The sequence below is a fragment of the Myotis yumanensis genome, unplaced genomic scaffold, assembly GCF_028538775.1.
Source record: "Myotis yumanensis isolate MYYU_CA2020_CCGP unplaced genomic scaffold, mMyoYum1.0.hap1 SCAF_4, whole genome shotgun sequence".
Classification (NCBI taxonomy): domain Eukaryota; kingdom Metazoa; phylum Chordata; class Mammalia; order Chiroptera; family Vespertilionidae; genus Myotis; species Myotis yumanensis.
Window position 1 is genome coordinate 105,194,770 of NW_027223755.1, and position 66,239 is coordinate 105,261,008.

The following is a 66,239-nucleotide window of genomic DNA, read 5'->3' on the forward strand; positions in this document are numbered from 1 at the left end:
TGACTGTGCCGCTGTCGTGTGCTTTACAGAGACGCACTAAGGTAGCTGTAATGATCATCCCTATTTGACAGACCAAGAAACTGCAGCACAAAGAGCTTGAGTCACACAGCCAGAAAGGGGCTTTGAACTCAAAGTCTGATCCCAGCGCCCGGGCTGGAGTGGCCACGCCTCTGTTTCTCAGCTGCCCGCACCCCGAGTCTCAGGACTTTGCACAGACCTTCACCCACTCCTCCCTCCCTCGTTTCCTGAGCTTCTGATCTTTGCCATCCCCTGGCTGGGTACCCGGGACACAGAGCAGACTGGGGCACGGATTCACTCTCAAGAAGGCAGGATACTTTCACCAGGAGTCACGTGCCCAAACGCATCAGGCACAGGCAGGAAACCTAAGGAACGGAGCAGCCCAGATGATAGGTAATAGGGAATGGCAAGGATTATGGCAATGCCGGAGAGCTTGTTTTAGCTGAAGGGGAAGGTAAGGGTGTGGCTGCTAAGCTAGATCTAGGATTTGTATTTTTTTATTTTTTACTTTTTGCCATGGGGACTGTGTTCAAGACAGAAGCCCCCAAAGAAACGCTGGAGGTTCACGTGCCACCACCCACACTCCAAACATACACTACACAAAATATAAGAAGTCGTGCTTTCTTTTTTAAAGATAGTTGAGCTCTGCCCGGACGGTGTGGCTGAGTGGACCTATGAACCTGGAAGTTGAGGTTCAATTCCCCATCAGGGCACATGCCTGGGTTGCGGGCTCCATCCCCAATGGAGGGCGTGCAGGAGACAACCGATCAATGATTCTCTCTCATCGTTGATATTTTTATCCCTCTCTCCCTCTCCCTTCCTCTGCAAAATCAACAAAGATATATTTTTACTTATTTTTTTAATTTTTGCATTTTTAAATTTTTTTTAAAGAATATATTTTTGTTGATTTCAGAGAGGAAGGGAGAGGGGTAGAGAGATAGAAACATCAATGATGAGAGAGAATCATTGATTGGCTGCCTCCTGCATGCCCTCCAGTGGGGATCGAGCCAGCAACCAGAGCATATGCCATTGACCAGAACTGAACCTGGGACTCTTCAGTCCGCAGGCTAACACTCTATCCACTGAGCCAAACAGGCTAGGGCCAAATTATATATAATATATATGTATTATATATGTATAGATAGATAGAGAGTTGAGCTCAAAAGCAAGACAACAGAATCTTCATGATGCTAAAAATAAAGAAGGAAAGCAAAGCCACAACAGTGAGGGGGGTTGAAGTCCAGCAGTCCCGGGGAAGCTGATCTCTAGGACTGGAGTTTCACACTCACATGGGGACAGAGGTCAAGGTGGAGGCCTGGGACAGCAGAGAGCTGAGAGTGAGTGCACTGCGCAAGGCTGAGAACTGAGAAGAGGCTGTCTCTTCAAGGCACAGAAGACAGAGAAAAGGATCCACGCACCTGCCTCGGGGTGCAACATGGGAGCGAGCCACCCGGCGGGCAGTGGAGGGGAACAGTCACGGCAGCAAATCAGAGCATGAACCTGGATTCAGACCAAACCTCAGGTGCAAAAACCTGCTCCGAGAAGCTCATGAATAAAGTGGTCAAACCTGCGTAGCCTGTAAGACTGTGGCAGAAGCCAACGCACCCCGTGGGGCGCAGGTAACTCATGGGGCTCCTGCAGACAGGAAGCACAGACGCCAAAGAAACCTTCCATGGTGACACTGCCGTGGGAGCATCCACCCCATGTACAGAGCCAGGCCATGCCTCTTCCCCACCGCTACTATATAATTGGGAAACTGAGGGTCATTGAGTTGAGGTATATTGCCTAAGGTCAGTTACAATTGATTAATTTTCTGTACCTCAATCCTCTTAGCAATATATATATATATATATATATATATATATATATATATTTAAAATTTTTTTAAATATATTTTATTGATTTTTTTATAGAGAGGAAGGGAGAGGGATAGAGAGTTAGAAATATTGATGAGTGAGAAACATCGATCGGCTGCCTCCTGCACACCCCCCACTGGGGATGTGCCCGCAACCAAGGTACTCGCCCTTGACCGGAATCGAACCTGGGGCCTTTCGGTCTGCAGGCTGACGCTCCATCCACTGAGCCAAACTGGTTAGGGCTCTTAGCTGTACACTGACACTAATTTTAGCGTACATTCCTCACAAGAGGTTATAGAGATGAAATGAGATGCTCCCATAAAGCACTCCTTAGACTAGTGCCTGGCGCATAAGAACAGTGTTAAAGTGGGTTGTAAAGGGTCAGAGGCAAAGAAGGAATAGAGTCTCTAAAGCAAAAACAGGACATTAGGAAGAAAGAACTGGTACGTTAGGAAAGGTAATTCCAGAAATAAAACTGTAGATACTGAAAGGTCTAATCAGTCTTGCAAAGACATCCACACATCCTAAGCAGAAGAGGGACTGCGTTTCAGCCGGTCCTGGGCTTTGGAAGAGCACTGGAGCCGGGGAGACAGGCAGGAGACACCAGGAGTCTCCGTAGCTGATTCCACCCTCGCCTGAGAAAAGAATCTGGGTGTGGCGGAGCTTGCGACATAATGGTTTCAGGGCCTGGAGACTTTTAGTTCTGGAAGTCTTTTTGCTCGTGGTTTATATCAGAGCTAGGCAGTTGACCAGGTGGTGGGCACAGTGGCTAGAATGGCAGCCAGATTTCTGGACTCGGACCCAGCTCTGTGAAGTGCTAGTTGTGTGACCTTAGACATGTTAGTTGACCCTTGGCACTCAGCTTCCCACCTGCAGAATTGCACCTGGGAAGGGAGAATGTCAAGGTTGAGTATAGGCTCACCCCGCTGGCCTAGCTCAGCGGTGGAGCGTCGACCTATGAACCAGGAGGTCACGGTTCGATTCCCGCTCAGGGCACATGCCCGGGTTGTGGGCTCAATCCCCGGTGTGGGGTGTGCAGGAGGCAGCCAATCAATGATTCTCTCTCGTCATTGATGTTTCTATCTCTCTCTCCCTCTCCCTGCCTCTCTGGAATCAATAAAAATATATTTTTAAAAAGACTGAGTATAGGCTCTAGAATCAGACGGCCAGAGTTCAGGTCCAGGCCCCGGCACTTACTAACTAGGCGAGCCTTGAGCATGTTATTTATCTTCTCTGCTTCAGTTTCCTCATCTATGAAGTAGGGATGTTTGTGAAGATAAAATTAGCTAATATACATAAACACACGTATACATAATACATACGTAAAATACGTGACATGCTTTAATACAACCCTGCACATAAGTGCTCAATAACTTGGGGAGGTCACTGTAAAGACTAACTGGGTTAACTGATTTAAGAACATAGCAGATGTTCAATAAACGTCAGTGATGACCGCCAGTTCCTGGATTGCTTCCCTTTCACTGCACACCCAGCATACAAGTGCTGAACGAGCAATGATTGAACAACTGGTGGTGGGAATGGCAGGCAAGTAGGGGAGATGGGGTAGGCCAAGACATAGGAAGGAAAAGGCCCTGTTGTGCCCAAGATGCAGCTCTCCTTCCTCTACTGGATTTGAGAGAGGATGGGAGTGCACCCGTCCCCGCCCTTCCTTCCCCTCCCACACAAGGGCACTACATCACAGGACTGGAACAGCTCGTGGAGTTTATTTGGGCAGTGCGAACGGGACTGATGTTCCACTTGTGTACACAGACACACACAGGTACACACAGCCTGAGCAGTGTCGCTCGAGGTTGACATCATCTGCTGTGGGTCCCCAGATCTCAGTCAGGTGTGGGTCTCAGGAACCTGAGGAGGCCCAGGACACGCAGAAGAAACTGTGATGGGGAAGAGTCCAGGAGCCCTCCCCTTGCCCACCAGGCCGTGGGAACCCGTTTTCTCCTCCCTCCCCGAGTGCCAGAACCTCACTTCCATCCCTGCTCATCAACTCCCTCCTCCATAGAGGGCAGCTCCCCGCTTGCCTGAAGGGAATCAGCGGGTGCTCCAGGTCCCCTTGTGGCTCCCTCCTCCACACGCCGGTTCTGGCCCATCAGGGTTATCCATGTTCTCATAAGAATCTGCATCTGGTTAGGACCAGGGAGGAGTGAAACGCAGAGCTGGGAGGAGGCTGGGAGAGTCAGCCTCAGAGGACAGCAGGGGGCAGCAGTAGAAGCACCCACCTTCCTCATGATTGGGACCAGGCTGGGCCCGAACGGAGCGGAGCTGGGGGGCTGCATACAGGATCCCCCTCATATCCTCATAGGACTGGGACCCTGTGTGGGCAGGAGATGGAGAGTTGGAGGTTTGGGAGCCATGCTAGGGGTTTGGGGAAGGAAAGTGCAGCCTAAGATATGGAGGGAGCCTGAGGGGCAGGGAGAGGTGGAAGGCTTGACCCGTGATGTACTAGGAAGGAGTGATTAGGGTCAGCATCAGGTTCGGGGTCCTTGTTAATTTTAGGGTTCAGTCAGGTATGGGTTAGATCATGGTCATGGTCAGAGAAATAGTTAAGAACAGAATTGGAAAGAGTCCAAGTTAGAGTCATGAGGAGAGAGCTGGGTCAAAGCTAAGGTCTGCATTGGGGCTGAGGTGAGGGGGAGGTCAAAGTCCAGGCTGGAATTGGATTGGGACCAGGGCTGATGTTCGTGGTTAGGGATGGGGCAGATACTGGAGTCAAGATTAGGGGTGGGGGAGGTGCTGAGGTTATAGGTAAGAGTCAAATCCAAGATCAGGATTGGGCTTGGGTTTGGGGTCAAAGCAAAGTCAGGGTTCTGCCTGGCATTAGAGCTGAGACCAGATCAACCCAATCTGGGCAGGTCCCAAGCATTTCTCACCAAGGGATGTCGCCTCCCGGCTGGGGTCCCAGGCAGTCCCAGGGGGGCTGAGGAAGTCTGAAGAAGGGAGAGGGGAGTCACTATTGCTTCTGGCCTCCAAGTCACACACACCACCACCGCTGCCACCACTCACGCTCCCGGGAATGCGACCCTCCTCACACACACACACACCTTTTGTCCTGGCCACTGGCTGGGCCAGCTCTTCATCCTCGTTCTCATACAACTCAGATGCTGCAGAAAAAAAGAGAATTGCAGGGACCACTCTTGCCCTGTAGGAGCTCCGTGGGTCCCCCCAGATCTCTGAGGCTCCAGGGGGACCTCAAATTACCACTGGAGAAGGAGTCTTCTTCCTCAGGACCCACGGCATCGTCCTCCGGGTTCTCATAGCCGCTGCCATCTGGTGGAGAGGGAGGGGGTCCAGCGAGGGTCCACAGCCCCCGCTGAGGAGGTGGGGGGGCGGGGGGGGCAGTCTTACCCTGGGAGAGCTGGTCCTGCCCCAGGTTGGAGTCATTCTCGTAGAACTGGGAGCCCTCCTCACTGTCCGGCTCCTCGTAGGCCTCCCCTTCTTCTTCGCCTGGGATTTGGGGACAGGGGTAGGACCGCGTCACGGCGCCCTTTCTCCGGGCCCCAGTTAACTATTCCTGCCACAGACAGAGGACTCCGACACCCCCACAGGTGAGTAAGGACCCCTGCACCATCACCAGCTGCCCCCGTCGGGCTCCGGGACCCTGCAGCTCCGGCCTCCTGCACCTCGTTGTACGGGTTCCCTCCGTAGGACTGGACGGCGGCGGCCAGGCCTGCAGCCCACTGGTGGGAGCGACCTGGCGAGAGGGGCGCAGAAGTGGGGGTCAGGGCCGAGGTCTGCGCGGGAGGGCGCCGAGGCTGGGCACCGGATCTGAACCCAGGGGTGCGGCCCCCAGGTCCCGGTGCGGTTCTGTTCCTGGAACAGAACTTCGGGCCGAGTCCTGGGGGCGGGCCTTGGTCCAAGGGCGGGGCTCTTTGCTGATAGCGGAGCTCAGAGCTGGTTGGGGGGCTGGGAGCTATGGGGGTGAAGGGGGGGAGGGGGCCCTAGCCCTGGAGACCCTGCCCGGCCTCCTACCCGTGCCAGCCGTGGGCGAGGAAAGCGAGAGCACATTCCCGTACTGGCTGTGGGCCCCGTTCCCCGGGGGAGGCGTCACTTTGAAGAACCTGGAGGAGGAAGGGGGGTTGCACGGAGGCCTGGCCTGGAGGGACCTGGGCGACACACTCAGGATGCAGGCCAGGCCCTCAGAGATTAGAAGGTGGTCACTTGTAGTCAGCTCCTCGGGCCCAGGACAGCCCGCAGAGAGGGCTCTGGGGTCACTGCAGCCTGAGAGAGGGCTCTGGGGTCACTGCAGCCTGAGAGAAGGCCCTGGGGTCACTGCAGCCTGAGAGAGGGCCCTGGTCACTGCAGCCTGAGAGAGGGCTCTGGGTCACTGCAGTCCGAGAGAGGGCTCTGGGGTCACTGCAGCCTGAGAGAGGGCTGTGAGGTCACTGCACCCTGAGAGAGGGCTCTGGTCACTGCAGCCTGAGAGAGGGCTCTGGTCACTGCAGCCTGAGAGAGGGCCCTGGTCACTGCAGCCTGAGAGAGGGCCCTGGTCACTGCTGCCCGCACAGAGGGCTCTGGTCACCGCAGCCTGAGAGAGGGCCCTGGGTCAGTGCAGCCTGAGAGAGGGCTCTGGTCACTGCAGCCTGAGAGAGGGCCCTGGGGTCACTGCAGCCTGAGAGAGGGCTGTGAGGTCACTGCAGCCTGAGAGAGGGTTCTGGTCACTGCAGCCTGAGAGAGGGCCCTGGGTCACTGCAGCCTGAGAGAGGGCCCTGGGGTCACTGCAGCCTGAGAGAGGGCTGTGAGGTCACTGCAGCCTGAGAGAGGGCTCTGGTCACTGCAGCCTGAGAGAGGGCTCTGGTCACTGTAGCCTGAGAGAAGGCTGTGAGGTCACTGCAGCCTGAGAGAAGGCTGTGAGGTCACTGCAGCCTGAGAGAGGGCCCTAGGTCACTGCAGCCTGAGAGAGGGCCCTGGGTCACTGCAGCCTGAGAGAGGGCCCTGGTCACTGCAGCCTGAGAGAGGGCCCTGGTCACTGCAGCCTGAGAGAGGGCCCTGGTCACTGCTGCCCGCACAGAGGGCTCTGGTCACCGCAGCCTGAGAGAGGGCCCTGGGTCAGTGCAGCCTGAGAGAGGGCTCTGGTCACTGCAGCCTGAGAGAGGGCCCTGGGGTCACTGCAGCCTGAGAGAGGGCTGTGAGGTCACTGCAGCCTGAGAGAGGGTTCTGGTCACTGCAGCCTGAGAGAGGGCCCTGGGTCACTGCAGCCTGAGAGAGGGCCCTGGGGTCACTGCAGCCTGAGAGAGGGCTGTGAGGTCACTGCAGCCTGAGAGAGGGCCCTGGGGTCACTGCAGCCTGAGAGAGGGCTCTGGTCACTGCAGCCTGAGAGAGGGCTCTGGTCACTGCAGCCTGAGAGAGGGCTCTGGTCACTGCAGCCTGAGAGAGGGCCCTGGGTCACTGCAGCCTGAGAGAGGGCCCTGGGTCACTGCAGCCTGAGAGAGGGCTCTGGTCACTGCAGCCTGAGAGAGGGCTCTGGTCACTGTAGCCTGAGAGAAGGCTGTGAGGTCACTGCAGCCTGAGAGAGGGCTGTGAGGTCACTGCAGCCTGAGAGAGGGCCCTGGGTCACTGCAGCCTGAGAGAGGGCCCTGGTCACTGCAGCCTGAGAGAGGGCCCTGGTCACTGCAGCCTGAGAGAGGGCCCTGGTCACTGCTGCCCGCACAGAGGGCTCTGGTCACCGCAGCCTGAGAGAGGGCCCTGGGTCAGTGCAGCCTGAGAGAGGGCTGTGAGGTCACTGCACCCTGAGAGAGGGCTCTGGTCACTGCAGCCTGAGAGAGGGCTCTGGTCACTGCAGCCTGAGAGAGGGCCCTGGTCACTGCAGCCTGAGAGAGGGCCCTGGTCACTGCTGCCCGCACAGAGGGCTCTGGTCACCGCAGCCTGAGAGAGGGCCCTGGGTCAGTGCAGCCTGAGAGAGGGCTCTGGTCACTGCAGCCTGAGAGAGGGCCCTGGGGTCACTGCAGCCTGAGAGAGGGCCCTGGTCACTGCAGCCTGAGAGAGGGCCCTGGTCACTGCAGCCTGAGAGAGGGCCCTGGTCACTGCTGCCCGCACAGAGGGCTCTGGTCACCGCAGCCTGAGAGAGGGCCCTGGGTCAGTGCAGCCTGAGAGAGGGCTGTGAGGTCACTGCACCCTGAGAGAGGGCTCTGGTCACTGCAGCCTGAGAGAGGGCTCTGGTCACTGCAGCCTGAGAGAGGGCCCTGGTCACTGCAGCCTGAGAGAGGGCCCTGGTCACTGCTGCCCGCACAGAGGGCTCTGGTCACCGCAGCCTGAGAGAGGGCCCTGGGTCAGTGCAGCCTGAGAGAGGGCTCTGGTCACTGCAGCCTGAGAGAGGGCCCTGGGGTCACTGCAGCCTGAGAGAGGGCTGTGAGGTCACTGCAGCCTGAGAGAGGGTTCTGGTCACTGCAGCCTGAGAGAGGGCCCTGGGTCACTGCAGCCTGAGAGAGGGCCCTGGGGTCACTGCAGCCTGAGAGAGGGCTGTGAGGTCACTGCAGCCTGAGAGAGGGCTCTGGTCACTGCAGCCTGAGAGAGGGCTCTGGTCACTGTAGCCTGAGAGAAGGCTGTGAGGTCACTGCAGCCTGAGAGAGGGCTGTGAGGTCACTGCAGCCTGAGAGAGGGCTGTGAGGTCACTGCAGCCTGAGAGAGGGCCCTAGGTCACTGCAGCCTGAGAGAGGGCCCTGGGTCACTGCAGCCTGAGAGAGGGCCCTGGTCACTGCAGCCTGAGAGAGGGCCCTGGTCACTGCAGCCTGAGAGAGGGCCCTGGTCACTGCTGCCCGCACAGAGGGCTCTGGTCACCGCAGCCTGAGAGAGGGCCCTGGGTCAGTGCAGCCTGAGAGAGGGCTCTGGTCACTGCAGCCTGAGAGAGGGCCCTGGGGTCACTGCAGCCTGAGAGAGGGCTGTGAGGTCACTGCAGCCTGAGAGAGGGTTCTGGTCACTGCAGCCTGAGAGAGGGCCCTGGGTCACTGCAGCCTGAGAGAGGGCCCTGGGGTCACTGCAGCCTGAGAGAGGGCTGTGAGGTCACTGCAGCCTGAGAGAGGGCCCTGGGGTCACTGCAGCCTGAGAGAGGGCTCTGGTCACTGCAGCCTGAGAGAGGGCCCTGGGTCACTGCAGCCTGAGAGAGGGCCCTGGGTCACTGCAGCCTGAGAGAGGGCTCTGGTCACTGCAGCCTGAGAGAGGGCTCTGGTCACTGTAGCCTGAGAGAAGGCTGTGAGGTCACTGCAGCCTGAGAGAGGGCTGTGAGGTCACTGCAGCCTGAGAGAGGGCCCTGGGTCACTGCAGCCTGAGAGAGGGCCCTGGTCACTGCAGCCTGAGAGAGGGCCCTGGTCACTGCAGCCTGAGAGAGGGCCCTGGTCACTGCTGCCCGCACAGAGGGCTCTGGTCACCGCAGCCTGAGAGAGGGCCCTGGGTCAGTGCAGCCTGAGAGAGGGCTGTGAGGTCACTGCACCCTGAGAGAGGGCTCTGGTCACTGCAGCCTGAGAGAGGGCTCTGGTCACTGCAGCCTGAGAGAGGGCCCTGGTCACTGCAGCCTGAGAGAGGGCCCTGGTCACTGCTGCCCGCACAGAGGGCTCTGGTCACCGCAGCCTGAGAGAGGGCCCTGGGTCAGTGCAGCCTGAGAGAGGGCTCTGGTCACTGCAGCCTGAGAGAGGGCCCTGGGGTCACTGCAGCCTGAGAGAGGGCTGTGAGGTCACTGCAGCCTGAGAGAGGGTTCTGGTCACTGCAGCCTGAGAGAGGGCCCTGGGTCACTGCAGCCTGAGAGAGGGCCCTGGGGTCACTGCAGCCTGAGAGAGGGCTGTGAGGTCACTGCAGCCTGAGAGAGGGCCCTGGGGTCACTGCAGCCTGAGAGAGGGCTCTGGTCACTGCAGCCTGAGAGAGGGCTCTGGTCACTGCAGCCTGAGAGAGGGCTCTGGTCACTGCAGCCTGAGAGAGGGCCCTGGGTCACTGCAGCCTGAGAGAGGGCCCTGGGGTCACTGCAGCCTGAGAGAGGGCTGTGAGGTCACTGCAGCCTGAGAGAGGGCCCTGGGTCACTGCAGCCTGAGAGAGGGCCCTGGGTCACTGCAGCCTGAGAGAGGGCCCTGGGTCACTGCAGCCTGAGAGAGGGCTCTGGTCACTGCAGCCTGAGAGAGGGCTCTGGTCACTGTAGCCTGAGAGAAGGCTGTGAGGTCACTGCAGCCTGAGAGAGGGCTGTGAGGTCACTGCAGCCTGAGAGAGGGCCCTGGGTCACTGCAGCCTGAGAGAGGGCCCTGGGTCACTGCAGCCTGAGAGAGGGCCCTGGGTCACTGCAGCCTGAGAGAGGGCCCTGGTCACTGCAGCCTGAGAGAGGGCCCTGGTCACTGCAGCCTGAGAGAGGGCCCTGGTCACTGCAGCCTGAGAGAGGGCTCTGGTCACTGCAGCCTGAGAGAGGGCTCTGGTCACTGTAGCCTGAGAGAAGGCTGTGAGGTCACTGCAGCCTGAGAGAGGGCTGTGAGGTCACTGCAGCCTGAGAGAGGGCCCTGGGTCACTGCAGCCTGAGAGAGGGCCCTGGGTCACTGCAGCCTGAGAGAGGGCCCTGGGTCACTGCAGCCTGAGAGAGGGCCCTGGTCACTGCAGCCTGAGAGAGGGCCCTGGTCACTGCAGCCTGAGAGAGGGCCCTGGTCACTGCTGCCCGCACAGAGGGCTCTGGTCACCGCAGCCTGAGAGAGGGCCCTGGGTCAGTGCAGCCTGAGAGAGGGCTCGGAGGTCCCTTCACAGAAGAGGTAGCTTTGGAGCTGGGCTTGGAAGGTTGGGAGCATTTCCACCGCAGAGATAAAGGCGCCTCCGCAGAGGAAACAGCAAGCCAAGCATTGAGGGAAAGTGCAGGAGCCGGATACTGGGGGGCGGGGGTACCGGGTCATTACCTTCTGGTGGGATCAGTCATTCGCTGTCTTTTCCTCCTCCGGGTCAGGGCTGGTGGGAGTGAATGGAAATGATCAGAGGAGAGCTCCTTGGCTGGGTGAAGATTTTGGGAGTGCTGGGGAGGGCGCTTGGGTCAAGGGAGGAGCTGGGAGTTCAAATTCCAAGGGCTGAGGACGTCTGGAGGGCACTTAGAGCAGGAGTGGGGGCAGGATTGTGAAGTCTGTGGGGGAGGAGAGAGACGGTGGAAGACTGGCCAGTGTGGGCTCTGGTGTACAGGAGATGGTGTACAGGACTCACCTCTTCGCAGATAAAGAAAGCTCGCCACCAAACCCATGCAGAAGATCAGGTAAACCAATGTCGTGACAGGGACTCTCCAGCCACCAGCCTCCAGCAGCCACTGCCGTACTGCTGGGGGGGAGGAGCTATGAGACCAGGACCAGGGCTGGCATCTTATTGCCCAGCCTCAAGACCTCAAAAGGCCATACGCCTGGGGGACAGGGCAGGACACCGACCCTGAGGTCCCACGCGACAAGGAGGGCTCCCCTCCTTCCCTCTGAAGCCGGGCTGTGCCTCAGAGCCTGGCCCAGTGTCTATGAGTATCTCGGAAGCAAACCATGACGTGTGAGGATTCAGGTGACGAGGACCAGCTTCCTGCTGCAGGTAAGGACAGCCACAGTCAAGGTGGAGGGCAGAGTTGAGCTCACAAAGTTCAAGGTGGGAGGCAGCAAGGTGCCGAGGCAGATTTGGAGTGGGAGTTGAGATGGAGTTTGAGAACTGTTTAGGGTAGCATGGTCGGATTGTATTAGGGAAGAAAATGGGCAGAACACCGTGACAAACTGGATGGGTGGGGTAAGGCAAAGGGAGGATGCCCAAACTCCTGGTTTTGGCATGTGGGCAAGTGGTAAAGTGCTTCATTTCCACAGGGTCGCCCAGAAGACTCTGCATGGGGAACACATTGAGTTTCATTTCTTTGTACATGTTGAGCTACAGTGTCCACGGGACATCCAACGGCAAGCCCAGGAGATGGCTGGGGGTAGGGGTATGGAGCCTAGAAGCCAGCACCAAGGCATGGTGGTCCAAGGAGCCAAGGGAGTAAAGGAGGTCCACTAGGAAGAGTGTAGACGCCCTAACCGGTTTGGCTCAGTGGATAGAGCATCGGCCTGCGGACTGAAGGGTCCCAGGTTCGATTCCAGTCAAGAGCATGTACCTTGGTTGCGGGCATATCCCCAGTAGGGGGTGTGCAGGAGGCAGCTGATCGATGTTTCTAACTCTCTATCCCTCTCCCTTCCTCTCTGTAAAAAAACCCCAATAAAATATATTTTTTTAAAAAAAGAGTGTAGACAAGAATGAGAGAGTGTGAACAGGCATAAGAGGGCTCAGGACTCCAATGGTGGGGAGTGGGGGAGGAAGGCTCTACCAAAGCTGACGGGAGGAGGAGACCCAGAACAGCAGTATCTTGGAAGCAAGGAGCAAAGAGGTGGCGTCAGTGTTCAGTGCAGTGGTTGGGTCTCAGGCGCAGGCTGTACCAGCCAAGAGGAGCCAAGGGGGGCTGGCTTCCAGTTCTTCCCAATAGCTCTGCACACAGGCCCCACAATTGGGAGGAACCCTACCTGACTGGGCAGTGACTTTCAGCTGCACCGCGATGGTCGTGTTGCCATGGTAACAATGATAGGTGCCAGCATCTCGAGCTGTGGCCTGACGCAGCCACAGAGCAGCCCCTCCCCTGAGGGTGCCGGGGACCCACATCTCTCTGACGGGAGCCTCCTCACTCAGGTTGAGGCTCAGCAGTGAGATGTTGGGCTTTCTGGGGTGCACGTGGATCCAGGAGATGGGTCCTCTGGCCACGGAAGCAGAAGGCACCCCACAGGGCAGACAGAGTGTGGAGCCAGGGTCCACTGTGAGGTCTGGGGCAAGGAGAGCCAAGGCTAGTGTAGGCCTTAGAGTCTCCTCCCCCACAAACCAACCCTCCAGTTCCCAATCACCATCCTCCATCCCTGGCCCCCTCACTTGCTGGCATTTCCCTAGCACCTTACCTTGGTTTGAACTGCGGTTAGGAGGGGCACATGCAGGGTCTACCTCCCAACTCTCAGCGTGGTCTTTGGCCCATACATAGAGCCGGGAGCTTGTGAGGCCGTCAGAGGAGGGCCTGGGGTCCTCTGAGGACCTGTTCCCCAGGTCGCAGCCTGGGCCGTCTAAGTTTGAAGCCTTCCAACGGAACAGCTCCCCTGGGAAGAGACCCAGAACCAGATACGGAGACATCCAGGAGAGGCAGAGAGACCCAGAGACCCAGAAAGACAGAGGTAAATAGAAACAAAGATCCAGAGAGAGACAGCGGAGCAGCGTCTCAGAGAGAAATGAGACAGAGAGATACGGAGCAGTTCAGTGTTGAAGTCACAAAGCCTGAGGCATTTCCAGGAGCCACCGACAACTGGCTTCCTGCTGGGTCCTCAGGCCTTCCAGCCCCACCCCTCCGGACCCTCCTCCGTCCACGCCGACTGCCCTCTCCTCATCCAGCCCTCCCCGCCCCACCCCAGACCTCACCGCTGCCGTTCACGCTGACGGCCCAGCCAGACTGCCAGGCCTGCTCGGAAGGGGGCCCCTGTTGGCACAGGTAGAAGCCCCCCATCTGGGCAGAGATGTTGGAGATGAGCAGCAGGATGCCCAGGGCCCCCACCGGGATGCCCAGGCCTGGCAGCCCTCGGCTCCGGCTCCGGCTCCGCTGTAACAGGCACGCCTCGTACCAGGCCAGCTGATCAGGGGCACCATCTGAGGAAAGGCAGGGCAGCACAGCACTGCCTCCCTCTGCGGAAAGAGAGGGGAGTGGGGAGAGGAGCAGCTAGCCCCCTTCACGCCTCACGCTGCGTTACAAACCCAATGACCCCATACCCCACCGACTGGGGGCCGTGAGCCTTCAGCATCCTTCAGCCCTGGCCTGAATTTTCCAATGAAGAAAATGGAGGCTCAGAGAGGGCGAGTTACTTGGCCAAGGGCATCCAGCCCGAGCCCAGGTGTCCAGCCCTGGCTCCTTCCATCTGTGCCCTCCGGTCATACCTTTAGCCTCCACCAGCTGTGATTTCTGGGGCCTGACTCCCACCGGAGTGAGGAAGAGGAGGAAGAAGAGGAGAGGAGGTGGCATGGTGGCCAGACTCTCCGAGGCACCCAGCTTCCCCGCGCAGGGGTTGCTGGGGCAAGTGGGGGGCTGGGGGGCACTGAACCATGGGTGTTTGCGGAGGCGGGTGGGCAGTCCCCTCCCCTCCCCTCCCCTCGGGGAGGAAGGGGTGGTCACGCCTCAGGCCCCCTTCCCCATGCACCTCTCCAGACCCATAAAAGTCCCCCCCTCCCTGCTACACTGGTTCATTTCCATCCCACACTTACCACCAGGGAAATGAAGTGATCTGGAGTCCATCTGCTCACTTCCTGTTCCCCCTACTAGAGTAAGCCCCTTGCAGCAGACACTGTCTTGTTCACCACTGTAGCACGGTGCCCTGAACAGTGCGTGGCACATTGAAGGTGCCCCATAAATGTTTGTTGAATGAGGGGCTTCCTCCTGCTTCCACTCCTCCCTCCTTCAACCTCAGGCTCTGAAACAGCGGTTCTCAACCTGTGGGTCTTGACCCCTTTGGGGGTCGAACGACCCTTTCACAGGGGTCACCTAAGACCATCGGAAAACACATATACAATTACATATTGTTTTTGTGATTAATCACTATGCTGTAATTATGTTCAATTTGTAACAATGAAATGGGGGGGTCACCACAACATGAGGAACTGTATTAAAGGGTCTTGGCATTAGGAAGGTTGAGAAGCACTGGTCTAAATCCATTTCCCTTCACACACACACACACACACACACACACACACACACTTCATTTACTCACTCAACCAATACATCTTGGGCCACCGTGACTTCTATACATACAACCAGCCTGTCCAGAGATTGTGGGATCCGGCAAACCTGAGTTCGAATCCTCCACCTCTACTACTTGGTTAAATTTCTTCGTCTGACTAAGCCTCCGTTTCTCTCTCTGTAAACTGGAGGTGATAATAGTGCCATTGAGCGTTGTTTATGAAGATTAAGGGGACAATAGACACATGGCATTTCCAGCCCGGCACCCAGCGAATGAGACAGCACCAATTAATGGCTGAGCTCAAACCAGACTGCCCCTGTGGCTCCGCAGTGGCCTGAGAAGCGACCAATGATCAGTCCCCCACTAGCTCCCAGTTCTTTCCTAGGACGCCCCTGCTGCAGCTATGGAAGGAACCCGTTTAGAAATGAGACTGAGGCCCACAGAAGGCCAGGGTGTTGCCTGAGATCACCCACTGAACGCTAGAACCCAAGAGTCCTGACTCTGAAATCTCTCTGGGTCCCCCATCTCTCTCTTTCCTCCTCCTGCTCCCCCTCTTCTTTCCTTCTGCTTGTGTACCCCGCCCCCCTTCTCTCGGTAGGTGTACGTGTGTGTGCCTATCGGTGTCTCTCATGGCGGCAGTCACTTGGGGAAAGGGGCCAGGGACCCAGGAGACCTGCTTTCTCAGGGGCTGGTTCCCAGAGCCGCCTCACTGGGCTGTGACTTCCTGTTTGCCGAGGACAAACCCCAGGGGACCCTCCATCTGTCAGGGCCCCCACTTCCCTTTGGCGGCTGGAGGGGGAAGAGTGGGCATTGGGGAATGGAGGGGGTGAGAAGGTAGGACTTTTTGTTTGTTTTTTTACTTTTACTTTTTTGCCTTTCATTCAGCAGAATCTCTAATCCTGCCATTAGCTTCCCAGCTGCCTCAGGGGCAAAGTCTTGCTAGAGCACAACAGTCCTCTGCTTAGAACCGTGCAGTGGCTTCTCATCCACCCAAAAAACACTCGGAATCATGTCCCCCAAGGATGAGTGAGGCTGCCCCACCTCCATTTCCACCCCACCTCCACTTCCACCACCTCCCACCCCCACCTCCCCCTCCCCCGCACCTCCCCTTCCCACCCCCACCCCCACCTCCCCTTCCCACCCCACCTCCCCTTCCACTTCCACCCCCACCCCCACCTCCCCTTCCCACCTCACCTCCACTTCCACCACCTCCCACCCCCACCTCCACCTCCCCTTCCCACCCCACCTCCCCTCTCCACCCCCCACCTCCCCTTCCCACCCCTCCTCCCCTCTCCACCCCACCTCCCCTTCCACTTCCACCCCCACCCCCCACCTCCACTTCCACCCCACCTCCACCCTCTGCCCCTTTGAACAGCTCCTTTCTTTTTTTCTTAAAATATATTCTGTTGATTTTACAGAGAAGAGGGAGAGGGATAGAGAGTTAGAAACATCGATGAGAGAGAAACATCAATCAGCTGCCTCCTGCATACTCCCTATTGGGGATGTGCCCGCAACCCAGGTACATGCCCTTGACCGGAATCGAACCTGGGACCCTTCAGTCCGCAGGCCGGCGCTCTATCCGCTGAGCCAAACCGGTCAGGGCTGGACAGCTCCTTTCCATCACTCAGTCTCAGTTCAAGTGTGGCTTTCTCTGAGAGGCTGTCCCTGACCGTTATTTCCTTCCCAGCATTCACCCCAATCCCAAAGTGTGTCTGTTAGTCTTCTCAGGTGCCTCCTGCCGCGGCATGGCCCCTCTTCGACAACAGGGATCTTTACTGTCTTGTTCACTGCCATCCAGAAGGTGTTTGGTAAGGTTTGTTGTATAAAGGAAGGAAGGTGGGAAGAGTGAAAGCAAACTTCCTTTTCTCTTCCCGCCCTGCACTGTTACCAACGCTAGTCATTTCCTAGCCCAGCTATTTCTAGAACCAACTTTCTCCCCTTTTTGGACTCTTCCCTTCCCAACTAGAACCATTCCAACAGCCTTTTATTGTGTGTGTGTGTGTGTGTGTGTGTGTGTGTGTGTAGGGGGGGCTCTCTGGCTTCTACCTCTTTTGCTTCCCACCTACACACCATAGAGAGAGCTTCCTTGGTCTTAGTCATATGCTTCCCCTGCTCAACAGACTTCAGTGACTCCAAGGGCCTCAGGATAAACCCCAAACCCCAAGCCTGATAGTTGACTGGAGCTTTATTTATAGGCGTCACTAGAGGCCCCGTGCATGAAATTCATGCACAGGCACAGTCCTTAGGCCTGGCCTGCCATCAGGGCCATCTTCCCTGGCTGCCCTCAGCCAGCCCCGCCCCCCTCTACACCCCCCCCCGCCCCCCCCCCCCCCCCCCCCCCCCCCCCGTTCACCATCAGGCGATCGGAGCCTGCTGGCTGGGGAAAGAGACGGAGAGGTTGTAAGTGCGCCTCATAGTGACTGGTCCAGCAGTCGTTCTGATCATTCCACCATTGGGGTCAATTTGCATATTACCCTTTTATTATATAGGATTTCACCCCCTTCCCAACAAACCATGCCACACACACAGAGAGTCCAGAGGACAAGAAGCTACTGAGGCAGTGAACTATTGGGGATTTATAAGCCAGGCATTGACCTGGCCAGATCTGCACTTTCTAAAAACTCCCCCTGGCTACAGTGTGGAGGGGAATTGGAGGGAGACCAGAGAGATCGGTAAGGGGAGTGTTCATTCATTGATTCACCAGATGTGTATTTCTCAGGCACTGTGCTAGGTGCTGGGGACACGAAAGACAAGGTTCCTGATCTCCTGGAGCTTTGATTCAAGTTTTGGGGCCACAGAAGGGTCAAGGGGGACAGGTAATAAACAAGTTAACCAATAAATAATTTCAGGTGGTGAGAAGTCTCTAATGTAATCTAATGGTGGACAGGTGATTGGGGATGGCTATTTTGGGTGGGGTGGTCAGGGAAGGCCTCACGGAGGAGGTGACTTTTGAGCTGAGACCTTAAAGTTTAAAGTTTGGTGTTCAAGTAAGGTCATGTTAGTTTTGTTAGAAACTGTCCTACTGAGTGGCTATACCATTTCACATTCCCATCAGGAATCGATGAGAAACTCGGTTTCTCTATATACTTCCCAGCACTTGGTATTATCACTGTCTGATTTTAGCCATCCCGGTCGGTGTGTAGTGATGTCTACTTCTGGTTTAGTTTGCATTTCCCTAATGGCTAATAGTGTTGAACATCTTTCCCCGTGCCTTTATGCCATCTGTGACACCAGTGAGATGTCTATTCCTGTCCTTTGCCCACTTTCAAATTGGACTGAACTAGATTTTAAGCAGGGACGTGACATGATCTGTGTCACAAAGATGACTCTAGTTGCTGTGAGAATAATCAAGGAGCCCACAGGCCACACGGGGGTACAGAAGGCATTTTGGAAGTTCAGGAGGGAGATGATCGCGACAGGGGCTGGGTTTTAGGCCTGGAGACGAAGAAAAAGGGACTCATTCTGCTACTCAGTCCTTTGGAGGTGGAGCTTACAGGACCTCCAGGCCCCTGGACTGTGCCGTACAGAGGGAGAAAGGGCTCGAGAGAAGGGGAGTCAAAGCGCTGGACCTAAGTTTGCGTTTCTTGTTACCGTGCAAGGGGCGAGGTCACAGATCAGAGCTTGACCTGGGCAGTGGCAGAGGGAGGGGAGGAGGGACTTGAGGCACTGGACGGAGGGGTATCAGCAGGAAGCGGTGAACATCAAAGTGGGGTGGGGACCTCAAGAGCCGGACTGAAACGACTGACTGACCTCGCGGGGACTCAGGCGCCCAGAAAAGTGGAGCCGACCCAGCCCTGCCCCGAGGGCCGCCCCACGAGGGCGGAGGTGCAGGAGGCCTGGCCACAATGGCTGTATCGTGAGCCAGGCCCCAGCGGAAGGGCGGCAGGGGCCCAGCCAGGAGCCGGCTCCGGGCTCGGGAGAGACCGCGGGAGCTTCGCCCGCCCGCGGCTGAGGCCGGCGGGCATCTCCGAGGAGGTGCAATCTAAGCAGAGCTTCCAAGGCCACATGGAGACACTAGGAAGCTTCTGATGAAAAGAACTTGGGGTTTGGGAGAACTAGTGTCTGGAAGAGCGCGCCCCAGGAAGGAAGGCGAAGCGGGGCGGGGCCGGGGCCGCGGCCAGGCATCCACACGGACGTCTTCTGCCGACGCTCGGCAATTCCTCCCCCACCTCCAGCCTCAGCCTCAAGCTGGGCTGCTCCGGAAACAGCCGAGCGGATCCGGAAACAGCCGAGAGGACCCGGAAGCGGTGAGCTCGGTCACCTGGGAGTGTGGGATCCCGCCGTTTGCGCGGAGGCAATGGCGGCAGCTGCGCCGGCGGCCGCGGGCGAGGATGGCGGGCGACGGCGGCCGGGGACCGGTACGTGAGGACGTGTCGGTGCACGCGAGGGGCGGCAAAGCCGGAGGCGGGGCCGAGCTCAGCAGCGGGCGGGTGGGGGGTGGTGAGGGGGAGACGGGAGAAAGGGGCGGGGTCTGGGAACACCGGCGGGTGGGCGTGGCCTGGCGGCCCAATGGGTGGGGCCAGCTGAGAGGTGGGGCCCCGTGAGTGGGTGTGGGCGGGGCCAGGTGGGCAAGGGGCGGGGACTTTGGAAGGGAGGGGTCATGTCAGAGGAAAGAGGATTGGCTGAACCGTGGGACGGAGAAGAGGCGGGACTGTAAACTACAGGTCGAATTAGGTGAGAAGGCGGGGCCCGGTAAGCGGGCGGGTCTGGGGAAGGGGCGGGGACCGTGGTCGCAGTATTACTAGGTCGCTGGACTTTGGGGTTCGGTGGCCCGGGTTATTGGGGGTCCTGGAGTGATGGGAAGAGAGGCTGATTCTTGTTCCCCACAGTGCTTGATCCCCAGCCCCAGGAGGGCGCAAAGGCTGAGGCAGAGGCTGAGTCAGGGGAACTCTGCCGACTTCGAGCTGAGCTGGCAGGCGCTCTGGCGGAAATGGAGACCATGAAGGCTGTGGCCGAGGTGAGCGAGAGCACGAAGGCGGAGGCTGTGGCTGCGGTGCAGCGGCAGTGCCAAGAGGAGGTTGCTTCCCTGCAGGCCATCCTGAAAGGTGAGTCAGGGTCGCTTCGCAGACTCTCCATCAGCCCCACAGAGGGGAGTGCGTGACCAGAAGAGGGTCAAGGGTTCCGATCAGCTGTAGGGGGTGGGAGGGTAGGTTAGCAGGGCTGCCTAGCCCAGGGCAGGCCTATGGGCCCAAAGGAAGGGGCACCCTGTCTGATGTGCACAGTGGCACTGCCTGGGCTGGCAGCAGCTCTGTCAGTTCCAGCTGAGTTTAGCTCTGAGCTCTTCCTGTTCCCTTGCCCCCTGTCATTTCTTGTCCCTCACTGATCAGCCCTGAAGATGAGCAACTTCTCAGTTCCCGGAAGCTCCTTCATTTGAGCCTCTGGGCTCCAGACTCAGCGTTGGGCCCTGCCTCTTTGGAGTCTAACCCTCTGGTTCCCTTCCCTCCCCAGCACCCTTACATCCGCACCGGCCCTGCCACACACTCTGCATCGACTTCCCTGTATGTACTTGGGATGAAGCACCATCCATTGCCCCAGATCCCGTAGCTCCTTTTTCTGTTTCGCGCTTCTCCTCTGGTCAGAGGCCAAAGTCTCTGAAATAGCTTCCAGTCCTGTCGCCCACTCTGCTTCCACAGCCACTGCTGTAGTGAGGCTCTGGACAACTCCCCCGGACAGTCACTCCAGCCTCTCACAGTCTCCTTCTGTAATCTGGCCTTCACATTGGCTTCCAGGGTACACTTCCTTTTTTTAAGTATATTTTTATTGATTATATTGATTTCAGGGAGGAAGGGAGAGGGAGATAGAAGCATTAATGATGAGAGAGAATCATTGTGTGGCCGCCTTTTGCACGCCTCCCGCTGGAGATTGAGCCCACAACCTGGGCATGTGCCCGTACTGGGAATCAAACCGTGACCTCCTGCCTCATAGGTCAATGCTCAGCCACTGAGCCACGCCGGTTTGGTCAGAGCACCTTTCTAAAACTCCCACCCCACCATGTCATTTACTTTTCTAACAGCTGCTCCACCTTCAGACTTCTGGGGCTGTATTTCCCACATCTCAGGCATCCACATACTATGTATGCAACGGGGTTGTCTCCTTGTGTGACTTGCCCTGTTACCTGCTTAATATTTGTCCTTTAAATAGGTCCACTTTTTAAAAAAAGTACATACATTTATTTTATTAATCCTCACCCGAGGATATTTTTCCATTGGTTTTTATTTATTTCAAGGAAGCTTTTTTTTTTTTAAAGATTCTTTTTTTAAAATATCTTTTTTATTGATTTCAGAGAGGAAGGGAGAGGGAGAGATAGAAACATCAATGATGAAGAGAATCATTGATTAGCTGCTTCCTACTGGGGATTGAGCCCGCAACCCAGATATGTGCCCTTGACCGGAATCAAACCCAGGACCCTTCAATCCACAGGCTGACATTCTATCCACTGAGCCAAACAGCTAGGGCTCCATTGATTTCTAGAGAGAGTGGAAGGGACTGGGAGAGACAGACAGAGAGAGAAACATCAATGTGAGAGAGACACATTGGTTGCTTCCCACACGTACCCCAACCAGGGCTGGGGATTGAACCTGCAACCGAGTTACGTGCCCTTGACCAGAATTGAACCTGGGACTCTTCATTCCACAGGCTGATGCTCTATCCACTGAGCCAAACAGGCTAGGGCTTATATACATTTATTTTAAAGGAAACTTTCTGTCCCTATAAGAAAAACTACCCTAAATCATCATCATAACGACAATGATAATAATAATTGAACATATCATAACAACCACGTTTATAATAATGGCTGACGCATATATGCCAGGTACTGAGCTAAGTGCTTTTTGAGTATTTAACCTTTATAACAGTTTCTATGAAGTAGGAACTGTTATCTATCTCCATTTTGCAGAGGAAGCGCTGAGGCCCAGGGGGGTTAGATAACTTGCCCAAGGTTCTACAGCTAGAAAGCCACAGATTTGAACCCAGGTGGTCTGGCAGCAAAACTTTTTTTAAGAGGATATATTATAAATTTATTCTTTTTTTATTCTTTATGATTTTAGAGAGAGGAAGGGAGAGGAAGAGAGAAATAGAAACCAATGATGAGAGAGAATCATCAATTGGCTGCCTGCTACACATCCCCCCTGGGGGTGTGACCCAACTGGGAATTGAACTGTGACCTCCTGGTTCATGGGTTGATGCTCAACCACTGAGCAATACTGGCCGAGCTCAGGATATATTACAGATTGTTGTAGCAATAACTGCGTTCACACCATGCAATAAAAATACATTAATAAAAGTAAGTAAATAAAAGTACCAGTACATTAATCAAAATAAACAAGCTTTTGTAGGTTCTAAACTGAAGGATGTTCTTTTTTCCCCTGCAGAATCCTTAAAACCTGAGGCACTTAAAATTTGTTAGCCTTTCACCCTAGGTTTGGATAGAGCGTCGGCCTACGGACTGAAGGGTCCCGGGTTTGATTCTGGTCAAGGGCATGTGCCTGGGTTGCGGGCTTGATCCTCAGTATGGGGTGTGAAGGAGGCAGCTGATCAATGATTTTCTCTCTCTCTCTCTCCCTTCCTCTCTGAAATCAGTAAAAATATATATTTTTAAAAAATTGTTAGCCTTTCTACTGAGATGTGAATTAGACACAACAATGAAAAAAAAGGTTAAGAGACCAGTTATCTGTTATGGATCATTCCAGCTTTGTTCAACCGTGACTGGAACTCTTCTCATATTCTCATTTGTTCTCCTGATAAAGCGTGCTGCCTGGCTATTGGCTGAACTTTGGATTTGGCAGAATATTTACTTCTAATGTTAGTACACACTAAAATAAGTATGAAAATAACAAGAAATATATTAGATACTGATTTTTGTTGGTGTATGTTGATACGCATCTGTACATACTGTTACTGGTCTAAATGTGGACTGGGTATCGTATCCTCGGCATTATGTGTAACACCCTCCATATGTCATCTCCTTCGATCCCTCAGCAGCCCAGTGGCGTAGTCATTAGTGTCCCCATTTTGCAGCTGAGGACACGGGTGCGGGGAGGCTAACACTGTCCAGGGCCATCTCTCCACAAGGCCCACCGTCTTAGTGTAGTCACTGTGGTAAATTGTCTCGCCCAGTGCATTAGTGTTGGGGAGCCCCCTGCTCACCCACGGCGGCGGGGGCGGGGGAGGGCGGGGGGGGGGCAAGCACTGACCCTGCCCCTCCTCCGCCTTCCTGCCCCGCCAGAATCCATCAGCAGCTACGAAGCCCAGATCACTTCTCTGAAGCAGGAGCGGCAGCAGCAGCAGCAGGACTTCGAGGAGAAGGAGCGGGAGCTGGGCCGCCTGAAGCAGCTGCTGTCCCGCGCCCACCCCCTGGACTCCTTGGAGAAGCAGATGGAGAAGGTTGGGTGTGGGACAGCCTCCTCCTGACCCCACTGGTGGCCGTGGGGCAGAGGGGTGCTGGGGTGCCGCTCCCAGATCATTGGGAGCAGGGCACCCAGTCATCATTCTGGGTGTCGCGTATGCTGGGTCCATACTGAGCAGGGTCTTGGCCTGCCACTTCCTAGTGGCTTTACTAGGTTCACTTACCTCCAGAATGAAGGACAGTCGTGTAGGAAAAGGGAGCTAACCCTCAAGGCTACTCTCACACACGAGGCACTCTGGTGACTGCTTGGCTGAGTCAGGCTCCCTCTTTCCCCTGAAAACGAGGCCCATTAGACCCATTTAACAGATGAGTAAGATGAGGCTTAGAGAAGTTCAATAATTCTCCCCAGGTTTTGCACATGGAAAGGAGATTTGGGACTTAAAAATCAAAGCCATCTGGTTCTAAAAATTTTGTTCTGGAAATAGTATATCACTTCCTTTGTTATTGTTTTCATTATTAATAATAGTAGGAAGCACATATTACCAAATTCTTCATCTTTCAAAGCAGGTTCACATCGTTACCTCACTTGATCCTCACAGCAGCCCTGTGAGGTAGGTACTTAGCTCATTTTATGCATGAGGAAACCGAGGCCCAGGGAGAGCGAGTCAGTCGCCAACTAGACAGACAGGTCAAAACAGGAGCCCAGGAAAGGAAGGTGCCTAACCCACACCTTCCCAGCAGAGGCTGCGGCTTGGTTCGGGGTGTTCCTCCGGGAGCAGCTACCCAGGGCGGGGAGGAGAGGGCTCTGCTGATGGAGAGCCACCTGGGACGGGGGAGGGGCTGAGGCCTGGCCCAGCTCCTGCGTGTGGCCATGGTCAGTCCACAGCCTGGGATCTCAGAGTGGATTCCGAGGCTTTGGATGGATCCAGAGTATTTGTTTGGGCCACACAGGCTTGCCCTGCCTGTTGCCATGGTTCACATAAGAGATTGGAGGGTTAGACTGAGCTTGTGGTTGTTTTTTTTAACGTTTTTATTGATTGATTGATTGATTTTTTTTTTTTAGAGAGAGAGAGACATCAGTGTGACAGAGAAACACCCATCGGTTGCCTTCCACACACCCTGACTGGGGATCAGGTCTGCAGCCAGGGTATGTGCCCTGATTAGGAATCGAACCTGAGACCCTTTGGTCCATGGGCCGATGCTGTAACCACTGACTCACACCGGCCAGGGCCGCAGGGCCATTCTTGCTGACCGAGCCCTCCTGGTAGACGAGATGGCCTGGTGACGTGGTGAGGTGTGGCTGTCCTCGCTCAGAGGAGCCTGTGTTTCATCCTCCTGGAGACGTTATGTTCAGCAGATCCCAGACTTGGAAAGAGACCAAAAAGAAATAGCCAGCAATATGGTGGTGATTGGAATGTGGGAGGCATATTGGTTAGGGTGAGGTTTGGAAACCCAGGTCCGCAGTGGCTCAAATAAGAGAGATGCTTATTTTCCTAAGGTCCAGAGGTAGACGTTTCCAAGACTGAAATGGCAGCTCAGCTCTTAGGGAAGCTGCAAAACTGTTGTTCTCCAGAGCGACTGAGATCTTGCTCCCCGGTATTTGTCATCAGTTTGGCTCACATAAGCTCCTATAAGAATTTGTTAACAAGTCGTTAGGAACTCAGGCTCCTTCTGTGTTGCTGTGTAGCCATAGGTAGCTTACTACCTCATGTCCAAGATGCCTGCTTGAGTGCCAGCCTTGCCCACATTCTAGCCGGCGAGGAGGAGGAGGAGGAGGAGAGGAGGAACGCACACCCTTTAAGGAGTTGCCCTGAGGTTGCACATGGCACCTGCCTCCATCTCCTTAGCTGTAACTTAGTCACGTGGCCATGTTTAGTTACAGGGAAGCTGAGAAATGTGGATAGTATTGTAGAATATAGGCTGTGTGGCCAGGTTAAATGTTAGTTTCTATGATAAAAGGGAAACTGGATATTGGGGAAGAAATATGGCGAGCAGGTGGGAAGAGAGTCGCGACTCTGGCCCCTTTCCCTACCACGTGCCCTGGGGCAGGTCTGGAGCTCCAGACGCTCTGTGATCGCCGATGGGGGTGGACAGGGCTTTCTTGGGAGGGTTTGCGGCTGATGTACTTGGAAAGAAAGCTCTGAGCAGACCTGAGGGGTCCTGCAGTTGGGAGGGCAACTGTCGCTGCCCAACCCCCCCTTCTTCAGGCCCATGAGGACTCGGAGAAGCTGCGAGAGATCGTGCTGCCCATGGAGCAGGAGATAGAGGAGCTGAAGGCAAAGTTGCTGAGAGCGGAGGAGCTGATTCAAGAGATCCAGGTGAGGGGAGGCCAGGGGGCACTGAGGGAAGAGGGCGCTGCAGGACCCTGTCCCCCAGCCTCTCCCCTGACCCCCTTCCCTAGAGACGTCCCCGGCACCCCCCTTCCCTGCATGGCTCCACGGAGTTGCTGCCTCTCTCCCGGGACCTGTCTCCCCCGCTGGAGCCTCTCGAGGAGCTGAGCGGAGATGGGGGTGCAGCGGCCGAGGCCTTCGCCCACAACTGTGATGACAGCGCCTCCATCTCCTCCTTCTCCCTCGGCGGCGGGCCCGGCAGCAGCACCTCCCTGCCCCGTGGCCGCCAGGGCCTGAGCCCCGAGCAGGAGGAGACAGCCTCTCTGGTGTCCACGGGCACCCTGGTCCCTGAGGGCATCTACCTGCCCCCTCCTGGTTACCAGCTTGTCCCAGACACCCAGTGGGAGCAGCTGCAAATGGAGGTGAGTGGAGTGGCAGGGTGCCCGTCTGCCTGCGTGCGTCCACCTCTCCCTGCCCAGGCTGAGCCAGAGCTGGGGATCCACAGTGAAGAGAGAACTCCCTCCCTCCTGGCGCTTCCCCGGTGAGGGAGCCAGGCCCACACATGCACAGGGACACAGCACCTGCACTCGGGCACATGAGGAAGTCAGTGTCCCCGGTGAGGCCCAGGGGAAAGGAACAGGTCCGGCAGTGCTGGAGACTAACCTGGGAGGTGACAGAGAGGCGCTCCCCGAAGCGTGGGGGCAGAAGGCACCGAACGTTCAAAGGCCCTGAGGATGGATAGACCGTGGTGTGTCTGAGGGAGGAGAGAGATGAGGTCAGAAAGGAAGGCAGGCCCAGGGGTCAGCCTCAGCGCACGGGGTGTTCGGACAAGGAGCAGTGGGAAGCCTGAGGGGTTTAAACCACTGAGAGGCCTGCCCTGCTTTAGGCTTCACATGACCGCTTGGGCCTCGGTGTAGGAATGGGCTGTGGGGGGGAGGCAACAGGAGAGGCGGCTGGCTAGTTGGAGGTGCTTGACATCGTTTTGTTTTTGTGTCTGTTTGTTTGTTTTTATTGATTTCAGAGAGGAAGGGAGAGGGAGAGATAGAAACATCAATGATGAGAGAAAATCATTGATCGGCTGCCTCCTGCATGACCCCTCCTGGGGATTGAGCCCGCAACCCTGGCATGTGCCCTTGACGGGAATTGAACCTGGACCCTTCAGTCCGCAGGCCAATGCTCTAGCCACTGAGCCAAGCCAGCTAGGGCCTTGACATAGTTTAGAACAGTGATGGCGAACCTATGACACCCGTGTCAGAGGTGACACGAGAACTCATTTTTTGGTTGATTTTTCTTTGTTAAATGGCATTTAAATATATAAAATAAATATAAAAAATATAAGGCTTTGTTTTACTATGGCTGCAAATATCAAAAAATTTCTATATGTGACACGGCACCAGAGTTAAGTTAGGGTTTTTCAAAATGCTGACACACCGAGCTCAAAAGGTTCGCCATCACTGGTTTAGAAGAAGGTTGTGACTGGGACCAGGAGATGGCAGCAGAGATAAAGAGAAGTGGATGTGGAATCTACTTTGGAGGCAGATTGGCAGGGCCTGCTGGTGGGTTGGACTTGGGGAGTGGAAAAAAGAGAAGGGTCAGCATCAATTCCTGGGCTTTGGGCTTGAGCAACTGTGAGGATAATGGCACCACCTACTGAGATGCCAAAAAACAAAGCGGGGGGGGGGGGGGGGGGGGGGTGCGAGGCATAAGAGGCGTGGTGAGGGAAGGCCTTCCCTGGAGGTTGAGACAGGCCAGGTCTGTGGCAGGGGCGGCAGCTGCAAAAGGACCTGGAGAGCATCAGCCGTGAGCGGGATGAGCTGCAAGAGGGCCTGAGGCGAAGCAATGAGGACTGTGCCAAGCAGGTGGGTGCAGCCTCTGCCCCAGCCCAGCAGGGCCTCTGGCTGCATGCCTTCTCCTGGGCCCCAGCCTCACCCTTGCCCCCTGCTATCCACAGATGCAGGTGCTCCTGGCACAGGTCCAGAACTCAGAGCAGCTGCTGCAGACCCTGCAAGGGACCGTGAGCCAGGCTCAGGAGCGGGTTCAGCTGCAGATGGTGAGGGCTTGGGGGCTGGGGCAGGAGTGATGGGAATTGGTTGGGGGGGGGGGGGGGGCACATGGAAGGTCAAGGCACCTGTCCTGCGCTTGCTGCACCTGAAGTTGGTGCCAAGTGGGTGAAAGGGTTTCCCGGGTACCTGGCACTGTGGCCAGAGCAGGGGCTTGTGTTCAGAGCGAGCCCACGGCGCACCTGCTGCGGGATCTGGAGCTGATCCCACAGGCTGGGAGCCGCAGCCTTGCCGCCGTGAAATTGAGACAGTGGGACCCAGCTCAGAGTCATGAAGAGTAAAAGCAGGGATGGAGAGACCAGATACGTCCCAGCCCAGACGAGAGCGGTAGACGATTGGATTGGGCCAGGTGCCAGGTGCGAGGCAGGAAGGGGCAACCTGGGAGGCCGAGGGATGGTGCGCAGGGGGCCGCTGCCCTGGACTCTGCCCTGTGGGAATCGAGCTCAGTGCTGCCAGGTTTTCTGTTTGTCAAGAGAAGCCAGAAATATAGGTATTTGTGTGTCGTCTACCAATTTTTAGACTTAGCAACTAATTTAAAGTAAAAACAAACAACATGCACCAAATAAAGCAGCCGACATGGTTGGTGGCTGCCACTGCGTGACCCCCAAGTCGCTGAGAAGGCTGAAGGAAGAGGGGTCAGGGTGTGGCCTCCCAGGGGCCTGGAGACACCTGGTCCCCTCATCGCGCACTAACTCTCCATCCCCAGGCAGAGCTGGCCGCCTCCCACAAGGGCCTGAGCCACGAGGTGAAGCGGCTGACGGAGGAAAACCGAGGGCTCCGGGCCGAGCAGCCGCCGTCTTCAGCCCCCCGGGTCCTGGAGCTGGAGGGCCAGGAGGAGTCAATGCCCAGCTCCGTCCCGGTAAGGGGGGTGCAGGCACCGGAGCCTGGGGTCCACCCTGGTGGCACCTCCTCCCTGTGGGACTGGGGGACAGATCCAGGCCGCCGTGTTTTCACTGCGTCACCTTGGCCGGCTCACTGGGCTTTGCTAAGGCTGTCTCCTCACCGGAGAACGGGACCAAACCCCTTTGCCAGCATCGCCTGAGGAGAAGATGAGCGCACAGAATGCTCGATGTGAGAGAGCGGTAATTTGGTTTATTTTTAAGTGACACGAGATCCACAACGTTGAATTCGTCACAATCTTTGGTTCATAACAGCTATCATCATTGGTCTGTGCATGGTCTTTGTTGACATTATTAATTTGTTAAAAACATGAAGGTCGCCCTGGCTGGGTGGGTCAGTGGCTCGAAGCATCATCCCATTCACCAAAAAGGTTGTGGGTTTGATTCCTGGTCAGGACACATACCCAGGGGGCGGGTTCCATCCCCGATCGGGGTGCATAAGCGAGGCAACAAATTGACGTTTCTCTTTCACATCAGTGTTTCTCTCTCTAAAAAGCAATGAAACCTCCTCGGGTGAGGATTTTAACAAAAAGTGAAGGTCGCTGGGAGCCCTTGCCCATCCTGAAAATACAACTTGTATCTCCTCATGTGGACCCTTACTGCTTGGCTCTGCTTCCACCTTCCTGAGTTTGACCACCCCCTGCTCTTTTTCGGTGCTATTTTTATTATGAGCACACGCCTCCCTAAACAGTGGAGTGCTGACCAGTTCGTTGTTTGTGAGCGTTAGGAAAGGGTATCTTGCTCGGGGTAATCCGGAACTTGGCACCATTCCTCACGGGCCTCGGCCGGGGCATGTGCTTGCTGTGCGACGCTCACTGCTGGGTCATGTACTGTCTCCTCGGCCCATGACGAGCTGTCCCCGCTTTTAACAGATTCCTCCCTTCCTCCCCTGCCCACACTCCCCGTGTGACTGGTGACCCCCGCTGCCTTGGCCCTGCTGCCACACCCAGCAGGTGCTTTGCCCTTCCAGGAGCTGAAGCAGCTGGTGCTCCGTATGGGGCAGGAGGCCAGGGCCCACCAGCGGGCCCGGGAGCACGAGGCCGAACGCCTTCGCATTGAGATCGTGACGCTGCGGGAGGCGCTGGAGGAAGAGACGGCGGCGAGGGCCAGCCTGGAGGGGCAGCTGAGGGGGCAGCGGGAGGAGACAGGTGAGAGGAGAGATGAGCTCCCTCACTCCTGCTCTCGGGGGTTTGGCCTCCCCACAGGGGACCACCTGGGTGCCAGGTGGGGAGAGAGATGGAGTGAGAACAAGCCTTAACCTCTCTCTCTTTCCTTCCCACACAGAGGTGTTAGAGGGTGAGTATAGGCTGGAGCCGGCAGGGCTGGGGCTGGGGCTGCGGCCGGGGCTGGTGAAGGAGGCGGGCGTGGGCCTGACGGCTTGTCCCTGCCTCACTTCCTAGCCTCCTTGTGCAGTCTCAGGACAGAGATGGAGCGGATCCATCAGGAACAGAGCAAGGTGAGGCAGTCAGGCCAGGCGGGATGAGGGGCCGGGGTGGCAGAGTGGAGGAGACCCTAACCGGCCCCTCTGCCCTCTGTCTGCCTCAGGCCAGGCAGCAGGAAGCCTCGAAGCAGCCACCAGGGTCAGGCCCCGCAGAAGAGGTCAGTCAGGGCTGGCGTAGAGGGACCCTCCCCTGGGCCACCCTCTCCTGCCTGGCCCAAGGTTCCAGCCTCGTCCTGTCCCCTAGGCTCAGCTCACAGACCTCCTCTCAGAACAGAGGGCAAAGGTGCTGCGGCTGCAGGCCGAGCTGGAGACCAGCGAGCAGGTGCAGAGGGATTTCGTGCGCCTGTCCCAGGCCCTGCAGGTATGGCAGGGCCCCTCACCACCAGGCTGCATGACTCCAGGTGACGTGTCCTGGGTCGCGCAAGGACAGTCTCCAGGTAGAGGAGTCCTCTTCCTCCTCCTGGGCTGGCGTGGTTCTTTCCTGAGCTACTGCTCCAGAACGTTAAAGCTCTGTGTGTCCATCTCTGTCCTCGTGGGCAGCCCAGGGCCAGGCACACGGCCGTGCCGTGTGCCATTTATCACCTGCCCTGCCCGCTTCCTCAGGCTGCCCTTCCAGGACCCCTTTCTTCCTTGAACCTGGTCTCACTACGGGATGGGGGAGGCGGGGCTACATTTGCCCACCAAGGGCCTCTGCTTGCCTCACTGGGCCCGCAGGTGCGCCTGGAGCAGATCCGCCAGGCGGAGAGTCTGGAGCAGGTGCGCAGCCTCTTGGACGAGGCGCCGCTCAGGGACATCGGGGACGTCAAGGACAGCTGAGGGCCAGCCCCACCCCTCGGGGAGACTGCCTTCTCCACTGCAGAACCAGGAGGCCTACGCTTTGGGGCTCTCAGGATGAGTCCTTCTCTCAGCCTGGGGGGAGCGGGCAGGGCCTCCTCCCGGGAGTGGCTGGGCCTTCTGCTCCCAAGGATGACACTGGGTGAGGGTCCCAGCTCCCTCCTGAACCAAAGGTGCAGGCTCAGCCCTGCGGCTCTCTGGCTGCTATGCTGCCTCCTGGGTCCCACCCTGGTGCCCCTGTCCCCCAACCAGACTGCCGGCCCCTCCCCTGCTCCCTTCCCTAATCCCAGCCAAGCTGTGGGTGGTGGCGTGGAGCCTCCCTCCACATGTGTGTCCTGGACAGACAGCTGCTTTCTGGGCTGCATGACACTAAGATGCTTGTCCCCAGGGGCTCGACCAGGCCCAAGATGTGCATGGAGGCAAGGCCAGACTTTTCTGTCATTTATTTTCAATAAATAAGCAGCTCAGCTCAGTCGGTCGCCTTGTCCCTGCAAGCCCCACGTGGTTGGGGAAGGGAGGTTTTTACAGGGAAAAAGGGAGGTGGGTGGCTGGGTGGGGAGGCGAAGGGAAGGGGACATTGTGTTTATAAACAAGAATGTCGAGAGGGAGAGGGGTGTGGGGTCTGTGCCACAGCTCTGGCTAAAGGTGTGTCACTATCAGGATGGGGAAGAAGGGGCAAAAGGACTGGTTACTTCCTTCTTTCATCTTCTGGATCTGGAAGGAGAAAAGGAAGGGTTGAAGCAGGTGGCGGGAGAGGAAGAGTCCCTCCCAGGCTCCAGGCTCCCCCCCCCCCCCCCGCAGACTCACCTGGAGGGTCGCTCAGCAACCCCCATACCCACCTTGTGTCCCCAGATCCCACTCCCAACCACTGCAGCCCCAGCGGCAGACAGCGCAGCGCCCAGCCAGCGCAACGCAGCGCAGCCCAGCAGACAGTGCCCGGAGGCCAGGGCAGTGCGAGCCCGCAGAGGAAGGGCAGCAGCCCGCCCCTGCGTGGAAGCGCGGCAGTGGCAGTGTGCGAGCGCAGTGACCTCGGAGGCCACCCGAGGGGGAGAGGGGTCAGGTGGGGGCACAGCAGCTGGGGGCAAGGACAAGAAGGGGGGCGATACCTGTGACACGGTTCAAAGAGATGGAGGAGGGGGAACGGGTTATCCTATGGCCAGAGAGGACAGAGAGACAGCCGTTATTGGGGGAGGGTGGGTGTGGAGGGCCTAGAGGGCTGAGGAAGTCGGGGCACCAAGGAGGAGGTGTCTGCACCAGACATGGAGGGAGGAGGGGAGGAAGGACCTGGGTGCGCCTCCCTGGTGGACAGTGGTCCTGCCAGGACCGAGAACACGCCCACCTGAAAAGGAAGAGGGTGGGGGCGGGCGCCTTCGCAGCGCAGAGAGAGGGGCTGTGCTCAGGGCCCGGGGCTGACAGGGCGCAGAGGAGGGAAGCCGCTTACCCTCCAGATAGTTCCGAGCAACGAACTTCAGGAGCTCGTCGAGCCCGATGACAGGCAATGAGATCTTGAGGACCATGAGCCACTGGGTCACGTCCAAGGCCCGGAGCTTGAAGATCATCTGAGGGGGGTCAGAGGCAGTGAGGACAGTGCCCCCCGAGGACCCAGCACTGCCCAGCCTCCTTCCCTTTGTGAGCTCTCAGTCACAGAGGCTCCCCGGGGGAACGGGTGCCTGGCCAGAGGCGGCTCACCGGCAGAGGGTCCACGTAGAGAATGAGGAAATGGAGGGACATGGAGAGGCAGATGGAGCCCAGCAGCCAGATGTTCACCCAGGGCGGCATCCGCACCAGGGACTGGTTCTCAGAGAGGCTGCCAGCGGACGGACAGGCCGAGGCAAGGGTGGGAGACACGAGAGAGTGGTGAGGCAAGAGGAGGGGTGGAGGGCAAAGGTGTGTGTGGGGGGACGGACAGGTCCTACCTGTTGAGAGCATTGCACATCTCAATGGTGACCAGCACAGACAAGGCCATGGTCATGGGCTCAGGGGCCTCAAAGATCTCACACTCCACACCCTCAAAGTCGGGATTGTCCTCGGTGCACTGCATGAAGTGAGTCTGCAGGGGGAGGGGAAGGAACTGGGGTCCCACGGAGGCCTCGGGGCCACCCTTCTGCTCCCCGTCCGCCTCCGTCCTCCCTCTTCAGCCTCCCTACCAGCTGGCTGTAGGTGACGTGAGGCCCGTCCTCTGCGTACAGGAACCACCAGGCAGCCGCTCCCACAGTGGCTGCACCCACGTAGCCTGCGGTGGGGAAGATGGGGGGTTGGGGGTCAGGGCTCGGGGGATGGGAGGCATCAGGATGACCGGTGGCTGTGAACAGCTGGCAAAGAAGGAGCAACGGGGGTAGCTGCCCTGGAGGGTCTGGCGTCCCGGAAATGGGTCCATTTGGAAGGTTGGAAAGGATTGTGGGGGTCTCATCCTACTCACCCCCAATTGCCATGTAGCGGAAGAAGAGCCAGCCACTGATGAGGGGCTCCTTGGGGCTCCGGGGGGGCCTGTCCATGATGTCCAGGTCCGGTGGGTTGAAGCCCAGGGCTGTGGCCGGGAGCCCATCAGTCACCAGGTTCACCCACAGCAGCTGCACAGGGATCAGGGCCTCAGGCAGCCCCAAGGCGGCTGTCAGGAAGATGCTGCCAGAAGGAGGAGGTCATGTCGTCCTGCTCCCAGACCTGTGGCCCTCCCCCACCCGGCTGGGTCCTCCTGGACGCCGCCCCTGGCCGCTCACCAGACCACCTCGCCCACGTTGGAGGAGATGAGGTAGCGGATAAACTGCTTCATGTTGTTGTAGATGGCCCGGCCCTCCTCCACGGCAGCCACGATGGTGGAGAAGTTGTCATCAGCCAGCACCATCTCGGAGGCGGTCTTGGCCACGGCGGTGCCGGAGCCCATGGCGATGCCGATCTCAGCCTTCTTCAGAGCAGGGGCGTCGTTGACCCCATCGCCCGTCTGCGGGGAGAGAGAAGGTGGGACCTGGCCCCTCCCACCCCCCTCCTGCATGTGACCAGGGCCCTCACTCGGCTCCTCCCTCCCCGGCTCCGAGCTCCTGAAGACAACCGTCCCAATGGACCCTCAGCAGACTGCCCCATGCCAGGCTCCACGGCCCGCCTGGGCAGGACTGTTGGCTCCTCACCATAGCGGTGATCTCATCGTAAGACTGCAGATACTCCACAATCTTCGACTTATGGGCAGGCTCCACGCGGGCAAAGCAGCAGGCGCGACGGCAGGCCTCCCGCTGCTCGCCCAGGGGCAGGTCATCAAACTCCCGGCCAGTGTAGGCTCGGTCTGTCACCTCCTCGTTCTCCCCAAAGATGCCAATTCGCCGGCAGATGGCAATGGCTGTGCCCTTGTTGTCCCCAGTAATCATGATCACCCGGATTCCGGCATCACGGCACAGCTGGATAGAGCCTGTGACCTCCTTTCGGGGAGGGTCCAACATGCCTACCACGCCAACAAATGTCAGGTCCATCTGGGGAGGCAGCAGAGAGCGACAGGATCGGTGAGGGACTCGGGAAGGGAGCCGGGAGGAAGCTCTCAGGAGCTGGGCAGAAAGGTCTGAGCTGGGGAGAGCTGACTGGGCCTAGTGTTTAACCCTCAGCGGGGCAGGAAACCCTCCTTGCTTACACGTCTACCTGCACCCTTGGCAGTGCCAAGCCCATTGTAAGTGGCAGACTGTGTCTTTCACCGAAGAACTTGAGCTGGGGGTGAGGGTGGTGCTTTCTGCTTTCCGAAGGGCCATTCACTTGGTCTACAACTTGGAGCAAATCTGTGTGAACGGCCACGCCGGAGTCCCCTCCGTAAGGTGAAGGGAGTGGACTGGTGTTATTCAGAGAGCCAGTCCACTAGAAAAAAGGAGCCTGTGCCAGAATGCAGGCCGCTGGGCTGCTGCTTGCATCAAGAAAGCCATGATGGAAATGTGTCAGCTGCCCCGAGTATGTGCGCTGACTTCTGCTCTGTGTGCTCATCGCCTTACCTCATCACGCGCAAAGCAGCACTAAGGTTCTTTCAAACTCTAACCTCCTGTGATTCTAGGACCCGGGACAAAGGACAGGTGGAGGAGGGCGTGAGGCAGATGACGCTGGGACAATGGGAGTCCATCTGCTCACCTCGTAGTCCATGAACTTGGTAGAGTCTTCCAGGATCATATCCTCTCGCTTCGGGGGCGTGTCCCGGGTGGCCAGAGCCAGGCAGCGCAGGGTGTCCCGGCCAGTGCCCCACTCCTTGATCACAGTCATGATCTTCTCCTTCATCGGCCCTGTCATGGGCACCCGGGTGGTGCCGACTCGCACGTAGGTACAACGGTCGATGACCCCCTCGGGGGCACCCTAGGAGACCAGACCAGCATTCAGAGAGGACTGTCTTCTTTCCAGGGCACAGTAAGAGGGCGGACAGGAGAGGGGCTCAGGCCCAGACAGAAAAGTCTGGGGCACATTCTGATTTCTGACCTTGACAAACATCTTGTTGCCTACGGCAGCCCGGGATTTGGCGGGAGAGCAATAGACAGACATGGACTTTCTGTCTCGGGAGAACTCCAGGGTGAATTCCTTCTTCATAAGCTGGCGGATCACCTGTTGAGAGGAGATGGGAAGCGGGAGGGCAGACATGAGGCTGCAGGAAAAGAGCGCTGATGCTGTGCTAGAGGGAGGAGTCCCAGGCATAATCAAAAGGCTGTGGAGGTCGCAGGGACCCCAGGCTGTCAGCTGAGTGGCACCCACGGCACACCAGGCGAGAATTCCGCAGCCACTGCGGCCACTGCGTTACAGTGTCCGGCTTAAAGCACAGCAGAAACGAGATGGCAGTGTGGCACTGCCCACGGAACACTCAGTGATGGTGGCATGTTCTATGCTAGGAACGACTGAGCGTGGGACATGGGGCTGGTGCAACTGCAGAACCGAGTTTTCACTTATATTTATTTTTAATTAATTTACATTTAAACAAACACGTGTGCTTCTAGAGACATGTACTTAGGACAGTGCAGACCTAGTGCCTGGCATGAAATAGTAAGTGTTCTATAAAAATGAATGAGAGCCTGTCACCAAATGCATCATGGATTTTTCTCCATAAAATAAAACAAAACTAAAGATAATAATAAAATAAAAATAAGTTGATGTTTACTTTATCATTTGTGAATTAAAAAAATATTATCATTTATAAATGATTAAAATAGGTATCAAGTAGCCCTGACCGGTTTGGCTCAGTGGATAGAGCGTCGGGCTGCGGACTGAAGGGTCCCAGGTTCAATTCCGGTCAAGGGCATGTACCTTGGTTTCGGGCACATCCCCAGTAGGGGGTGTGCAGGATCGATCAGCTGATCGATGTTTCTCTCTCATCGATGTTTCTAACTCTCTATCCCTCTCCCTTCCTCTGTAAAAAAATCAATAAAATATATATTTTTTTAAAAATAGGTATCAAGTATCTACTGAAACAAAAATAGATCCAGAGACATAGAAGCATCGAATAGACCATCCAACCTCAGAGGGAAGGCAGGAGAGGGGGGGTGGATAAGAGATCAACCAAAGGACTTGTACGCATGCATATAAGCATAACCCATGGACACAGAGAGTAGGGGGGTGAGGGCATGTGCTGAGGGGTGGGAATGGCCGGGGAGAGGTCAACGGGGAAAATGAGACATATGTGATACTTTAAACAATAGAGAAATTTAAAAAAAGAGAGTGGTGATGGTTGGCACATTAGAAGCCCCTGAAATGTACACTTTAATGGTTAAAATGGTGAATTTTATGTTAAGTGAATTTACCTCAATAAGACAAAAGCACAAAGTTAAAAAAATATGTCTACTGACATATATATGAGCATCTCGCATATGAGACGGTGCTGTGGGGAGCATAACACCCCAGAGGAATTCAGTGTTTCACTGAGTAAATATTAACAGCAAGAACTCAAGAGCGAGGGAAACAGACCAAGGGGAAGTGAAAGGATGTGCAGTGGTCACATTTCGCAAACCCTAAATCAGGTCTCGGGATATAATTAAAACAAGTGTGTTTCTAGAGGCAAAGGGGTAATAACTGCAGTCGGGGCTGCCCCAGGCGGTTTCTGGGTCCAGCTCTATGCCTTTTCAACTAGGGAGGGGCAGGAGGAAGTGATCTTAAACGAAGGAAGGGATGCTGCAGCTGGTGGCGGAAAGAGCACTCCTGGTCTGGGGCAGCGGGTCCTTTTCAAAGTCAGCCTGACCCAGAGAAGCTGAGGAGTGGCCACCGGTCTGAACTGGTTGGGGTGCCAGCATGGGACACGAGGGCCTCCCCAGCCCGACAGGGGGCCTCTGCTTCCTGAAGTTCCTGGGGTCCTGCCTGGCCCAAGCGATGGGGGTGAAGGACCCCGTGGGAGGGAGCAGCCAGACTCACCGAGTTGCAGGCGTTGGCCCTCTCCACCTTCGAGAGGCTTCTCACGTCCGTGTTGAATACATTCATCTTCTCTACGAGGGTGGTGAGTGCCGTCTCGGTGGCCTCGCCTACCTTCTCATAAACACCTTTGGCCTGAGAGGGCAGAGGAGGAAGAGGAAGTAGGTGCCTGGGCTCCTGGCCCCTTGCTCCCACCAATCCCACCCACCTTCCACCTAGAAAGGGAAGGAGCAAGCCACTCCCTTCCCCTTACACCGAGGAAAGGACTGGTACCAGGGACCCCTTCCCGTGCCCCTGCCCTGAGCCGGCGGCAGGGAAGGAGGGCTGCTTCGGGAGCGTCGAGTTACCTCGTTGAAGTCCAAGGAGGAGTCATTGCAGAGGGCACAGATGGTGGCCAGCTCCACCAGCCCATCATACTGCCCCGCCCGGACTGGCTTATCGTTCTTCAAGCTGGCAGCGGGGTGGGGGGAAGGAAGGAAAAGAGACAAGTGGAGAAGAATAGGGAGTGAGATGCAGAGAGAGCAAGGGGACAGCAGTGAGGCACAGTCCGGGCGATGACAACCAACTTGGAGGTCAGGTGGGACAGAGAACAAGGTCAGGGAAGGAAGAAGAGAGAGGAAGGAAGACACAACTAGAGGGGGGCCCAGGGAGGAAGGTGGGTGTGCGGAGGCGCGAGGAGCTGAGACGCGGGGGACTTACACCTCTCCTTCAGGAGCGTAAGTGGAACCAGTGATGGAGAACTTGTTCAGCACGCAGGTGTCTCCTTCCACCTTGTCGATGACAAACATCTGCGGGAGAAAGAGGGGTCTGTGCAGACGCCTGGTTCCCTTCCCCTGAAGGCACCGAGGGGCCGAGGCTCGGAATGTCCCTCTGCCCGCCACCTGCACAAACCAAGTGAACTTCCTACCACCCTCCGACTTGCCTCTTTTTTCTCCCGGCATCCCCCCTCCCACCACTCCCCTGCAATCTTCTCTGTGATTGGTTACTGGCCTTAGCACAGAAGTGAAGACGTGCACCGTAAGTGGTGGGGAGGGGGGCTACAGTCCACCTGTTCGCACAGGACCCATAGGTAGCTCCAGCCACCAGGGCCAGATCTTCTAGTTTTGCAGGAACAGCTAGAAATTTCGGTCATTTTCCTATGAAATCTCTGGACTTTGAATGCGGGCAATGAATTCATTTTTATAAAACATGACAGGAGCTCAGCTGCACAAGCCTGTGGCCTGGCGCTGAAGCCGGTGCCGTGGAAGGAGCAGCATCTGCAGTACTCCAAGGGAGCACCCACTGAACCAGAGCAAGTGTGGAAGGGACGGCGCTAAGACATGTTCCGAGACAAAGGGGTCTGTGGTCAACTAAGTTTGGGAAACTCTGGGCTAAACAAAGTGAAATCCACCCTCTTTACAGTCGGCCTCTGAGGCTTTCAAATGCCAAGAGGCATGTGGGCCTCCCCAAGGGGCCAAGGGTACAGCCCTTCCTCCCCTGGTCTGACCACAGAGTCCCCAAGTCCCAGAACAACAATTTCTATTTAATGGACATGCTATTCCAAGAGCTCCGTTTAGGTCGGGGATTCTTGGCCAGGGGGTCTATGAACTTCGATGGCAAAAAAAGAAGAAGACAAGCCCCGGTCAGTATCTCAGCTGGTTAGAACATCGTCCTGATACGCCAAGGCTTCAGGTTCGATCACGGTCAAGGCACATACAAGAATCAACCAATGAATGCATAACTAAGTGGAACAGCAAATCAACGCCTCTCTCTCTCTCTCTCTCTCTCTCTCTAATCAATTAAAAATGCTCACACTTAAAAATAAAGAAAAAAATAAAAGAAGAAATCTTTGGTTTTCTCTCTAACCGACATTTAGCATTTCCTTCCAATTATGAATGCAGGCAATGAACCACAGCTTCAACATTACGGTAGTTCTTAGACCCACTGCCAGACTTGCTACTTAAATGCGTTAATAAAGAAGCAGAAGTGTTACCAAATTGCAAATCTGTTTTTAAAATAGTTTGATAACTGTGCTTAAATCATTGGTTTCCTCTGTGATCTGCTCTATTTTTAAAACAGAATCCTAAGTATTTATTTTATTTATTTTTAAAATATATTTTTATTGATTTCAGAGAGGAAGGGAGAGGGAGAGAGATAGAAACATCAATGATGGGAGAGAATCATTGATCAGCTGCTTCCTGCATGCCCCCTACTGGGGATCGAGCCCACAACCAGGGCATGTGCCCTTGATGGGAATCAAACCTGGGACTCTTCAGGCTACAAGCAGATGCTCTATCCACTGAGTTAAACCAGCTCGGGCCCTAAGTATTTGTTTTATACATTTCAAATATTACGCTGAGAAGAAGTCCAGACTGCCGGAGAGCCCTGGTTTGGGAAATGCTGCTCGAGATGAGTGTGGCCGGTTCCCAGGGCCCTGCTGTGGTCGACCATTCTGGAAGGCAGGCTAGTGTACAGGCAGGGGCTCTGGGCCAGACAGACTTGGATTTGAAACTCAATTCTGCTACTTCTTACTTGGGCACTGAGTTTCCCAGAGCCTCAGTCTCCTCCTCTGGAAAGTGGGGTAAGTGAGACCTTTCCCCGTCGGGGCTGCTGTGGGGGATTAGAGATAACGCAGGGCCATGTCTGGCTGGGGCAGAGGGGCCTCTCGGACCCCCTCCAGAGCTTGCAGGGTGGCACTCCATCTGCCCTCTGAGCACTTCTCTCCAGGTCAATAAGAAGCGGTGAGTGATGAAGGGCAGCCCTATCTGGGGAGGCTCATTGCACAGGGCAGTCCCTGAGCGGGCGGGCCTGTGCTTCTCTGACCTTGCAGACAGACATCTGGTTGGTGGTGAGGGTGCCTGTTTTGTCGGAACAGATGACAGAGGTGCAGCCCAGAGTCTCGACAGAGGGCAAGCTCCTCACGATGGCGTTTTTCTTTGCCATCCGGCGGGTGCCCAAGGCCAGGCAGGTGGTGATGACGGCAGGCAGGCCTGTGGGGGGAAGAAGTCGAGTGAGGGATTGATAATAGAGATGGGAAGGAATGGCCCCCAAAAATATCAGGCCCCATCCCTGGAACCTGTGGATGTTACCTTATTTGGAAAAAGAGTCCCTATTGACGAGATTAGCAAACGGGGCGAGAGACCGCCGTACCTTCTGGGATCGCAGCCACAGCCAGGGCCACAGCGATCTTAAAGTAGTAGATGGCGCCACGGAACCAGGAGCCCCCATGGACGGGGTCGTTGAAGTGGCCAATGTTGATGAGCCACACGGCCACGCAGATGAGAGAGATGACCTTGGAGAGCTGCTCCCCAAACTCGTCCAGCTTCTGCTGCAGAGGGGTCTTGTCCTGCTCTGTGGCGGCCATTTGGTCTCGGATCTTCCCAATCTCGGTGCTCACACCAGTCGTGGCCACGATGCCGATGGCCTTGCCAGCTGCAATGTTGGTGCCCTGGGAAGGTACCGGCAAGGCAAGGAATCAGGCAAAGGACTCCAACTGTGAGACTCATTTCCTTTCTTTCTTGTTTTTTTAAGGATAAAGAGAACCTTTATATTTAAGGATGGGAATGATTATTTGGAAATTTAAACAGCGAGATTATACAAGATCTTTTTTTTAAAGAAACAGTGTATATATATGTATATGTGTGTGTGTGTGTATATATACATATATATGTATATGTGTGTGTGTATATATGTGTATATATATTAAATCGATGTCAGAGAGGAAGGGAGAGGGGAGAGAGAGAAACATCAATGATGAAAGAGAATCATTGACTGGCTGCCTCCTGTACGCCCCCTACTGGGGATCAAGCCCACAACCCAGGCATGTGCCCTTGACCACAATCAAACCCAGAACCATTCAGTCCGCAGGCTGATGCTCTATCCACTGAGTCACACCAGTGAGGGCGGGACTCATTTCCTCCCCCACGGCCACAGCTCACCCAGACCAGCTGGCCCCGCATGGCTCACCGAGAAGAGCATGTTCTTCTTATCCTGGTTGACAGCTCGGGGGTCAGGAACAGGCTCTGTATGCTTGATGACAGAAACGGACTCGCCTGTGGAGAAAGGGGTCTTCAGAGGACACCCCCCACTCCCCAGCCCTAATGCCCCTGCGCGCAGCACAGGCCTGGTAAGCACCGAGCAGTGACCTGGAGGAAGCCTGGACTCTGAGAGCAGCCCTGGCGGCAAACGGGGAACTCACTGCCCTTAGAGTAAGAAGACCTGGACCCACACCTCGGCTTCACCACTTAAAGCTGCCTGTCTTAGGATCACCTAACCTGTTCGCTCCTCTGTACACAGGGAGGGTAACAGGTCCACTTAGAAAAGGTCCTGGTGAAGTCAGTCAGCTGACTCGGTGACTGTGCACTGCCCATGGGGGGGCACAGTCTCCTGGGAGGGAGCCCCCCTCCCCCCCTCCCCGCCCCCGTGGCAAGCTTTTCTCCCCCGGGCTGTGAGCCCTGTGAAGGGAGGCCTGGTAGCTGAATAAATTTATGTTGAATGACTGAAGGGAAAATGAACGGGAGACAGCACAACAGAGAGGGAGGCAAGGCTCAGACAAGCCTTGCCTCCTGGCCCGTGGGAACCCTCCCTGGCTCTTCACCACCTTCTGTCCCAGTGGAGACCCAGAAGCAGTGGTGCTTTAAGTGCATCTGAACCTCGTCTTGTCCTAGGACCTATGGTTCCTTACTCGCAGGCTTTTGCGGAGGCAGGCTAGTTCCCTGGGTGAGTGTGTCCGTCTGTCTGTGTGGAAGGGACGGATCAGCGGCAGCCTGGAGAATGGGCACAAACGTCGCCCTCTCCCACACCCTTGTGTTTGAGTTTTGCCACCGTGAACAAAGCTGAGCAGTGCTGAGCGGCTGCCGCTGCGGAGCCAGGAAGGGCCCTGCTGCTGGGTGTTCTCTTCTCACCCGGAATCGCATCCCTGTCTGCCCACCCGGCTCCTACTCACCCACCCTCCCCCCTCCCCCGAGGCAGCCGCCCGCCCCGGCCACCACACCTGTCAGGATGGACTGGTCAACCCGGAGGGTGGTGGACTTGATGGAGAGGATGCGGATGTCTGCGGGGACTTTGTCCCCCACTGTGGAGAGAGTAGAGAAGCGTGAAGTTAGTTGAGAAAGTGTTTTTCTTCCTTCCTGAGAAAAGCGCAATTTTTGTCCAACTACCTCACCTCATCCTTCAGGTCTTGGCGAGGTCACCCCGGCTGGGTGCCCACCCCGGGCTTGAGTCAGGCCCTCAGCATGTGCTCCTGTAGCCCCAGCATCTCCCTCTTAACACTCATGCCACTGCCCCCTCGCTGAAAGCTTTTCTCCCCCGGGCTGTGAGCCCTGTGAAGGGCGGCCTGGCAGCTGAATAAATTTATGTTGAATGACTGAAGGGAAAATGAACGGGAGACAGCACAACAGAGAGGGAGGCAAGTGAGAAAGGCGAGGAGGGAAAGGCAAGCAAAGAACTAAAGGAAACAGGGCGAGTTGGAGAGACGTGTGTCGGGGAAGAGAAGGAGCAGAACAGCCAGGGCAAGTAGGAAGAGACAGGAGAAAACATGGGGACTGAGAAAAATCAGTGTCAACCAAGACTGAGGGCGGAGCGAGAAGCAGGGGAGAGTGAGTGAGAGGGATGTGTGAGGAGGGAAGGCGCAGGAGAGAGAGGAGCGGCTGAGGCAGAGGGCACAGTCCATTGCAGAAGATGCACATCCACAGCGTGCTGTCCAGGCTGAGCATGTGAGCGAGGGCCGAACGGGTGAGTGCGCTGGGAGGTGGCGGAAGAGCAGGGGAGGTCTGCAGGGAGCGAGGAGAGGGGGGCTGAGAAGTTGTGGGGGCGGCCAGAAGGAACGGGTCAGTCCAGGAAGCCCACTGGGGAGGCGGCAAGCGGATGCCCCACCAGACTCGAGACCTTTGAGGAGGCTAAGTGCCTCCCAGGCCCTCTGCCTGATCCTGCCTGGTCCTAAGGATGGTTCTGGGGACGGGGTTCGACTGCGTTCCTTCCCTTGTTTCCGAGGTTCCTCCTCCTGTGCCAGAGGAAGCTGATGGAGGAGGGACGGGGTTGGCCATGGAGTTGGGCGGGACACACTGTCACCCAAGTCGAAGCGATATTTATAGACATTCATGGCACAGACTCCAAACTGTCACCATAGCAGGACAGCGATGGGGCACCAGGGTCTTCAGCCTGCCCTCCCTCCCTCTCTCCAAGTTTCCCATGGTGGCAACGTGGGTGTCTGGGAGGGAAGCCCACTGAGAAAGATACGCTCCCCTCTGCCAGGGGCCTGGAGATGTGGGGCGGCCTGTGCAGGGCAAATATAAAAACCGCTGAAGGGGGCAGAATCCCAGTAATCTTAGCCACCGGCCCCCACCTCTCCCTGCCGGGCATTAAGTGTCCCTCCGCACAGAGGCGGGGCCCTCCTTGCGCTCCCCTCCCAGGTCCCGTGTTCTCCGCTGGGGCTGAGTTTCCCTTACATGGCCGGGGGCTTGAGCCTTTGGCCCCGCTTCCTCCCTTCAACCCTCGCTCCTTCCCCTTTGAGAGGCCTCAAGGGCACAGAGAGGTCAAGATTTAAGGCTGACCAAGCTTGGGGGTGGTGGAAGGAGGGGGAAGCCAGGCCTCGGGAGGGGGTGGAGATGGGACCATTGGCAGGGACTGGGCTCCACCTGTTGCTTGCAAGTACTGGGTGAGAGGCGGGGGGGAAGGGGGTCTGCCTGCAGCTTCAGGGACAGGACTGGCTGTTCCTGTGAGGCTCTGACAGGGAGGGGGGGGGTGCTGCGGCCACAGTGCCCTGGGGTGACCTCCTGAGGAGTCTGGAAGGAGAAGCAAAGACTCCACCACCCTGGCTACCTCCTGGACCCAGAATCAGGGAGTGACCAGTCCTTGTCCCCAACATATACATCTTCTTGGCCTCGAACCCAAGGCCTCCTACTCTGGACCACTCAATCCCATCACTCACCAGCCACCTCCACAATGTCCCCGGGGACAATGTCCCGAGCCTTGATCCTCTGCACTGACTTCCGGTCAGCCCGGTAGACTTTCCCCATCTCGGGCTCATATTCCTTCAGGGCCTCAATGGCGTTCTCTGCATTACGTTCCTGGGGTGCATCAGAGGGAGAAAGGTGGTGGGAGGGGAAGGGACTGCCTGGGGAGGGCTGGGGGATGGAGTGTAGAGATGGCGGAGCAGGGGGCAGAGTCCTGGGGGCAGTGGGATCCACAGAGGAAGAGGGAGGCTCTGCAGCCCTGGCTCCTGGCACAGGGAAGCAGATAAACCCCAGTGTGTGTGAGGAAACTGTCACTTAGAGCTGAACACAGTTAAGGGGCTTTTAGGGAGAAAAGAAAAGAGAATTAAAGAAAATCCAAAAGCAGGGGACAGGAAAAGTAGAGGGTAGTAAGGTAAGAGAAAGAAGAAACTCAAAACTATTATTTACTGAACTCCCTCTATACGCCAGGCACAGGGCCAGGCGCTTCTGCACTCATCACCTGGTGACGGTTCACCACTCTGGGGGCAGGACTACTAGCCCCATTTTATGGATGAGGAAACTGAGGTTCAGGGAGAGGAAGGAACTTGTCCAGGGCTATACACACAGCAAGTGACAGTAGGAGCAACAGTCTCCCCCACTTTCCAACACTCTGTCCCATGTGCAAAGGCAGCAACAGGACCAGAGGACAAGGCCAGCCCAGGGAAGGTGATGGGGGGAGGTGTGGGGAGGTTGGCCTCCTGCTCAGTGTCAGGATGGGAAGGAGTGGGGTGTGGTCAAGGCTAACCTGCCAAACCCCCACGATGGCGTTGGCAATGAGGATCAGGAGGATGACAAAGGGCTCCACAAAGGCAGTGACGGTCTCCTCACCTTCCTCAAACCAGGCCAGCACCTGGGGAGCAGGGGAGGGAGAATGACAGGAGCTGGAGCCCCTCCGACAGGGAAAGAGAGCCAAGGAGGTGAGGACACAGGCGGGACCACAGGGCACTGCGCGCCCACGGCGCAGGGCTCCACGCTCCGAGGGGTCACACAGCGCTGCCTGCTGATGCCCGCGGGCACCTGCGGGCAGACACCACCACCCAGGGCCTGGCAAGGACGCGTTCAGCGTTCCCTGGCTGGGTTGTTGGCCTGTAAGCGAAGCTCAGGGGACACCCAGGCCAACGACCCCCACGGCCACGGCCATCTCCTGGGAGCCAAACCCCGAGGAAAAGCCCCCGTGGTCCTCACGGCGCCCAGCCCACCCACACCCCTCCCCCAGCCGGGCTGGGAGCTCCGGTTTCAGGAGGGAGCAGGAGGGGGGATAGAGTTACCGCCTCCTGTACACACCCCACCCCAGCTGTTGCCTCTGCCAGGCAAAGGCGACAGCCACAGGCAAATGTCAAGGAGCAAATCTGAGAAGGGAGAGGGCGGCCCTGCCAGCCAGTGCTCAGGGGCCGCAAGGCCTCCATCGCGGAGCCGGGGACAGGGAGACCTGTGCCCACAGTCCTCCTTCCATGGGGACTAAGTCCACCCCTCACAGGCAGGGTGGACTGCTGGGAAGGTGGGTGCCAGGGCCTTGGGGAGGGGTCGGCCCTGCGGTGAGGAGCGGTCTCAGGAGCCCCAGCGCCGATGGGCGGGGAGGCCAGAGGCAGGTGAGGGGTCACCCTCGCACCAGCAGCTCTTTCCCGCCTCTCGGAGGGAATCTGCCTCAACCAATCAGCGCCAGGGGGCGGGCCGGGGGCGCGAGGCTGCTCAGGGATTGGTGGAAGGGCGCGTGGGCCCAGGCCGCAGGGAGCAGTGGTGCCGGGGGTGGCAGCAGTCTCTGAGCCGGGGAGCCCTGCGCTCAGGGGGTAACCCGAGCCTCCAGAGCCCTTGAAGCTTCGGGGATGGCTTAGCTTCAGTGTTTTGGCTGAGAACACCCTTAAAGCTTAAAATAAAACCTGCCTGCGGGGTGTGGGAAGGACAGAGGAGGACGCACACCAGTCCCCGCCCCCCCCCCCCCCCCCTCAGTTCTGGTCTGCAGAATAGGATGCTGAGGGCTTGGGCTAGAGCAGCCTCTGATTCGAGCCAACACCCAGCACACTCCCCAGATCTCCTCACACACACACACACACACACACACACACACCCATCCTCCATGCCCTCCCACACTTACAAAGGAAATGCAGGCGGCCAGGAGGAGGATCCGCACAAGAAGGTCTTCAAACTGCTCTGCTACCAGCTCCCACAGGGACTTCCCTGGGGGAGAGGCAAGGCGAGGCCCCGGGTTAAGGTCTAGCGGATGAACCGCTGGGACTCTGGGTGCAAGCAGGGGTCCAGGGACTGGGAGCGCCCTGACTTCCAGCCTGGAGCTGTGAGGTTCCGGGGTGAGGGGCAGGCCACTTGGCTCAGAGAAGGGCGGAGGGAGCTTGCCAGGGCTCCAAAAGCAGGCTCCTTCCTCCAAGCGGTGGGCAGCTGTTCAAGGGCTGGATGCCTCAAGGAGAAAGTGCCTGGAAACTTCTGCCCCAGCCAAGCTCCCTTGGGGAGGGGTATTTGCCCCAGGAGTGAGTAGGGAGAGGGCAGGGAGAAGGGAGTGGGACCCAGAGGGGAGAGGGAGTCAGTAACTTACCTTCCTCGGCAGGGAGCTCTACCCAGGGAAAAGAAAAAAAGACATATTCATTTGGGGTTCAGTCTAATGCCCCCACACCCTGGGATTTGTGACTAAGGTAGGAGAATCAGGCCATCAATAGGGCATCTGAGGTTCACCAAGGTCACCCATAAAACCTCCCAAACTCCGGGTCTCAGGGCCCCTGTCTGCCAGTATCCTCTCCCCCCGTCATTGGACCAGGGCCCAGCTCTTCCCTAAGTCCCCTGGAGGGAGAGGCTCCCACGCGAGTGTGTGTGTGTGTGTGTGTGTGTGCGTGCGTGTGCGTGTGAGTGGGTGCTGCAGGGCTGCGAGAGGCCATTGCCAGCTGCTCCAAAGGACACTTACCATTGGGGCCGTATTTCTCTAGGTGCCGCTTAACTTGGTCCGGGGTGAGGCCTGTGGTCTCGCTCACCCCAAAATAGGCCAGACATTCTTCTGTGCTCTTGGAGTGTGCAGCCTCCATTGTGCTCCCTTCCTGGGGGCCAGGGGGCGGTGTTCCTTCTGGGGGCGTTCCACGTGTGGGGGGCCTTCCTCAGTGTGTTCACCTGCCCGTTTGTCTGGGTTTCTTCCTTTTTGTCTCCTGCCCCCCCCAGATTTTTCTTCCCTCCAGGAAGCTCTGACCCCCGTCCCACTTGCAGCAGCTGGCCACCCCCCCAGCCCCCAGCTGGTCCTTATGAGGGAGTGGGGGGGGCAGGCTCCCCCCTCCCCCAGATCAGGGATTGGCTGGCAGAGGCTCCAGCAGGAGGGGTCAGAAGAGAGATATTTCTGCTGACAGAGGGGGAACAGTGGGGCTGCAGCCCGAGGTGTCACTCAGAGGGAAGCTGAGGTGGCCCAGCCACAGGAGAGGGGGTAGGGAGGGACTTCACTTCGGTCTTCTGCTGCTGACCCCTCCCCCCGCTGCCTCAACTTCCTCAGTGGCACTGAATTTCCGATTCCAAACTCATCCCTCCAGGTCTTCCCTGAGGCCCACTCCTCTGTCCTTCACCTTCCCCTTTCCTCACCCTTCCCGCCTCATCCACCCTGACCCTGTGTCTCCTGCCAGTCTCCTTCCTCACCTCGTTTGCTTAAAGGCCAGCAGAGACACTCGGACCTTAGGGGGACTGAAGGGGAGACATCCTTTGGGGGCTAGAGGAAGTGGCTCGAGGGGAACAAGGGAAGCAGGGAGGGGAGAGGGTCAAGGGGACAGAGCAGAAGATGGTAACCCTACCCCAGGGAGGGGTTGCTGCAGCCATCAACAAGGGATTTAGTGTCCAGGGCCTGGTGAGCAAAGCCAGGACTGCCTGTCTCTCCCCTAAACTCCCCTCCACCCCCATCGCTCTAACCAAGCCTCTGGGAACATTGCCTTCAGGGCCCCTCCATCCCTAATAGTGAATCCCCTCCCAAGAAAATGGGATACCCAGGCAGCAAGGTAACCCAAGAGGCTGCAGAATGTGCTGATGGCAGAGGGGGATAAGTGTTTCAGGATGGGGGGCACCCCAAGTCATGGAATGCTCTCTTTAACCCGAGGGGTTTACCTGGCAGACCCCAGATAGCTGTGGTCTGCACTCCACCTGGCCCTGAAGTATCTGTCCTCACAGGGAGGGAGGGCAGCTCTGTGCTCAGGCTCCGGGCCACCCCATTGGAAGAGCCTGAGAGAAGCGCATCAAGGCAGCAGGACAGGGGCCTGGGGAAGCTGGATAAATAAAGCAGAGGCTCCAGACCAAAGACGTGGGGAGGGCAGATGGATGGGGACAGGTCCAGGGGAAATAAGGACAGAACGGAGCTGCGGTGGCAGAGACAGAGCTGCCAGGGTCAGAGGGAAGTCTGAGGAGCAGGGGAAAGGGACAGCAGGGGCTGGCATGTGGCAGCCAGGTGGGTGGGGGCCCGGGGCTGGGTGCAAAGCCACAAGTTGTTGCTGAGCGGCTGGCCTTGGCGTCAGCTTCCTCAGAAGCAGCTGCTCCGAGCCCCTGACCCCCACCCCGGCTCTGGAGGAGCAGGGGGGCAGCATGGGTGTGAGTGGGGAAAGGGCGGAGAGAGGCTTAATGGTGCAAGGTCAGGAGGGGAAGCAGCTCATGACCCTGACCTCCAGTCCTTCCTTGCTTTAGGCCTCAGTTTCCTGAAACAGTGAGGACTACAGACTACTGCTGGGTTCTGGCTGCTTCCCTGTCTGGTGCTCAGTCCCTGACAATGGGGTGGGGGTCACAATGACATAGGAGGCAGCCCCACTTTCGGGGAGTGGGTAGGCCAGCAGGAGTGGGTTAGGTCCCCCACACTCATCCCTTCATCCCCCTCTCCAAGGTGAGTTAAGGACATGGTGCTCTCTCACCCCGCCCCCCTTTCATGGTCCCAACAAACTCTCCCTCAAGGCAGAACCCTGCTGTGACCAGGGGATCGGGGGCTCAAACAATGGGCTGTGAGTGTTCACCAACAGGCACCTCCACCTGGCCCACCACCACCCACCTTCTCAGGCCAGCCAGGCCCAGCATCTGCCAAGCCTTTGGCACTGGCTGGCTACTCCCCACCACTACCTGGAGGAGTGACAGGAGCCCTGTCTTAAAGGAGCAGGAATGCCCAAACATGGAGAAGGGGGAGAAGACTAGACCGATCACAGCTTCAAGGGAGCTGAGAGCTGAGGAAAGGAGGCAGGCTTTACAGGATGCTGCTGCCAACAGGGCCCTTTAAGGATAGTCATTTCTAGCTCCCTCCACTTCCCAGAGGGGGGGACTGAAGCCAGAGAGGGAAAGCCACCAGCCAAGAGCCGCAAAGGATCATCATCAGGGTGTGAACAGGGATGGAGGAAGGCTGAGCAATGAGGCGCTCGCTCTCTTGGATTCCTCCCACTGGGGGTCTCCAAGCCAAGCTGGTTCTCCCTTCCTATGTCGGATGCTTAGAATGGGAGAGGTCTAATTCTGAAGGATGTGGGGATAGAGCCTGCCCAATCCCTGACCAGTTCTGAACTCGAGTTGAACCATCCAGAAAGGCTTACAGGAAACCGTCTCTTAGGTTCCTCCAGCCAGGACATGCAAACCTTGGAGTATAGGAGGGGTCCGTGTACCCCTCCTCACCACCTTCAGAAGACAAGTCCCAGAGGCTGCCAGAGTTTAGAGGGAGGGGGAGCATCGCAGCACCAGCTGCTGCTAGATTAGGAGGGGATCAGGCCCTACACTGCCGACACTCGGTGCCATAGTCTTTCCTCACCATCTCACTTTTAGAATACATAGCACCTAGATCCCCAAACCATCCTCACCTTTACAAGGCCAAGTCTATCCCGTCTCCTAAGGCCAAGGTTTGGGGGAGTCCCAGGGATTAGATAGAACGGGGAGAGCCAGCAGGCTTCCCCCGGCTAGCCCAAAGCTGGGTGGCCTGTGCGCCCAGCTGTCTCCTGTCCATCTCCCGACAGGACACAGGCCCAGAATAGCAAGGTCATAAGCATGAAAAGGGCCAGGAGGTGGGGGCAGAGGCTGAGGGGCGTGAAAGGAAAAGGGAGAGGCAGGATGATAAGAGGCAGTGCTGGATGGAGGCGGGGAGGGGAGAGGGCTGAGCAAAATAGGTGAGAATCTGCCATGGCTGGTGAGCTCAGTGGTTAGAGTGTTGGCCCTCTCACCGAAAGGTCTCGGGTTCGAATCCCCATCAAGGGCATGTACTTGGGATGCAGGTTCAATTACCAGCCCCAGCTGGGGCATGTGGGAAAGGCAACCAGTCAATGCCTCTCTCACATCAATGTTGCTCTCTCCCCCTCCCTTCCACTCTCTAAAAATCAATGTGGGATGAGGATTAACAACAACAAATACGTGAGTCTTCAGAATCTGGCCCTTCCTTGTTGGCACCCACCAGCCGCAGAGCTGGGAAGCCCAGGGGTGCTTTCCACTGGAGGGCACAGCGCAGCCCAGAGAGCAGAGCCTGGGCTAGAGAAGGACTTGGCTGGGAGTGGAGGGACTAAGGGGGGCGGGAGCTGTTGCAGACTCAATACCCACAGGGCAGGCACATCATGTGAGTGGTCTGCGGGGATGAGATGCGGAAGGTGGACCAACTGCACGAGGCTGCATCATCTGATTTTCAAGAAAAGCCAATAATCTGAACTTTTATGTGAAATTTCAATGGAAACATTATCCAGGTCAAGCAAGCAATGTCAGTAGCTCCCACCTAGACGCAACCTCCTATTTTTTTTTTTTAATGTATTTTATTGATTTTTTACAGAGAGGAAGGGAGAGATAGAGAGTTAGAAACATCGATGAGAGAGAAACATCGACCAGCTGCCTCCTGCACATCTCCTACTGGGGATGTGCCCGCAACCCAGGTACATGCCCTTGACCGGAATCGAACCTGGGACCTTTCAGTCCGCAGGCTGACGCTCTATCCACTGAGCCAAACCGGTTTCGGCCGCAACCTCCTATTTTAGATGAGGACACTGAGGCCTGGAGGGGCCACACACTGCCAAGGCCACACAGCAAGCGAGAGGCAAAGCCAATGCCCTTTGCCATCTGTCCTCCACCCCCCAGCTTGGCTCCAAGAAGGGGGAGCGTCAGCCTGACCTTGGGCCCCTCTGCAGCCAGGCTGTGTGTGAAGTCTCTCCCAACACAGCCCCACGCCCAGCCCAGCCCAGCCCCATGGCCTCTCTGCCAGCTTTCTCCCTGAGGAGAGAGCCTTACTGAAGAATTCAGAGCAGGAAGGGTCCTTGGAGATTGTTGATCCTGCTGCTCATGGTCCTGTCTCATTAAGAGAACGTGCCTGGAGACCCCGAGAAGCACTGTTTGGCTCTGCACTTACCGCTCAACACACAGGGCAGTCCCAAGAAGCAAAGGACAGAAAGTGCAGGACTAGGGAGCAAAGGGACTTCATCGGACCAGCCCTCTGGCCGCTCAGCTCTGGGGCTCACAACTCAAGTGGGCTACCTTCCTGACCCCGTCCCAGCCCTCACGGCAAACACTGGCCACAGTCACCACGATGAACTGAGATAAACCCTTTTATTTATTTATGCTTCTCCATTTTGTTTAAAACAACAACAACAACAACCTTAATATTAACTGACAGCCCTTCCCCCTAACCCCTCCTTGGGCTGGGGGGTAGATAATGGGGAAATGGCCCCCAGGGGCGGGGCTGACCATAGAGCCCCTTGGAGAGGTAATGGAGCCCAAGTCCCCTCCCCAGGGGACGGGGCACCTGTAGTGTATGAACTGGGGAGTTAACGGGACTCTTGAACCTCTTCTTGTACCAACATATATGCCCTTGGCCATCAAGGGTAAGGAAGCAGATGGGGAGGGGATTCCTACCGCTCCTCTATGTCCCTGCTCAGCCCCCGTCTCAGGAACTGAGGGCTGAGGAGCAAGAAAGTGGAGAAAGGGTGGGGGTAGGGTGTCACACAAAGGAGTACTGGTTATTAATGGCTCTGGGGTGGCCCCCTTCTTCTCCATCGCCCCCTAGTGGTAACTGCTGGAGCTGCACCATCGGTGTTGCTTCAGGGACCCCACCAGATCCAGGGCCTCCCTGGAGCTCCACGCCTGGTGTCATGGCCTCTTCCAATTCAACCATGGGGACCAGCTCAACCACGGGGACCAGCTCTTCCTGGACCCCTCCACTGCCCACTTTCTCTTTCTCTTGCCTCTCTTTGGCTGCTGTGGCTGTTGCTGCTGCCACTTCTGACATCCCCGACGCCTCTTCTGCCCCAGGATGTGGGGGATCTGTCCATGAAGGGGGTTCAGGGGGTGGGGGTGGGTCGTGGGAGGTGTTCGGTTCTGGATAGGAATGGTAAGAAGACAGACTAATTGTGGAGGGTGGCAAGCTCTCGCAGCAGCCTCCCCTTCACTATCCCCCCCAGGAGCCATGTGCTATCTCCCACATCCCATCTTCTGAGCAACCCCCCCATCCATGGAAGATGGATCATGGGCGGAGGTGAGAGGAGGACCACACTTACACACAGTCACTCGCTCCGAAGGGCATGAGGGTGGAGGAGGCATCGGGGTAGCATCGATCTCCCTCGCACACCCCTGCATGGCTCCCGGCCTGCTCTCGGCCTGGGGGGGAGGGGCAACGTGGGGACAGATGGGACGTGGGGGTGGGGAAAAGGGAGAGATCAGACAGGGACATCAAACATTAAGGGAAGAGGGAGGGGGATCAAACAGAGCATTCCCCAAAAGGGCAGGCCCAAGGCAAGGTGATGAGGAAGGGCAAAGACAAGGGGCGGTGTATCCAGGAGACAGACAAATGATGGAACAGAGGAGTCTGATGGAATGGGAATGCACCAACCCACACTCAACTTCCTCCCGGCTCCAGCAGGAGCCCTGCGCCTTCCTACCTCCTCGGCATACATTTTTCCCTTTGAAACCCCAACACACAGGCCCCTTCTCTCCCTGTTCTCCCCAACAAAGCCTCTCCTCTTCACAGGCCCCCACCCCACCTTTCTGGCGCACACACCTCCTCACTTCTTGGGTGCACGGGCACCTCCTCCCCTGCAGACCTGCTCTGCTCACCCTGCTGCCGCTGGGAGGACACAACATAGCTGCCAAGGACAACGTCACTGGGGCCTCCAGACTCCAGCGGGATGGGGTGCACCCGGAAATGCTTGAGCATATCAAAAATGGACTGGAACCACAGGTGCTGGACCCGGCACTGACCCTCCTCGTTCAGCGACAGACGCAGGTGCTGAGGGCAGGATGAGCGAGGTGAAGCAGGAGCCCAAGCCCCTGCCAATTACGGAACACTTCTCCCTGATGGCAACGTCCCCACTCCACCCGCCAGCTCCCTGCGGAGAACAGGCCTTTTCCTCAGTCACTCACCTTGGCCTTGCCCTGGAAGTTGAAAGTGAGGACGTATTCGCCCCGCCTCGTCTCACTCTGACGTACCAGGAAAACACCATGGGAGTCGGTGCCTCCGGCCAGTACTAACTGGGCAGCCTTGAGTCGAGAGAGCATCCCGTGGAACCAAGGATACCCTGAGAGGGGCTGCTCCCCCTCACCTCCCTCTGATTCCCCCTGGAACAGGAATGACCCTTCAGGAAGGAGAGAGGGAGGGAAACCTGGGTGTCAAGGAAGCCTCCCCCATCCTGGGAGAAAAGCCTTGCTTCCCCTTCCTGTGTCACTTCCCTCCCCCCAGGTCAGCTCCCTCAGGATCCCAGGACAAGTTTCAGGTAGGTGGGCAACCATGCCTGCACACAGACACACACTCACACCTCGGTACCTGTGGCTGTTTCTGGAGTGTCCAGGGGTGGGTAGGGGGTTGAGAGGGGATGAACTGTCCCAGCTGGGGGTTCCTCTTCAATGGGGATGCGGGGTGGCAACTCTGGGGGAAGCAGTTCCATTGAGTCAAAATGGGAGGCAGCAATGGAGGCGGAACTAGGGGAGATGGATGCTGAAGGGCGGTCTGAAAGGCCCCCATATGCCCCTGGAAAAAAACAGAAGGGCAAAGTTGAGAACTGGAGAAGCTACTTTAAAATATATATATATATATATATATATATATATATTTTTATTGATTTCAGAGAGGAAGGGAGAGGGAGAGACAGATAGAAACCTCCTATATAATAAAAGGCTAATTGCAAATTGTCCCTTCAACCCAGAGTTTGACCAGTGGGCGGGGCCGGCTGCCTGGCCCCTCCCCCCCACCAGGCCAATAGGGGCAGGCGGGCCAGACCCCACCCGTGCACGAATTCGTGCACAGGGCCTCTAGTCAGTGATAAGAATCATTGATTTGCTGCCTCCTGCACACCCCCTACTGGGGATCGAGCCAGCAACCCGGGCATGTGTCCTTGACCGGAATCAAACTTGGGACCCTTCAGCACACAGGCCAACACTCTATCCACTGAGCCAAACCAGCTAGAGCTAGAGAAGCTACTCTTGGACAGGAGTGGTCTGCCTGGGTCACCTCCCACTAGTCTGCCCTGTGTGGACTGGCAGGGTCAGCTGGCTGAAATGTTGGATCCTTCTCCAGGCAGGGACCCTGATATTTTCCACCAATAGCTAACTTAGATTTCATACACTGCTCAGGGGTTACAGTTACTGAAAGGAGGTCCTAGAATCCAAAAGTGCCTCTGCCTTTTTTGTTGTTGCTGTTAATCCTCACCCGAGGATATCTTTCCATTTATTTTTATTACTATTTTTTAATCCTCACCCTAGGATATTTTTTTCCATTAATTTCTAGAGAGAGTGGAAAGGAGGGAGGGAGATGAGAAGGAGGGAGGAGGGGTGAGGGGGAGAAAAAGAGAGAGAGAGAGAGAGAGAGAGAGAGAGAAACATTGACATGAGACATTGATTGGTTGCCTCCAGCATGTGCCCCCACCAAGGCTGGGGAATCTGCAACCAAGGTACATGCCCTGGACCAGGAATCGAACCCAAGACCCTTTGGTCCCCAGGCCAATCCTCTAACCACTGACCCAAACAGGCCAGGGATCCACTGATTTTTAGAAAGCGGAAGGGAAGGAAGGAAAGGGAGAAAGAAACATCATGTGAGAGACACATCAATGGGCTGCCTCCTGCATGTGTCCTGACCATGACAGGGGACCAAACCTGCAATTCAGGTACGTGTCCTTAACTGGAAATCGAAACCCTAACCCTCTGGTGTGAGGGCTGATGCTCTAACCACTTAGACACACTAGCCATGGAGCCTCTATCTTTTGAATTGACAGCAGAAATGGAGACAAATATTTTTGCATTAAAAAGGGGTCCCTCGCCCCAGCTGGTTTGGTTCAGTAGACAGAGTGTCAGCTTGCAGACTGAAGGGTCTTGGTTCAATTCCAGTCAAGGGCACGTACCTAGATTGCAGGCTCAATCCCTGGCCCTGGTCAGGGCGTGTGTGGGAAGCTACCAATTGATGTATATCTCTCACATCAATGTTTCTGTCTCTTCCCTTCCCTTCCACTCTCTCTAAAATCAATGGAAAAATATCCTCAGGTGAGGATTAATAAAACAAAAAAACAAAAATGTTTTAAAAAGGGGGTCTCAACTTGACCAGCCCATGTGGCTCAGTGGTTGAGCATCGACCCATGAACCAGGAGGTCATGGATAGATTCCCATCAGGGCACATGTCCAGTTGCAGGACCCAGGCCCGGTAGGGGGCATGCAGGAGGCAGCCAATCAATGAGTCTCTCTCATCATTAATGTTTCTATCTGTCTCTCCTTCTCCCTTCCTCTCTCTAAAATCAATAAAAACATTTTTCTTTAAATGGGGTCCTGCCCAGGCCCTGGCAAAATAAAAAAGGTCCTTTTTTTGGTCAATAGGACAAAGCCTCCAACTCTCAGAGGCATCAAAGATCCTCCTTCTATGCCCTAGCCGATTTGACTCAGTGGACAGAGCGTCGGCCTGCGGACCAAAGGGTCCCAGGTTCTATTCCAGTCAGGGCGCATGCCTGGGTTGCAGGCTCGGTCCAACGTGCAGGAGGCAGCCAATCAATGATTCCCTCTCATTATTGATGTTTCTGTCTCTCTTCCTCTCTCAAATCAATGAAAATATATATCTTTTTTAAAATCCTCCTTCTAGCCTTGATTCTCTTCCTCCTCTGAGCTCCCAAGGCACTTTCTTCTGGCTTGTGCTGCTCAGAGAACACTAAGCACAAACTCTCCATTTTAAAGTCCTGCTTTTTAGATGTCTTGTCTGCTCACCTAGACTGTGAGCCCATGGAGGGCAAGGAGCTAATTTCAGGCATGCCTGCCCCCCCCCATCTTGCCCGAGCCTAGCAAAGAGCCAGGTGGATATGAGGGCATTCCCGAATATCTGCCGAGTGGCAGGCGGGAATGTTGTACACAGTCACCGCTCAGATGAGTATGTGTGCAGGGTAGAGCGCAGTGGCTCAGGCATCAAGCTGGCATAGCCCGTCTTTGTTAGTGACTCAGGTGACACTGGGAAAGCCATTTCTCTTCCCTGGTGTTAGCTGCCTAAGAACAGAGGGGATTAGAACTGATGGCTTGTAAGGTCTGTTCTAGCTTTAAAATCCTATCGTTCGTTTTACTCATGGAACACAGCCTATAGTTATATGCTAGGCCAGGGGTGGGCAAACTTTTTGACTCGAAGGCCACAATGGGTTCTTAAACTGGACCGGAGAGCCGGAACAAAAGCATGGATGGAGTGTTTGTGTGAACTAATATAAATTCAAAGTAAACATCATTACCTAAAAGGGTACGGTCTTTTTTTTTTTTTTTAGTTTTATTCATTTCAAACGGGCCGGATCCCGTAGTTTGCCCACGGCTGTGCTAGGCACTGTGACCCTGAAACTCAGAATGGAGGGTCATGAGGAAAGGGTGTGGTAAAGTCTAGAAAGGTGAGCTGGGGTCAGGCAGATTTACAGGTCTCTGTGTTTATGTGTGTGGGTAAGGGTATGCACGTGCTTAGTCAGGCTAAGAAGTACAATTAAAGAAAATTGGTATCGCTGACACATGCACAGACACAGAGTCAGAGCAAAACAAAGATGTGTACAAAGTGTTCTGGAAGCGCCCTAACCGGTTTGGCTCAGTGGATAGAGCGTCGGCCTGCGGACTCAAAGGTCCCAGGTTCGATTCTGGTCAAGGGCAAGTACCTTGGTTGCGGGCACATCCCCAGTGGGGAGTGTGCAGGAGGCAGCTGATCGGTGTTTCTCTCTCATCGATGTTTCTAACTCTCTATCCCTCTTCCTTCCTCTCTGTAAAAAAATCAATAAAATATATAAAAAAACAACAACAACAAAGTGTTCTGGAAGCTTGGAGACAAGAACCGTATCTGCAGCCAGAGTGGTGGTCTGTACAGGCTTACGGGAAAGGTGACAGGCTGGGCAGAGAAGGCAGGTTAGGGGTTTCCTTGGAGCTTGTGTGGGGTGGTGATGCTGATGGTCCTAAATGGCAAACTGTGGCTTAGCATGTTCTGGGACAAAAGACAAACATTTGGTGGGTGGGCGTGGGTAGCTGAGAGGCAGGAAAGGGTTTACGCTGGAGAGGGCCTGGAGCCCCAAACAGGGGGTCTTACATGGCAGGTCTGAGGTTCCAGCTCTCTAAGGCTCTGCCTTACCCTGTGACAGGCGGTCGTTGCTCTCGCTGGGTCCCAGCAGCAGATCCTGGCTGGGCAGACTCTCTGAGTGATTCAGGCAGGGCAGTTCCAGGCCGTCTGTGTTCTCTCTTGTAAGAAATGAGGCCCCAGGGGCCAGCGGGAGGGTCATGGGGTGGGGACTGGTAGCAGGGCAGGGCCTGCAGAGACAGGGAAAATGGTGCTGGTAGGAATGTCACCAGGTGAGAGGACAGGCTGCTCCCACCCCAGCCCCTGGTTTCCTCACCCCGGGCTCAGGCATTCTTGGATGTCAGACACCCAGGCCTTCACATGTAGAGCATCAGCTGTCTCCAGGATATACTCTGAGGAGCCTTCCACCTATGGGACAAGAGGAGGTCCATCGGCATTGCCAGTTCCTAAGGCCTAAGGCAGCCCTAATGAGAACAAAAACATCCTGCCTCTCCCCCCTGCTCCCAGAAGAGCTGTAGCTTCAGGAACCTACGCTCAAGGAACCCGCCGTGCATGCACCTCCTTCCACCAGTGCCCTTGCTGTTATGTACTGAATGCCTTCTCCCCAACAGGAGTGCTCCACGGGGCAGGGGAGCTCACTGCTCCCACCTTAACCACAAACGTGTTCTCCCGATCAGGCATCTCCAGCGCTGTGGTCGCCCGCACATCAGTGATGGTAGAGCAGGGAATGCTGAGCCGAGGCCGAGACGCCTAGGTTGGAAGAGAACAAGATCCAGACCTTTGGTGGGTAAAGACCATCTTTCCTTTCCCTCCACAGATCCATCTTTCCCTCTACATCCTAAGGGAACTAGACAAAAAGGAGTAACACTACTCCTTCAGTCCTGCCCACAGCTCCTAGCTCAGAGTCAGGAGCCAGCTTTAAAAACCAAAGCCTAGCCAAAACCGGTTTGGCTCAGTGGACAGAGCGTCGGCCTGCGGACTGAAAGGTCCCAGGTTCGATTCCGGTCAAGGGCATGTACCTGGGTTGCGGGCATATCCCCAGTAGGAGATGTGCGGGAGGCAGCTGATCGATGTTTCTCTCTCATCGATGTTTCTAACTCTCTATCTCTCTCCCTTCCTCTCTGTAAAAAAAAAAAATCAATAAAATATATTAAAAAAAACAAACCAAAGCCTGGCCAGTCTGGCTCAGTGGCTGAGCATCAACCTGTGAACCAGGAGGTCACGGTTGGATCCGGGTCAGGGCACATGCCTCGTTTGTGGGCTCAATCCCCAGTAGGGGGCGTGCAGGAGGCAGCTGATCAATGATTCTCATCATTGATGCTTCTACCTCTCTCTCCCTCTCTGAAATCAATAAAAATATAAGACAACAAACAAACAAAAAAACAAAGTAAGCAAAGCTATACATATGGGCTATTACCACTTTGGCAGTTCAACCATTCACTCCCAGTCAGCCCCCTCCTCTGGGTCTCACCTTGGGTGGTACAAAGAACTCCAGGCGACTTCCTCCTCCTCCTTCTCCTTCACTTCGAAGCAGTAAGCGACACTTCTGCCACTGAGGCTGCCCTCCTCCCCCTGAGGTAGGCCCAGCTGCCCCTCCTCCCCGGCCCACTCCAGCTGGGTCAGGGGCTGCCTCTTCAGCCCCCATGAAACTCAGCAGCTCTTCCCTCTGCACCATCCCTGCTCCATCCCTCACGGTCCCTCCTCCCCGACTGAGTCTCAGCTTCTCAAAACGGTGAGTCCATCTGTCCCCCGGGGATGTTCCATCACTAACCAGTCCCCTGCCAACGGTCCCAGCCCCACCAGAGGAGTTGGAGTTGCTGTTTCCACCTAACACTGGGGGGCCTGATGAGGTCTCCAGGGGCCCGGCTGGGGAGGGGGGGTCCACGGTCCCCCGCCACTGCAGGATGCCACGGACCGAACCTCGGACGGAGCGACCCACTGAACGGAGGGAGAAGCGTTTCTTTAGCTTCGGCTTCGAGGAGGTGGTTGTAGAAGAGGAAGAGACCGAGGAAGGGAGGGGGCCGGCCAGGTCCTCGGATGATCGAGAAGGGCCCAGCACAGCCAGAGGCCCGCCCACCCTGCAGCTCTCAAGGGACAGGTCATGTGGTGGGATCTCCACACCAGGACTCAGAGGGGCCAGGATGGGCGGTGAGAGGGAACCAGAGGCCCGGGCCACCTCAGCTTCAAAATGCTGCAGGAAGAGCTCAGCAAAACGGCGGGAGAAGGCAGCCTCGGCCCCGGGCCCTGCATATTGGGGGTGGGACGCCAGGTACAGGCGAAAACGGCGGGCAAAATCCAGGGCCGCGGCCCGGGCATGGGACTCACAGAACTCCCGCCAACTAGGGGGAGGGGGTGGTGGCAAGGGAGGAGGAGAGGGGAAGGCCCCATCCTCCGGGGAAGGGGCACCATTCATGATGGTCCCCAGGAGGTGCAGAGGGGGAGCCTGCGGGGAGGGGCAGCAAAGAGGGAAGCGGCCAGAAGACACGGGGTGAGCGGCAGCAGCTGCAGGAGAAAGAGAGGCACATACACCGAGTCACCGCTGAGGTGGGACCGGGGGCAGAGCCCCACCCGAGCCAGACTCCCTCCTCCGGTCTAGACTCATCAGAGAGCAATGGGGAAGAACGGCAACTGCTTCCCTACCCTTTCCAAGACCCTCGCATCCCACAGGCCCCAGCCGGCCAGCTCCCCGAGGTCTAGCTGCACCCACCCTGCTGCCTTCCCAACCCACTTTCCCAGGCATTGGTTCCAGGAGTGATAAAGGGCTGTCTAAAAAGTCACTCCCCTTCTCTAAAACAGACCCTCCGATGTGTACCATATGCTTTGCAAGTGCCGTTCTTACCTTTCCCCGTGGGAGCCTTAATAACCTCTACAACAGATGCGGAACTGAAGCTCAGAAAGGTTTCAGGGACTCGCTGGACCAACCTCAGCCACAGCCCCACTGCCCCAGCTCTGGGAGGAGCTAGGCCTGCAGAGCTCAGAGACCCCGCCTCACTATGCCCAAGTCCAGCTCCCAGGGAGGTTGCTCATTGAGGAGGGTGGATGAATGATGGATTGAAACAGCAACTGTCTTGGAAGCTGACCCCAGGGCCCAGCACCCGAGCCCTGTGTGAAGGCCTGCAATGGCCACAGCCCACTTCTTTGCTGTCCCTTCAGCCTAGAGCTCAGAGGCAGCAGCACCAGGTGAGGAAAGGCTATGAGGTCGGGTCAGGGCAAGTCTTTGCTGGCCACAAACTAAATAAAACCTAACGGGGAGCGGGGGATCCTCGGCCTTTTCACCTCCCTCTTCTCTCACTGGGGAGTGCGCCCTAAAGGCTGGCTAGCCTGCTGGTTAAGGCCATGGCTTATGGAGTCGGGCTTGGGATGAAATCCAATCTCTGACACCTATTAGCTGTGTAATCTTGAACAAATTATATGTCCTCTCTGAGCTTCAGTTTTTGTATCTATCGGGAGAATTAAGTGGAACACATCAGTGCTTGACACAAAGTAAGCACAAAATAAAGGACCACCATTAATGCTATCTCTGTGGGTTCCAATCTTCTAAAGAGAAATTAGAGAAGGAAGGGATTTCCCGAGGTCTTACACCGGGCAAACGGCAGAGCTGGACATGGAATTTAGCCCTCCTCCTCCCTATTATACTGGAAAAATGACCGGCACCAGGACTGGGGTGAAGGTAGCTCGGGAAAGTCTCCCCAAAACCCCAGACTCCTATTGAGACCCACAGTCAGCACCCCCGCCCCTTCCTCCCTGGCCTCGGCCCTGCACACTCAGGTGCTCCAAGCACAGGGACCACCCCAACCAACGCGAAGCCCGGAGATGCCAGAGTCATGGAGCACAGGGGCCCCGAGCCAAGAGGTGCGGACACAGAAGAGAGACCGAGCTCCAGGCAGAGGCCACCTCCGCGCACAGGCCCACCCCACCCTCCGCGCCGCGGGCGGACCCAGCGCCCTCGGGTCCGCTGACCCTGCGGCTCTTGGGCCGGTGACTCAGTTTCTCTCCTGTCCAACAGGACTCGGACCCATCCGCCCGGTGCACCTGCCTCTTGGCTCAGGTCTGATAGTCCCCGAAGGGCGGGCGGCGGAGGGTGCAGGCTCCGCTCCTGGCTCGGACCTCCGGGCCCGCCGAAGCCCGCCGCCCCGACCCTACTCCCCGGACACCTCTACCCACCCATTCCCCGGGGCCGCCGTCTCCGGGGGGCTACCCCGCCTCCTGCACTCTCCGCGCCGAGCGCCCCCCTGCCTCGGGGGCCCCCACGCCCGCTCCCACCCAGGGCTTGTCGGAGGCGCCAGCCGGGTCGCGGAGAGGAAAGGAGGACTGGGAGAGGGGGGTTCCGGTTCCGGTCCCACCTGCATCTCGGTCCCCGCGGTTAGCTCCGGCGGCGGCGGCGGCTCCCGCTCCCTGCCCCTCCCCCCACCCCGCGGCGGCCTCCCCGCCCGGCTCTGCGCAGGCTCCGGGACCCCGCTCCCGTCACCGGAGGCAGCGACCATAGAGAGGAGCGGGCGGGAAGGGCACCTTCACGCTCACTTCCGCCGCCTCCCGCCCCGCGCTCCCGGCGGCCTCGGGGACGGAGCGGCCGAGGCGAGGGCTGCATGCCCAGCGGGAGTCCGGGGCCGAGGAGGGGAGTCATCACAGAGAAGCCACTGGAGGGGGTGGCGTCGCGAGGCCGCCGACGGCCAGAGTGGTCGCCGGGGCCGGCAGCAGCGAGCCGGGAAGGCGTTCTGACGGCGCGCGGCGGCCTAGAGCGCCCGGCCCGGCGGCGGCGCGGATGCCGCCCCGAGGAGCTGCTCCCGGGAAGACGGGGGTGACCTCGGTGAGGCCCCGCGAGGAGGCGGAGCCTGGACCGGCGGCCCTGGCTCCTCGAGGAAACGGCGAGAGGTTGGACAAGGCTCCCTCTCCGACCCGGGGAATGAAGGCAGGGGCGGGGGAGAGCCGGGAATAACGCCCGTTTGGGCCGTGTCGGTGGACTTGGGAGGCGGACGTACAGTCCGGGGCTCAGGGCCATCAAGGCCGGAGACAGAACCTGAGGATCCTGAGGGTGCAGGAGGATGGTTCACACCGAGCGCAGGGACCCTGTCAGTCCTGTGCCTCTGACCGCCCCGACTACCCCGAGCAGTAAGGGAACCGCTTGCTCGAGCGGCTGAAAACCCCGGAGTGGGTTCCGCTTCCTCAGGACGACCCGCCGGAGTCAGAGGCCGAGCGGTACCGGGAGCCCGTGCCCACCTTCTCCCAGCTCCCGGCTCTCCACGGCCCCAAACGCTGCGGCCTCGCAGCTCAGCGCCTCCAGTAGGAGCATGCCTCTCCCCTGAGGGGCGCCATGTTTCCAGAACCGACTTTAGCTATTCGGTCTGGATTCAGTGCTCGTCCTGGAACACAGAGGCAAGTGGCCCAGGAGCGTGGCGATGGGGAAAAGCCTGAACTCCACACGCACGTTGGTGCAAGGCCGAGGCTGCCTGGCGCAGTTGGGGACATCCACTGTGGCCTGGCCAGCCTTGGTCCCCCGGCCTGCGCTCTAACCGACATCAGCGCACAGATAGCCTTTGTTAATGGCTCCGTCCATCTTCGTCCACCCATCTTCCCGGTTCAGAGAAAGATATCGGTGGGAAAGAGTTTAGTTCTGTGGTCGCCTTCTTCCTCCCTGGTACCCGGACACTCGCCTCTGTAGCTGGCCCGTCACTGTCTAGGACAGGGATCGTGGGGGAATGCAAGGAAAGCAAGGGGCTGGTGATGAGGTTAAGTTTGGAAATGTGTCCACGCTGTCCAATAAAACTTTCTGCAGAGTGAAATGTCCTATGTTGGCGCTGTCCAATGTGGTAACCACCAGTTGCATGTGGCTAGTGTGACTAGACCAAACCCGGGTTCAGCAACCTCGGTCCTTGGGTTCTGGCTAGGTAAGAATTCAGAGCCAAGATAACATTTATTTGGTAAATCAAGTAAGTGTGGAAGAAGTAATTACTAGAAATGGGCTTAGGAAACAAGTCATGAAGGTAAAGGGAGGGCCCTTGGAGCTTGGGAGTGAGGAAGCTAATAGGGGTAAAGGGGGGTGGGGGGAGGCAGGGCTAGCAGAGCACACTGGGTCCTCTTCCTGAGGGTTTTAAGGGTGGTCCCAGGAGAAGATCTCAAAAGAACAGTCAGCTGCTTTCCAGGTGTGTCCTTTCAGGGTTGTGGTTTCCACTGATTGATTGGCCGGCACCAGGAGAGGAGGGTCATTATTCAGCGCAACTGGTCCTGACATCAGCCTGGCTGGTTTTGTTGTTTCTCTGGGCCTGGAGCTGAAACATAACTCAGGCATAGATATTATCTCTGGAGAGGAAAGGTTAGGGGTCCAAACCCCATGGCAAGAGAGATGCTAGGGGAGGAAAGGTCATCGGGGGAGCAGGGTCCCACCCTTTAATGGATTGTCTATTGTTAGGCCCCTGGGGCTTTCCACCCTGGTGACCTGCACCTGGCCCATTGCCCTTGCTCTGCTCATGTCTGTTTAACGGCCCTTCACAAAGAGCATGTGGCTAGTGACTACTGTATTAGTCCAGGAGGTGTCTGGCCAACCAAGTGGAGCTCTTCAGCAGAGATGGATCGATGGTCTGAACTGCACAAAGCAGTTTAGTGGTGATCAGACATGATAGTGGTTGAAACCATGGATATGAATGATACTGTCCAAGTAATATATGTAGAAAGAGGAGGGCCGAGCCTAATTCGGGGAACGAGACAAAGAAAGAGGAATGAAAAAAATTGCAGAGATGATGTCTTCTTCCAAGAAGCAGACCCTGAGATGAGGATTTGTGTGCAAGTTATTTATTTAAAACGTGCTACAAGAAGAAACCAGTGAGGGAGCGGGGAAAGCAGAAGAAACCAAGCAAGCATGTGATCTCAGGCAGCTTTACCATGGGGGAGCTCTTGATGTTAAGTTATGCCTCAGATTTGTCAGGAAATGAGGGACTGGGCCTTACATATACCAACATCCCTTAGCTGTTGACCAAGGGTTGCCCCAGGAAATGTCAATTCCAAGGCCAAACTTCCAACATTCCTCAAACGAAAAACAAAAACAGAAAAGAAAGAAAAACCACCTGGAAGTTCCGTTAGAAACCATACACCAAAGACCAGGGGGTGTGGGAGTATAGAGTGTATATGGGGTGGGGGGGCAGGGGGGAATGGGCAAAAACAAATGATAAACAGAGATCCATAATACTGCTATTGTCTTCTATAATGACTACCATTGCTCAGTGACCTTGGTGAGAATAATTTTAGGGACATGGTGGAAGCAGAAGCCAAATGGTAGAGGACTGAAGAACAAATAGAAGGTGAATAAGTGGGAGGAGGGATGTGGAGAACTATCTCACAGTTTGACCAAAAAGGGAAGGAAAGAGATATGGTGGGCTGTAGTTTGAAAGGGAAGAAAAGATTTGCCTGTGTATATCCCGAGGAAGACCTAATTATGTCAAAAGTCTAAGGAGAAAGGAGCCAGTAGAAAGGATGGTAATTGAAGGAATGCGTTTTGGGGAAGGTGGGAAGGATGGGATCCAGGGCCCAGGTTAAGCCAAGATATTGATAAGGAAGTGAGCAACACGTCTTCCTCAGTAAGAGGGCATGTACTTCTCAGGATGCTTTCAGCTACAATGGAAACTCCAATTTAAGGTTGATTGAACATAAAAAGAGGGAGTTTGTGGGTTCACAAATTTGAAAAATCAAAGAATGACTTCAGGCATGCTTAGAGCCAAAAGCTCAATGTCCATTTGAACTTGGTCTCTTTCTCTTAGTTCTTTTTTTCTGGACTATCTTCATTCTCAGGCAGGTTGTACCCTCAGAGGTAGCAATATGGCTGCCTGCAGTTGCAAGCTTACCGGAGTAACAACCCTAGCGGAAAAAGATCCTGGCTTTCCCAACAGCTCCAACAAATGCAGTCAGGTTAAATTTCATCAGCTCAGCTTGGGTCACCCAATAAACATCTGTTATATAATAAAGAATTTGTCTGATCTTTGTCCCATGTTCCTGGCACAGAGGATTAAAAGTACTTGGTATTTCCAGAGTGATAGAAGTGTCTGTTATTCATGAGCCCCTTAGGTGACTCATGGCAAGCCCCTGTGGACAAGCTCAGGAGAGGCCTGCATGGCAGTTTTGCAGACTCTGGAGACCTAAAGTAACCACAAAGGATGGTCTGAAATTAAACCTTAACTAAAAGCAGTTATGGTGGGCAGTTACGTCCTAAGCCGATATCTTCACTGATAAGGTCAACCTTTACCGTAACTGAGCCTGTCTGACTTTTTGCATCTAAGATAACATATCCTTGGGATGTCTGGGTAACTTGTGACTTCCCTTTTTATGGAGCCCCTGGGGCACAACCAGGTGTGCTGGGTCCCAGGACAGATACCACAAATCCCTTCATCATCATGTTAATTGTTCCTGCACCCATCTAATTATGTGTCCATCATTTTACTTTTTATCCTATCACAGAGGTTCCCCCCCCCCACTTCACTTAATCCCACCTCCTTAAATCTGTCACCAGTGAATTTCATGTATAAATATGGATGTAACCCTGCCATTCTCCGGAGCACTATCTCAATTCGTTGAGGTTCTGCTTCCCGGCATATGTCGACAGTTTGGCTCAAATAAACTCACAAAAATTCTTTACAGGTTTCAATGTTTTTTTTTTACGTTGACACCCCTAAATATCTTCAGGATGGGGGCTGGTCACCACCAAGACCAACGTTGTGATAAGAGGGTTGGGATTTTGAGCCAGCTCAGCATCCAAGGAGGGCAGGGAGGGGGCCTGGAGATTGTGTTCAGTCACATGGTAATGATTTAATTAATCATGCCTAAATAATGAAGCCCCAGTAACTACTCTGGACAGGGAAGCCCAACCAGTTCTTCCTGGTTGGTGAATGCATTGATGTTCCAGGAGGATGATATGTTGATTCCATGGGGAGAGTGGATAGATGCTCTGTATTTGGACCCTCCCAGACCTCACCCTATGTGTCTTC

At 56.4% G+C, this 66,239-nt stretch overlaps 4 protein-coding genes across 14 annotated transcripts; 1 reads left to right on the forward strand and 3 right to left on the reverse strand.

The window, feature by feature from the left end:
• Positions 1 to 3,197: 3,197 nt before the first annotated feature.
• Positions 3,198 to 14,156, reverse strand: CD19 (CD19 molecule). Of its 6 annotated transcripts, none has more exons than XM_070413469.1 (15): positions 14,118 to 14,156; positions 13,284 to 13,508; positions 12,776 to 12,967; positions 12,353 to 12,646; positions 11,040 to 11,150; positions 10,745 to 10,793; positions 5,862 to 5,950; positions 5,458 to 5,583; positions 5,238 to 5,336; positions 5,091 to 5,159; positions 4,934 to 4,993; positions 4,763 to 4,819; positions 4,112 to 4,204; positions 3,914 to 4,015; positions 3,198 to 3,740 (listed from the first exon to the last, which is right to left on the reverse strand). In XM_070413469.1, exons 1-14 carry the CDS (start codon positions 14,146 to 14,148, stop codon positions 3,924 to 3,926), a joined length of 1,587 nt encoding a protein of 528 aa, XP_070269570.1. In that variant the 5' UTR covers positions 14,149 to 14,156; the 3' UTR covers positions 3,198 to 3,740; positions 3,914 to 3,923. The 6 variants fall into 6 exon arrangements, with proteins under 6 accessions (XP_070269570.1, XP_070269569.1, XP_070269567.1 ...); XM_070413468.1 differs by lacking the exon at positions 14,118 to 14,156 and adding an exon at positions 13,794 to 13,917; XM_070413466.1 differs by lacking the exon at positions 14,118 to 14,156 and adding an exon at positions 13,794 to 13,917 and having other exon boundaries at positions 11,040 to 11,147; positions 13,284 to 13,544.
• A 4,224-nt stretch (positions 14,157 to 18,380) lies between these two features.
• RABEP2 (rabaptin, RAB GTPase binding effector protein 2) lies at positions 18,381 to 30,973 on the forward strand. 2 transcript variants are annotated; one of them, XM_070413461.1, is made up of 14 exons: positions 18,403 to 18,948; positions 19,420 to 19,635; positions 22,818 to 22,975; positions 25,145 to 25,255; positions 25,339 to 25,689; positions 27,031 to 27,126; positions 27,219 to 27,317; positions 28,034 to 28,186; positions 29,197 to 29,374; positions 29,511 to 29,522; positions 29,627 to 29,682; positions 29,772 to 29,825; positions 29,912 to 30,028; positions 30,382 to 30,973. In XM_070413461.1, the coding sequence occupies exons 1-14, from the start codon at positions 18,888 to 18,890 to the stop codon at positions 30,481 to 30,483; spliced, it is 1,764 nt and encodes a 587-aa protein (XP_070269562.1). In that variant the 5' UTR covers positions 18,403 to 18,887; the 3' UTR covers positions 30,484 to 30,973. The 2 variants fall into 2 exon arrangements, with proteins under 2 accessions (XP_070269561.1, XP_070269562.1); XM_070413460.1 differs by having other exon boundaries at positions 18,381 to 18,948; positions 29,912 to 30,474.
• On the reverse strand, positions 30,928 to 47,032 carry ATP2A1 (ATPase sarcoplasmic/endoplasmic reticulum Ca2+ transporting 1). Its single transcript, XM_070413451.1, has 23 exons — positions 46,726 to 47,032; positions 46,363 to 46,380; positions 45,910 to 45,992; positions 44,563 to 44,667; positions 43,754 to 43,892; positions 41,819 to 41,899; positions 40,792 to 40,877; positions 39,976 to 40,273; positions 39,649 to 39,815; positions 37,546 to 37,634; positions 37,194 to 37,296; positions 36,850 to 36,981; positions 34,936 to 35,058; positions 34,597 to 34,815; positions 33,624 to 33,959; positions 33,219 to 33,439; positions 32,921 to 33,123; positions 32,649 to 32,734; positions 32,418 to 32,551; positions 32,191 to 32,308; positions 31,943 to 32,060; positions 31,608 to 31,651; positions 30,928 to 31,215 (listed from the first exon to the last, which is right to left on the reverse strand). Exons 1-22 carry the CDS (start codon positions 46,841 to 46,843, stop codon positions 31,647 to 31,649), a joined length of 2,982 nt encoding a protein of 993 aa, XP_070269552.1. The 5' UTR covers positions 46,844 to 47,032; the 3' UTR covers positions 30,928 to 31,215; positions 31,608 to 31,646.
• A 4,274-nt stretch (positions 47,033 to 51,306) lies between these two features.
• SH2B1 (SH2B adaptor protein 1) lies at positions 51,307 to 61,676 on the reverse strand. Of its 5 annotated transcripts, none has more exons than XM_070413454.1 (9): positions 61,614 to 61,676; positions 58,742 to 59,772; positions 57,919 to 58,020; positions 57,587 to 57,678; positions 57,325 to 57,500; positions 53,533 to 53,736; positions 53,133 to 53,344; positions 52,827 to 52,998; positions 51,307 to 52,091 (listed from the first exon to the last, which is right to left on the reverse strand). In XM_070413454.1, the coding sequence occupies exons 2-9, from the start codon at positions 59,681 to 59,683 to the stop codon at positions 51,715 to 51,717; spliced, it is 2,277 nt and encodes a 758-aa protein (XP_070269555.1). In that variant the 5' UTR covers positions 59,684 to 59,772; positions 61,614 to 61,676; the 3' UTR covers positions 51,307 to 51,714. The 5 variants fall into 5 exon arrangements, with proteins under 5 accessions (XP_070269555.1, XP_070269556.1, XP_070269557.1 ...); XM_070413455.1 differs by lacking the exon at positions 61,614 to 61,676 and adding an exon at positions 60,110 to 61,566; XM_070413459.1 differs by lacking the exon at positions 61,614 to 61,676 and adding an exon at positions 52,271 to 52,370 and having other exon boundaries at positions 51,964 to 52,091; positions 58,742 to 61,569.
• Between the last annotated feature and the right edge of the window lie 4,563 nt (positions 61,677 to 66,239).

Bases quoted from the DNA above. Each gene is read 5' to 3' on its own strand.
- CD19 (XM_070413465.1), bottom strand. From the start codon at position 13,878: ATGCCACCTCCTCTCCTCTTCTTCCTCCTCTTCCTCACTCCGGTGGGA. The intron at 12,647-12,775 runs GTAAGGTGCTAG...TCCTTGCCCCAG, and splicing joins TAACCGCAGTTCAAACCAAG to ACCTCACAGTGGACCCTGGC. The intron at 5,951-10,744 runs GTAATGACCCGG...TTCCTCCTCCAG, and splicing joins ATGACTGATCCCACCAGAAG to GTTCTTCAAAGTGACGCCTC.
- RABEP2 (XM_070413460.1), top strand. From the start codon at position 18,888: ATGGCGGCAGCTGCGCCGGCGGCCGCGGGCGAGGATGGCGGGCGACGG. The intron at 18,949-19,419 runs GTACGTGAGGAC...TGTTCCCCACAG, and splicing joins GCGACGGCGGCCGGGGACCG to TGCTTGATCCCCAGCCCCAG. The intron at 19,636-22,817 runs GTGAGTCAGGGT...CTGCCCCGCCAG, and splicing joins CCTGCAGGCCATCCTGAAAG to AATCCATCAGCAGCTACGAA.
- ATP2A1 (XM_070413451.1), bottom strand. From the start codon at position 46,843: ATGGAGGCTGCACACTCCAAGAGCACAGAAGAATGTCTGGCCTATTTT. The intron at 34,816-34,935 runs GTCAGAAATCAG...CTGGTCTCCTAG, and splicing joins GCAACAAGATGTTTGTCAAG to GGTGCCCCCGAGGGGGTCAT. The intron at 33,440-33,623 runs GTGAGGAGCCAA...CTCTCCCCGCAG, and splicing joins ACGATGAGATCACCGCTATG to ACGGGCGATGGGGTCAACGA.
- SH2B1 (XM_070413454.1), bottom strand. From the start codon at position 59,683: ATGAATGGTGCCCCTTCCCCGGAGGATGGGGCCTTCCCCTCTCCTCCT. The intron at 57,679-57,918 runs GTGGGAGCAGTG...CTTGTCCCATAG, and splicing joins AGAACACGTTTGTGGTTAAG to GTGGAAGGCTCCTCAGAGTA. The intron at 52,092-52,826 runs GTGAGCAGAGCA...ATTCCTATCCAG, and splicing joins GTCCTCCCAGCGGCAGCAGG to AACCGAACACCTCCCACGAC.